Genomic DNA, 72089 nt, shown 5'->3' with positions numbered 1-72089 from the left:
GTTTGGCAGCTGGAGCTCTCCCTTGTATTTTCTGCGATCTGGGTGACAGCGGATCATGAAAACTGAAAAAGCGTTGCAGCCGTTGGCCGCGCGGCCGAATGGATAAGGCGTCTGACTTCGATGATGTCAGAAGGTTGCAAATTCAAGTCTTGCCGCGGTTGCTTTGTACCGAAATCCAGTCCACTTTGCTGAAGTTTTTCCTCGTCAGCTCAAAGTTCCGCCTTTCCTTCCAAACATTGCAGGGCTTTTCTCAGAATGTATTTCCTTGTTATTTTGTGCATTCAATTATCTTTACTCGTCGTACTTTGTTTGGCTCCGAACTAATCCACAATATATGTTTCACCCGGATAAAGTATTGATGCTGCCAACTAGAACAAAATGCTTTGTCTCAATCGATTTAATAAAATCCTGTGGAGGGAATTCCTTTCTCCTCAGGAATGAGCTGAATTACCTGTTTATTTGTTCACGGGGGTGAAAGCTTATGTCACCGCTTATCATCGTTGTTGCTTTTTGATTGTTATTTCACATGCAGCTGTTATTTTTTTAATAGTTTTAAATCCTGCTCTCGTGGCAGCGGCCTGTGGAGCAGGTGGCTGTGGCCCCAGCAGAATATTCAATCCCCAACTCATTGGTAAAGGTTTCACATGCACATTTCTCCCTAAAATTTTCGAGATTGCCAAACATGATTGTATTTTTTCATCTGTTCTTTGGTTTGTCAAGTGAAACACGTGTCTGTTGAGTTTTATATTCTTCACCGGAAGGCAAATATTTTCTTGCTTTATTTCAATTACTTCTGGGGTCCACTTCCTCCGCCTCCATTTGAAAAATAAACCACCCAAACTTCTGGCTGCCATCAGAACCCGCTATGTTTAGTAATGTGACAACTTGTATCTTTATTGACTTGTCAGAGACACCACAGTAAATACGACACTCCTGCACGAACTGCACCCAACTATACCCAATGTGGTGGTCAGACACAAGTGAGTCATGTGGGGAAGTCCTTGTGCCGTACATCCCACTCCTGACACCATGTAGATCAGCTAATTTCACAAAGACTGGCGACCAAGGACTTGTAAGAAACAACAATGCGCGGCAGGAGCACAGTGGTTAGCCCTGTTGCTTCACAGCGCCAGGGTCCCGGATTTGATTCGCCGCTGGGTCACTGTCTGTGCGGAGTCTGCACGTTCTCTCCGTGTTTGCGTGGGTTTCCTCCGGGTGCTCAGGTTCCCTCCCACAAGCCCAGAAAGATGTGCTTTTAGGTGAATTGGACATTCAGAATCGTCCTTTAGTGAACCCGAACAGGCGCCGGAGTGTGGCGACTAGTGGTTATTCGCACTAACATTATAACAGTATTAATGTAAGCATGCTTGTGACACTAAAGAAGAGGAAGGAGCCTGAGGAAGGAGCAGCGCTCCGAAAGCTAGTGACATCGAAACAAACCTGTTGTACTTTAACCTGGTGTTGTAAGACTTCGTACTAAAGAAGACGGCAGCCCAGTAGCAGTGGGCTAGCTCTATTGCCTCACGGCGTTTGAGATGCCAGGTTCGGTGCCGGCTCTGGGATCCCGTCTGCGTGGAATTTGCACAGTCTCCCCGTCTTTGCGTGGGTTTAGTCCCCACAACCTAAAGTGCTGCAGGGTAGGTGGATTGGACACGCTGAATTGCCCCTTAATATATATATTTTTTAAAATTGGGTACTCTAAATTTAAAAAAAGGAAAAGTGGCTGAAAGCGAGTTGTGCGAAAAGGCAACGATGTATTCATTACCCGTTTGAATTGCAGCGAAAAAACATCAACATAATAATCATCTTTATCAGTGTCGTAATCCCGATTACGTGATGATGCTGTGAAAATCCCCTAGTCGTCACACTCCGGCGCCTGTTCGGGATAACTGAGAGGAATTCAGAATGTCCAATTCGCCTAACAAGTACATCTTTTGGGAGGAAACCGAAGCAGCCAGAGGAACCCCACGCAGACACGGGGAGAACGTGCAGACCCGGCACAGTCAGGGGCCCAAGCCAGGAATCGAGCCCAGGTCCCTGGCACTGTGCAGGGACAATGCAAATCAATGTGGTACAGTGCCGCCCAACATGGCTTTTAGCGGTTAACATTATTGTAAAACACCAATTAGTCACTATTAAAGCCCCAGACATCTGCTTTCTGACTGAGCGAACCTGCTCATCCCGATCTATCGGAAAATGTAAGACTCCCATTCCAGCCATATTGTTGCAAAACAATCTAATCTCTGATTTAATCCATTATCCCGGTTCATTGCTTGTGTATTCGTTCTATAAATACAGAGGGGGCAGCGCGGTAGCACAGTGGTTAGCACAATTGCTTCACAGCTCCAGGGTCCCAGTTTCGATTCCGGCTTGGGTCACTGTCTGTGCGGCGTCTGCACATTCTCCCCGTGGGTGCGTGGGTTTCCTCGGAGTGCTCCGGTTTCCTCCCACAGTCCAAAGATGTGCAGGTTAGGTGGATTGACCATGCTAAATTGCCCTTAGTGTCCAAAATTGCCCATAGAGTTGGGTGGGGTTGCTGGGTTATGGGGATAGGGTGGAGGTGTGGACCTTGGGTAGGTTGCTCTTTCCAAGAGCCGGTGCAGACTCGATGGGCCGAATGGCCTCCTTCTGCTCTGTAAATTCTATGAATCTGTGTGACCGAGCTCGGTAAGAGATGGTCGTAGAGTTACATCTGTCTGAACAATTGACACAGATTCAGCTCCTGGCCATCACAGTGGTGAATTATTTAATTAGATATCGCAGGTCAGGTCAGAAAATGAGGGGACAGTCCTCAAATAAAATTCACAAAATATTCTCATCATCTAACTTCATCTATCCCGTTTCAATTTGTTTTCCGTGGAAGGTTTAGGCAACAATAGTAAATAGTAAATAGAAACATTGGTAAAAAGGTGGGTTAATCGGGTCAAAAAAACGACACAATCAAAGTTCAATTTACAAACTGTGTTATGGATACTCCTGGGGCCAGATGAATTAGCAACTAAATTATTTACATAATAAACAATAATAAAAAAATATATGATTGGTGGCTCGATGGAGCAAGTGATACAGTGTAGGACTTGTATTTCGTGTTCTGCTGAGACGTTCTGACGTTATTGGTTCGAAATCAGCCAGAGTCGCCTTTTTAAAATAAATTTAGAGTACTCAATTCATTTTTTCCAATTAAGGGGCAAATTAGCGTCGACAATCCACCTAGCTTACACATTTATTTTGGGTTGTGGGGGCGAAACACACGCAGTCACGGGGAGAATGTGCAAACTTCACACGGACAGTCACATAGAGCCACGATCGAACCTGGGACCGCGGCGCATGATACCACAGTGCTAACCACTGCGCCAGCGTGCTGCCCAGCGGAGTCGGCTTTTGGGTGGGACCAAGGCACAGTGGTTGGCACTGCTGCATCACAGAGCCAGGGATCCGGGTTCAATTCCAGCATTGGGTGACTGTGTGCGGAGTTTGCACGTTCTCCCCATGTCTGAACAAAGAACAAAAAACAAAGAAATGTACAGCACAGGAACAGGCCCTTCGGCCCTCCAAGCCCGTGCCGGCCATGCTACCCGACTAAACTACAATCTTCTACACTTCCTGGGTCCGTATCCTTCTATTCCCATCCTATTCATATATTTGTCAAGATGCCCCTTAAATGTCACTATCGTCCCTGCTTCCACCACCTCCTCCGGTAGCGAGTTTCAGGCACCCACTACCCTCTGCGTAAAAAACTTGCCTCGTACATCTACTCTAAACCTTGCCCCTCTCACCTTAAACCTATGTGCCCTAGTAATTGGCCCCTCTACCCTGGGGAAAAGCCTCTGACTATCCACTCTGTCTGTGCCACTCATAATTTTGTATACCTCTATCAGGTCTCCCCTCAACCTCCTTCGTTCCAGTGAGAACAAACCGAGTTTATTCAACCGCTCCTCGTAGCTAATGCCCTCCATACCAGGCAACATTCTGGTAAATCTCTTCTGCACCCTCTCTAAAGCCTCCACATCCTTCTGGTAGTGTGGCGACCAGAATTGAACACTATACTCCAAGTGTGGCCTAACTAAGGTTCTATACAGCTGCAACATGACTTGCCAATTCTTATACTCAATACCCGGCCAATGAAGGCAAGCATGCCGTATGCCTTCTTGACTACCTTCTCCACCTGTGTTGCCCCTTTCAATGACCTGTAGACCTGTACTCCTAGATCTCTTTGACTTTCAATACTCTTGAGGGTTCTACCATTCACTGTATATTCCCTACCTGCATTAGACCTTCCAAAATGCATTATCTCACATTTGTCCGGATTAAACTCCACCTGCCATCTCTCCGCCCAAGTCTCCAAACAATCTAAATCCTGCTGTATCCTCTGACAGTCCTCACTGCTATCCGCAATTCCACCAAACTTTGTGTCGTCTGCAAACTTACTAATCAGACCAGTTACATTTTCCTCCAAATCATTTATATATACTACAAGGGCGGCCGACACATAGCGACACCGCGACCTGGAGGCTCTCCTCCAGCCACTCACCATCCTGTATTAGAACTATATCTCTGTTACTTCACTACAGCTGGATTAATTTTATTTCTCTGATGTAATGTACCTGTCTCTGTGTATATCTCTGTCTGTGTGTACATGCGTGTTTCTATATATATGTGTGTATCTGAGAATATGTGTGAATGTTTATGTGCCTGTGTCTGTATACCTGTGTTTGCGGGTGTGTACAACTCTGTGTACTGTGTGTGTACACGTGTATATACCTGTGTGTGTATGTTTGTGTATCTTTGTGTGTGCAACTCTGTGTATAATGTGTGTGGGCCTGTACACTGTGTGTATACATGTGATTGTATGTCACTATTGTTTCCTCTCTGAGAGTCTTTTAACCATTTCTAAATCTCTCAGAGGTACAATTGTTGAGTCTGATTGCTTTTTGTGATTGCTATTTATGAATGAGTACAGTGTATTTCAGCATCTTACTCTGAACAACCGTTTGAGAATAATCCTGAATCTGTCATGCTCCAGGACTCAGTGGCATGATGGATCTTAGTCTGAACATGTGTTTGAGGATTATCCTGTACCTGTCAGGCTCTGTGACTCAGCGTGAAGATGCGGTTCAGGATGTGACCTTTCAATCTCTGGGACAGTTTATAAGTTTGCCTTCATTCCACGTAATTTTCCAGCACAGAAAGAAACCATTGCTGTGGGAGGCTTGAAGCAAACAATGTGTGATAGTTTTGGACCAGCATTTAATATCAGAACACAATTGTGAAAGATAATGTAACCTTCAACCTGATACTGGATTGCTCTGGAAGTTTAACTCAGGTTGTACAGATTGATTTGATCTGTCACACTCAGTCTGATTCTTTCTGAGTCAGAATTTTGACATGAATGTAAAATGGACCACAGTCTGGAATTGCTGCAGTATCTTCCATCCGGAACAGAGTGAGTGAGGATTTTGCAATAGTTTGCAAGTTACAGCTCAGTTCATAGTCAGCGAAATTATATTGCATCTTTTATTTTCATAAATTAGGTGAGTTTTAAACGAGAATCAGTGTTTGTATCTTTGTCGCTTTCAGCATATCTCAATCTGAGAAGGCACCTGATATTTGTGTTTGCTTCTAATGTATTTGTGAGGACGCACTCTGAGGATTAGTACAGCCACCCCTGATGTGAGTGATGTGGCTGGTATTTCACTCTATTCTCAGAGTACATTATTACGGTTAATTGTGTAATTCTAAACCGGAATCCATGTGTCAGTTTTCTCTGATATCGATTATTTCACTAAGCTGCTCCATTGTGGAACTGATACAGTGATGATGAGAATGGGTGAGAATTTGCACTGGGATTTATGGGGCCTCCTGTCAGTGGTACTGTGTTCGGGTGACATGGACACAGCGTCTGTCTCTCCTGCTGTTTGATTGATGGGTTGAAAATGTGTCTCTGGAACTGTTTCTGCTGCCTGAGACTGTGGAACTGATGACCTGTCTGTGTCTCTTTGCTCTGTCAGTGACAATGTACGGATTGTGTGTGGGAAAGAGCTGGCGACACTCTTCCCTGTAACTTGTGTGGAGGAAACATCACCCCTGATCCCGTGTGACTTCACCTTTTGTACTAATCTACCATGAGGGACCTTGTCAAAGGCCTTACTGAAGTCCATATTGACAACATCCACTGCCCTACCTGCATCAATCATCTTAGTGACCTCCTCGAAAAACTCTATCAAGTTAGTGAGACACGACCTCCCCTTCACAAAACCATGCTGCCTCTCACTAATACGTCCATTTGCTTCCAAATGGGAGTAGATCCTGTCTCGAAGAATTCTCTCCAGTAATTTCCCTACCACTGAAGTAAGGCTCACCGGCCTGTAGTTCCCGGGATTATCCTTGATACCCTTCTTAAACAGATGAACAACATTGGCTATTCTCCAGTCCTCCGGGACATCCCCTGAAGACAGTGAGGATCCAAAGATTTCTGTCAAGGCCTCAGCAATTTCCTCTCCAGCCTCCTTCAGTATTCTGGGGTAGATCCCATCAGGCCCTGGGGACTTATCTACCTTAATATTTTTTAAGACACCCAACACCTCGTCTTTTTGGATCTGAATGTGACCCAGGCTATCTACACACCCTTCTCCAGACTGAACATCTACCAATTTCTTCTCTTTGGTGAATACTGATGCAAAGTATTCATTTAGTACCTCGCCCATTTCCTCTGGCTCCACACATAGATTCCCTTGCCTATCCTTCAGTGGGTCAACCCTTTCCCTGGCTACCCTCTTGCTTTTTATGTACGTGTAAAAAGCCTTGGGATTTTCCTTAACCCTATTTGCCAATGACTTTTCGTGACCCCTTCTAGCCCTCCTGACTCCTTGCTTAAGTTCCTTCCTACTTTCCTTATATTCCACGCAGGCTTTGTCTGTTCCCAGCCTTTTAGCCCTGACAAATGCCTCCTTTTTCTTTTGACAAGGCCTACAATATCTCTCGTTATCCAAGGTTCCAGAAAATTGCCGTATTTATCCTTCTGCCTCACAGGAACATGCCGGTCCTGAATTCCTTTCAACTGCCACTTGAAAGCCTCCCACATGTCAGATGTTTATTTGCCCTCAAACATCCGCCCCCAATTTATGTTCTTCAGTTCCCGCCTAATATTGTTATAATTAGCCTTCCCCCAATTTAGCGCATTCATCCTCGGACCACTCTTATCCTTGTCCACCAGTACTTTAAAACTTACTGAATTGTGGGCAGTGTTCCCGAAATGCTCCCCTACTGAAACATCTAGCACCTGGCCGGGCTCATTCCACAATACCAGGTCCAGTACCGCCCCTTCCCTAGTTGGCCTGTCTACATATTGTTTTAAGAAGCCCTCCTGGGTGTTCCTTACAAACTCCGCCCCGTCTAAGCCCCTGGCACTAAGTGAGTCCCAGTCAACATTGGGGAAGTTGAAGTCTCCCATCACCACACCCTGTTGTTTTTACTCTTTTCCAAAATCTGTCTACCTATCTGCTCCTCTATCTCCCGCTGGCTGTTTGGAGGCCTATACTAAACCCCCAACATTGTGACTGCACCCTTCTTATTCCTGATCTCTACCCATATAGCCTCACTGCCCTCTGAGGTGTCCTCCCGCAGTACAGCTGTGATATTCTCCCGAACAAGTAGCGCAACTCCGCCTCCCCTTTTACATCCCCCTCTGTCCCGCCTGAAACATCTAAATCCTGGAACATTTAGCTGCCAATCCTGCCCTTCCCTCAACCAGGTCTCTGTAATGGCAACAGCATCATAGTTCCAACTACTAATCCAAGCTCTAAGTTCATCTGCCTTACCCGTAATACTTCTTGCACTAAAACATATGCACTTCAGGCCACCAGACCCGCTGTGTTCAGCAAATTCTCCCTGTCTGCTCTGCCTCAGAGCCCCACTGTCCCTATTCCCTAGCTTTTCCTCAATGCTCTCAACATCTGACCTATTGCTCCCGTGCCCACCCCCCTGCCATACGAGTTTAAACCCTCCCGTGTGACACTAGCAAACCTCGCGGCCAGGATATTTATGCCTCTCCAGTTTAGATGCAACGCGTCCTTCTTATATAGGTCACACCTGCCCCGGAAGAGCTCCCAGTGGTCCAGATAACGGAAACCCTCCCTCCTACACCAGCTGTTTAGCCACGTGTTTAGCTGCTCTATCTTCCTATTTCTAGAGTCACTGGCATGTAATCCCGAGATTACAACCCTAGAGGTCCTGTCTTTTAACTTTCTGCCTAGCTCCCTGAACTCCTGCTGCAGGACCTCATGCCCCTTCCTGCCTATGTCGTTAGTACCAATATGTACAACGACCTCTGCCTGTTTGCCCTCCCCCTTCAGGATGCCCTCTACCCTTTCGGAGACATCCTGGACCCAGGCACCAGGGAGGCAACATACCATCCTGGAGTCTCTTTCACGTCCACAGAAGCGCCTATCTGTGCCCCTGACTATAGAGTCCCCTATTACTATTACGCTTCTGCGCTTTGACCCTCCCTTCTGAACATCAGAGCCAGCCGTGGTGCCACTGCTCTGGCTGCTGCTGTTTTACGCAGATAGGCTATCCCCCCGACAGTATCCAAAGGGGTACACCTGTTCGAGAGGGGGACAACCATAAGGGATTCCTGCACTGATTGCCTGCCCTTTCTGGTGGTCACTCATTTCTCTGCCTGCACCTTGGGTGTGACCACATTTACATAACTGCGATCTATGACGCCGAGCTGTTTATGTTTATGTGGAGCTAATGCTTCCTCTTTTGCGGCATTCTAAAACGTGAGTTCTTAAGCTTAGAGTAAGAGATAGCAAATTTAAAAAACATTTGAGGAAAAACTACTTGTCGGATCGCAGTAATAGTTGTAACGGATGTGTTTGCGCGACATTGTGAGTTTCAAACTGAGGAAGACTGGCCAACAGTTTTTCATTCAGAATTAATGCGCAATTATGTAATTGAGGTGCATAAGATGTACACAGTACTCCAAATGTGGCCTTACCAAAGTTTTGTACAGCTGCATCATCACCTCACGGCTCTTAAATTCAATCCCTCTGCTAATGAACGCTAGCACACCATAGGCATTCTTCACACCTCTATCCACTTGAGTGGCAACTTTCAAAGATGTATGATCATAGACCCCAAGATCTCTCTGCTCCTCCACATTGCCAAGAACTCTACCGCTAACCCTGTATTCCGCATTCATATTTGGCCTTCCAAAATGGACAACCTCACACTTTTCAGGGTTAAACTCCATCTGCCACTTCTCAGCCCAGCTCTGCATCCTATCTATGTCTCTTTGCAGCCGACAACAGCCCTCCTTACTATCCACAACTCCACCAATCTTCGTATCGACTGCAAATTTACTGACCCACCCTTCAACTCCCTCATCCAAGTCATTAATGAAAATCACAAACAGCAGAGCACCCAGAACTGATCCCTCCGGTACGCCATTGGTAACTCGGATCCAGGCTGATTATTTGCCATCCACCACCACTCTCCGACTTCTATCGGTTAGCCAGTACGTTATACAACTGGCCAAATTTCCCACTATCCCATGCCTCCTTACTTTCTGCAGAAGCCTACCATGGGGAACCTTATCAATTCCTTACTAAAATCCATGTACACTACATACACTCTTTACCTTCATCCACATGCTTGGTCACCTCCTCAACGAATTCAATATGACTCGTAAGGCAAGACCTACCCCTCACAAATCCGTGCTGACTATCCCGAATCAAGAAGTGTCTTTCCAGATGCTCAGAAATCCTATCCTTCAGTACCCTTTCCATGACTTTGCCTACCACCGAAGTAAGACTAACTGGCCTGTAATTCCCAGGGTTATCCCTAGTCCCTTTTTTGAACAGGGGCACGACATTCGCCACTCTCCAATCCCCTGGTACCACCCCTGTTGACAGTGAGGACGAAAAGATCATTGCCAACGGCTCTGCAATTTCATCTCTTGCTTCCCATAGAATCCTTGGATATATCCCGTCAGGCCCGGGGGACTTGTCTATCCTCAAGTTTTTCAAAATGCCCAACACATCTTCCTTCCTAACAAGTATTTCCTCGAGCTTACCAGTCTGTTTCACAATGTCCTCTCCAACAATATGGCCCCTCTCATTTGTAAATACAGAAGAAAAGTACTCGTTCAAGACCTCTCCTATCTCTTCAGATTCAATACACAATCTCCCGCTACTTTCCTTGATCGGACCTACCCTCGCTCTAGTCATTCTCATATTTCTCACATATGTACAAAAGGCCTTGGGGTTTTCCTCGATCCTACCCTCCAAAGATTGTTCATGCCCTCTCTTTGCTCTCCTAATCCCTTTCTTCAGTTCCCTCCTTGCTACCTTGTATCCCTCCAACGCCCAGTCTCAACCTTGTTTCCTCAGCCTTACATAAGTCTCCTTTTTCCTCTTAACAAGATATTCAACCTCTCTTGTCAACCATGGTTCCCTCACTCGACCATCTCTTCCCTGCCTGACAGGACACGTAGTACCTGTTCCTTGAACAAGTTCCACATTTCACTTGTGTCCTTCCCTGACAGCCTATGTTCCCAACTTATGCATTTGAATTCTTGTCTGACAACATCGTATTGACCCTTCCCCCAATTGTAAAACTTGCCCTGTTGCACGCACCTATCCCTCCCCATTACTAAAGTGAAAGTCACAGAATTGTGGTCACTATCTCCAAAATTCTCCCCCACTAACAAATCTATCACTTGCCCTGGTTCATTACCAAGTACTAAATCCAATATTGCCCCTCCTCTGGTCGGACAATCTACATATTGTGTTAGAAAAGCTTCCTGACACACTGCACAAACACCACCCCATTCAAACTATTTTGATCCAAAGAGTTTCCACATAATGTTTGGGAAGTTGAAGTCACCCACGACTACTACCCTGTGACTTCTGCACCTTTCCAAAATCTGTTTCCCAATCTGTTCCTCCACATCTCTGCTACTATTGGGGGGCCTATAGAAAACTCCTAACAAGGTGACTGCTCCTTTCCTATTTCTGAATTCAACCCATGCTACCTCAGTAGGCTGATACTCCTCGAACTGCCTTTCTGCAGCTGTTATACTATCTCTAATTAACAATGCCACCCCCAACCCCACCTCTTTTACAACCCTCCCTAATCTTATTGAAACATCTACAACCAGGGACCTCCAACAACCATTTACGCCCCTCTTCTATCCAAGTTTCCGTTATGGCCACCACATCGTAGTCCCTAGTACCGATCCATGCCATAAGTTCACCCACCTTATTCCTGATGCTTCTTGCGTTGAAGTATACACACTTCAACCCATCTCCGTGCCTTCAAGTACTCTCCTTTGTCAGTGTTCCCTTCCCCACTGCCTCATTACACGCTTTGGCGTCCTGAATATCGGCTACCTTAGTTGCTGGACTACAAATCCGGTTGTCATTACCCTGCTAAATTAGTTTAAACCCTCCCGAAGAGTACTAGAAAATCTCCCTCCCAGGATATTAGTGCCCCTTTGGTTCAGATGAAACCCGTCCTGCTTGTAGAGGTCCCACCTTCCCCAGAATGCGCTCCAATTATCCAAATACCTGAAGCCCTCCCTCCTACACCATTCCTGCAGCCACGTGTTCAGCTGCACCCTCTCCCTGTTCCTAGCCTCGCTATCACGTGGCACCGGCAACAAACCAGAGATGACAACTCTGTCTGTCCTGGCTTTTAACTTCCACCCTAACTCCCTAAACTCATTTATTGCCTCCACACCCCTTTTCCTACCTATGTCGTTGGTACCAATGTGCACCACGACTTCTGGCTGCTCCCCCTCCCCCTTAAGGATCCTGAAGACACGATCCGAGACATCCCTGGCCCTGGTACCCGGGAGGCAACATACTGTCTGCGAGTCTCGCTCGCGACCACAGAATCTCCTATCTATTCCCCTAACCATTGAATCTCCTACAACTATTGCTTTTCTATTCTCCCCCCTTCCCTTCTGAGCCCCAGAGCCAGACTCAGTGCCAGAGACCTGGCCGCTAGGGCCTTCCCCCGGTTGGTCATCCCCGCCAACAGCGTCCAAAACGGTATACTTGTTTTGAAGGGGAACGGCCACGAGGAATCCCTGCACTGTCTGCTTTTTTTTTCTTTCCCCTGACTCTAACCCAGCTATTCTTGTCCTGTACATTGGGTGTGGTTACCTCCATGTAACTCTTCTCTATCACTCCCTCTCCCTCTCGGATGATCCGAAGTTCATCCAGCTTCAGCTCCAGTTCCCTAACACGGTCTTTGAGGAGCTGGAGTTGGGTGCACTTCCCGCAGGTATAGTCAGCAGGGTCACCGGTGGTATCGCTCACCACCCACATCCTACAGGAGGAGCATGCAACTGGCCTAGCCTCCATCCCCTCTTACCTTACAGAATATAGCTGCCCTGTGGACCAACTGGACCTCCGCCCTCCGACTCCCAGTCAGCTGCACTCTCTGTAAACTCCTGGCTCTCTTCCAACTATTTGTGGAAATGTAGGAAAGAAAATGAAAGGAGCACCTTACTCCCTCCTCACCTAACTCCCTCAGTCACCAAACTCTCACTCTAGCACTCAAATGCACCAAATTCAGCACTCACTCAGTCACCAAACTCTCACTATAGCACTCAAATGCACCAAATTCAGCACTCAGTGCAAACAAAGTCTGCACTGTAGGGGATCACTTTTATACTGTGAATCTAGCCTCTAAAGGCTTGTGATTCTGTGGAATTCGCTACCCCAGAGTGCGGTGGATGCAGGTACAGTGAATAAATTTAAGGAGGAGGTCGAGAGATTTTTGTTGGTATTGAGTGGAAGGGTTATGGAGAACGGGTGGAGTTGCGGCCAGTATGGGATTAGCCAAGATCTCATGGAAGGTGTTAGGCTCAGGAGGCTAAATTGCCTTCTCCCGCTCCTAGGTGATGTGTTATAGTGAGGACGTATTCTAACTGAGATCAATCGCCCTCTTCATCTGTAACACTGTAGGTAACAGATGAGGAACACATCAACCGTGATAGAATGGCGGGGCAGACTCGATGGGTCTAATGGCTTAATTCTGCTCCTATATTATATGAACTTACGTTTTGCGCGACTTCGTGAGATTCAAACTGAGGGGAAGGAACATTTTCCAACTCAGAATTTATGCGCAATTAGGGCAGGGAGTGAAAAGTACCTTTCTCAGCTTTTTATTATTTGGCTTCACCATGGACAGTGTTCGACTGTTCACCGCCCGCCAAGCCCTGAAACAAAAGCTAAAAATCACAGCCTTTTTTCCATATCCTCATGAAGTGGACGAAACAGAGATACAACAGACACGTTACAGACAAGAATAGGATTTGATTCCACGTGTGCAGAGTACAATGGATTATTGTGCATCACCTTAACCACGTGGTACAACCCCTTTACTTCATGTAACTTTAATATCTGATCTTGTCACAGATAAGTAGCCGAAGCACCCCACCAATGTACAATCAGGAGGACGTTCATCCACGAGAGGTGGCAGAAGGTAATAATGGGAGAAGTGAATACGGTAACCTCGACTGCACAGTGGGTAGCCGAAGAAGAATTGGTGGCAATGTGGGGTTAAGCCCCAAACACGTCTGCCTCCGTTCGTACTTCCGTTCGTCCCTCCTCTAACCCAACTCGATGCAAGTGGCCTGACAACTTGGAATAGTTTGTCACATCAGTGATTGCAGATCCATCGTGTAAAATGAATCCCACTTCCGAGAAACAATGGGCGAAAAATCGACGAAGATTGGTTTCGAACCCACGTGTGCAGAGCACAATGGATTAGCAGTCCATCGCCTTAACCACTCGGCCACCTCGTCGCACAAATTTTTGCGGCAATACGTCTTAATTCGTTTTGCACCCATGAACTGATGGAAATTATTTGCCTCTTTCTATTCAACCAGGTGTTCAACAGGGGGAATTGCAGTGGTGGTGGTATAGTGGTGAGCATCACTTCTTTTGAAACCGTTGACTCCGTTTCAATTCCCGGCCATCGCAGTAGTAGTTGAATTGGATGTTTTTCGCGACATCCTGAGTTTCAAACTGAGGAAGACTGGTCAACTGTTTCTCATTCAGAATTTATGCGGATTATCTAAGTGAGGTGTTTAAGATGCGAAAAGGTGTAGATATTGTAGACGTGGAGTTGATGTTACCTGTTGTGGGTCAGTCTAAAACGAGAGGTCATCATCTTAGAATATGAAGCTGCAAATTTACAAAAGATTTCAAGAAAAACTACTTCTCCCAAAGGGTTTTAATTCTGTGGAATTCACTTCCTCAGAGTGTGGTGGATGCAGGGACAGTGAGAAAGTTAAGTAGGACTTAGAGAGACTTTTATTGGTAATGAGTTGAAGGGTTCTGGAGAACGGGCAGGACGGTGGTGTTGAGGCCATTATGTTTGATCAGGCAAGATCACATGGACGGTTTTACGCCCAAGAGGCTGAATTGCACATCCCAGCTCCAATGTTATGTGTTCTCGGGAGCGAGGTGTTCTGGCTGATATCTCAATCGATCTCTTGTTCCGGAACATTTCAGGTAGCAGATGATGAACATTTCAGTCATGATCGAATGGCTGGCAGACTCGATGGGTCGAATGGCGTAACACTGCTCACATATCTGAAGAATCTATCGTTTGCGCGGCTTCATGACTTTCTAACTGAGGGAAAGAAATAGTTTCCAACTCAGAATTTGTGCGCAATTATGGGGGGAAGTGAATTAAGTAACTTTCTCGTCATTTTCTAAAGTGGTTTCAATATGCAAAGTGTTCGATTATTCACAACCCCAAGTCCCAAACACTAAAAATCACAGCATTTTTCCGTCACCCTCATGAAGTGGATCAAACAGAGACACAACAGACACGTTACAGACGAGGATTGGATTCGAACTCAAGTGCGCAGAGCACAAAGGTTTCTTGTGCATCCCCTTAACCACGTGGTACAACTCCTTACTTCATGGAACTTTAATGTCTGACCTTCTCACAGACAAGTGACCGAAGCAACCCTCCAGTGCACAAACAGGAGGATGTTCATCCAGGAGAGGTGGCAGAAGGTAATTATGGGCGAAGTCAACCCGGTATCCTCGACTGTACTGTGGATAGCCGAAGAAGAACTGGTGTCAAATAACGGTTTAGCCCCAAACCCGTCTGCCTTCGTTCCTCCGTCCTCTAACCCAACTCGCTGCAATCTGGCCTGACAACTTGGAATAGATTGTCACATCAGTGATTGCAGATCCATCTAGGAAAAATAAGGCCCACGTCCGAGAAAAGTGGATTTAAAACCAACGAGAATGGAATTCGAACACACGTATATAGAGTACAATGGATTAGCAGTCCATCGCCTTAACCACTCGGCCACCTCGTCCCACAACTGTACATGTCAACAGGTTTTAATTCGTTTTGCATCCATGAACTGATGGAATGTATCTGCTTCCTTCTATTCACCTGGTGTTCAAAATTGGAAATGCAGCGATGGTGGGAGAGTGGTGAGCAAAGTTTTCTTCCAAGCAGTTGTCCCAGTTCGATTCCTGGTCATCGATCGAATAGTTGAATCGGATGTTATTGTGCGACATCGTGAGTTTTAAACTGAGGAAGACTGGTCCACAGTTTCTCACTCAGAATGTATGCGTAATTATCTAATTGAGATGTTCAAGGTACCAAAAGGTATGTAAAACGTTGACGTGGGGCTGTTACTTCCTCTTGTGGGGCATTCTAAAACGAGAGGTCATGCTCTTAGAATAACAGATTGCAATTTTTAAAAAAAATTGAGGAAAAACTACTTATCCCAAAGGGTTTATGATTCCGTGGAATTCGGTACCCCAGATTGCGTTGGATGGAGGGAGAGTGAGTAAGTTTAAGGAGGAGGTAGAGAGATTTTATTGGTAAGGAGTTCAAGGGATACGGAGAACGGGAAGACAGTGGAGTTGAGGCCAGGATGGGATCAGCCAACATCACATGGGAGGAGTTAGGCTCAGGAGGCTAAATTGCCTACTCCCGCTCCGAGGTCATGCGTTCTAGGGAGAAGGTGTTCCTGCTGATAACGCAATCGACCTTTTCGTCTGTAACATTGTAGGTCGCAGATGGGGAAGATATCAGCCATGATAGAATGGCTGGGCAGACTCGATGGGTCTAATGGCTGAAGTCTGCTTCTTTATTTTATGAACTTATCTTTTGCGCGACTTTGTGAGTTTCAAACTGAGAGGACGGAACTGTTTCTAACTCAGAATTTATACGCAATTAGGTCAGGGAGTGAAATAAGTAGCTTTCTAACCTTTTTATAATGTGGTTTCAACATGGACAGTGTTCGTCGAATTCACCACCCGCCAAGCCCGTGAACCAAAGCAAAAAATCACAGCATTTGTACTTCATGCTCATGAAGTGGACCAAACAGAGACACAACAGACACATTACAGACGAGGATGGGATTTGAATCCACGTGTGCAGAGTACAATGGATTATTGTGCGTCTCCTTAACCACATGATACAACTCATTTACTTCAATGGAATTTTAATATGCGATCTTATTACAGGCAAGTAGCCAAAGAACCCCTCCAGTCTACAAACAGGAGGAAGTTCATTCTGGAGAGGTGGGTGAGGAGAATTATGGGAGACGTCATCCCGGTAACCTCAACTGTACTGTGGGTAGCCGAAGAACTGGTGTCACGGTGCGGTTCCATTGACAACGTATCCAGAGGCACATATAGTGACGAAGACTGACAGGTTCAGAATGTCTCTTACACTCTCACACATTACCCGAGAGGTACAGGAATCCCCCATTTACAACCGGGACCAGAGAAGGGCAGAGAGAATGCACGTCACTCCCACATACAACATGTTGACGGATTCAACACAACCAAAATATAAGAAAAGATCATCACCACATATTATCTTCTTCGAAATCCCGCCGTCCCAACTTTAATATAATAAAACAATTTTTATCAGTTGTGTCTCACTCTAATCTGTGAACTTCGCTCTACCACAGTGTGTTGACATATACTGGCCACGACACAGAACCGCAACAGAGTGGGGGAGATTCACATGAACTGTCGGTGATAGAATGTGATCGGGTGGACGGAGAGGTGTTAGGAGTATGTAAAATTTAAACAATCTATATTCATGCATTTCCCAATGGAATTGGTGGAATTTGGAAGTGTTTATCTTGAGGATCAATTGAGCAGAGACTTTAAAGCATTTTATCTGTGGTTCCCTCTGTGTGAGCTATGCAACATTGTACTGTGTCATGCTGTCTCCTTCATTCCTGGGACGAGACTGCAAGAAGGATTCTGAAAGGTATTTGCTGCAAAGCAAACAGGAACGTGCGTGATGTTTACTTTTGCTGTGAGGTAGAATGTAAATAGCAGAGAATAGCCTCGATTCCTCGACCTCGGGCTAATGGCCCAGCACGCTTCGGCTGCGGCACGCTGCTCCTTAAACCAGGAGCTACAACAGTACTGCCTGGCTGTAGCCACACAACTATTCACTTCCGCATTTGTTCTTTCAACAAGAACACACGTTTGAGCACACTGATTCTGGTCTGCATAGTTCAGTTAATTTACTTTCGTGCTGAACGGTTGTTCTATGAAGGGCATGTGATTTATTCTGTGACTTTGTTCTGATGAGAAAGTGGGGAATGACTGGAATCACCTTCATAGAAGGAAGTTCGGGACGGCAGTTTCACCTCTTTGGGAACATTGATCACGCTCTTACTGATTTCTTCAAGCTTTGCTTCAAGTCCGACCCCAGAGAAGACAACTACGAGCAAAGTGGCGCAGCGGACGTGTGCTGGACCCCTAACCCAGAGGTCTATGGATCTAAACCATCCTCTGCTATTTATATTCTCACTCACACGAAACGGAAACGAGTTGCTATATGTCAGCAGCACATCTGCCTTTTTCTTTATTAGTATCAAAGTTTTGCTTTCAGTCTGATCCGCTCTTTGGCACCGGTTCTTCAGCTACCCACAGTACAGTCGAGGAGACTAAGTTGAGTTCTCCCAGAACATTCTTCTGGCTCCTCTAGTGGATGAACGTTCACCTGATTGGACACTGGAGGGGTTCTTCGGCTACTTGTCCGTGAAAGCAGTACCGGAAGCAGCTGTGGAGAGAGATTGCAGTCGCCAGAATGCAACTCTCCATTTGTACACTTCACGTCGCTCAGATCTTAGACTCTCAATAGCTTCGTGTGAGGAAGAGGTAGAGCGGGAATTCGGTTCTTGTTGATTGGAGCAAACTGTTCAATGCAGCAATGAGAAGCTCCTTCACCCCCAGCGGGTTGGATAAGGATGGCACTCAGATAAGGGCTCTGGCTAGGGATTAAAAGTAGGGAAAGCATCTATTGTTTGAAATGAAATGACGATGAAGATAGAATTTATGTCGATTTGCGAGTGGATCTTAGTTTGGACGACAGCCGAGTGGTCTAAGTTGCTGCGTTTAGATCGAAGTCTCTACTAGAGGCGTGGGTTTGACTCCCACAACTGATATTGCCTTTTTTCTCCATGAGGTTAAATTTCTCCAGCAAGATTTTCAACATCAGGAAGATCCAATACCTCCCTTTCAGTGGAAAAGCGTTGGTCTCAAGACATGAGATTCTTGTTTAAATCCGCACAGCAAGACCACACAGGCAAAAGCGCAGTTAATGCCTCGATAATCTGCTTCAGTGACTCTGGTTGAGGAATTAATATTGAGCACAGGACTCCGGGTAAAATTCGTCTTATCTTCTTGTAAATAGCCTGGCTGGTTGGAGTGATTACATCCGTCTGAGAGGGGAAGTTGGAAACTCGGTTTCTATTGTGATTTACTGCTGGATAAAACTTTATTTCCTTATTGGCCCCCTGTGAGGTATTACTGGATATCGTTATTTCTCTATATTGCCCCTCTGTTGGGTACTATTGGATAACGTTTCCAGTCCAACTTTGACAAATGGTCACCTGGACTCGAAACGTTTGCTCTTTCTTCTCCCTACAGATGCTGTCAGATCTGCTGAGGCTTTAAGGCATTTTCTCTGTGGTTCCCTATGTGTGAGCTTTACAATGTTGTACTGCGTCATGCTGTCTCCTTCATTCTTGGGACTAATGTCGGGATGAGACTGCAAGAATGTTTCTGATAGGTATTTGCTGCAAAGCAAACAGGAACGTGTGTTATGTTTTCTTTTTGTGTCAGGGAGAATGTAAATAGCAGAGAACTACCTCTATTCCTCGACCTCGGGCTATTGGCCCAGCACGCTTCCGCTGCGGCACTCTGCTCCTTAAACCAGGAGCTACGATTTTACTGCCCTGCGGTAGCCACACAGGTATTCACTTCCTCATTTTTTTTCTTTCAACTAGAACACACGTTTGAGCACAGTAATTCTGGTCAGCATATTTCAGATAATTTACTTGCGTTCTGAATGTTGTTCTGTGAAGGTGATGTGATTTCTTGTGTGACGTTTTTCTGATGATAAAGTGGGGAGTGACTGGAATCACCTTCATAGAATGAAGTTCGGGGCGGCAGTTTCACCTCTCTGGGAACATTGATCACGCTGTTATTGATTTCTTCAAACATTGCCTCAAGTCCGACCCCGGACAGAGTCAACCACGAGCAGCGTGGAGCAGCGGCCCATAACCCAGTGGTCGATGGATCGAAACCACTCTCTGCTATATATATTCTCAATCACACCAAACGACAACAAGTCGCTATTAGTCAGCAGCACATCTACCCTTTTCTTTATTAGTATCAACGTTTTGCTTACAGTCTGATCCGCTCTTTGACACCTGTTCTTCAGCTACCCACAGTATAGTCGAGGTGACAAAGTTGACTTCTCCCAGAACACTCTTCTGGCGCCTCTCCTGGATGAACGTTCTCCTGTTTGGACACAGGAGGGATTCTTCGGCTACTTCTCTGTGAAAGCAGCACCGGAAGCAGCTGTGGAGAGAGAATGTAGTCGTCAGGATGCAACTCTCCAATTGGATACTTCACGTCGCTCAGATCTTAGACTCTCAATATCTTCGAGTAAGGAACATGTAGAGCGGGAATTCGTTCCTGGTTGATTGGAGCAAACTGATCAATGCAGCAATGAGGAGCTCCTTAACCCTCAGCGGCCTGGACAAGGATGACACTCAGATACAGGACTCTGGCTGGTGTTCAAAAGTAGGATAAGCATATCTTGTTTGAAATGGAATGACGATGAAGATAGAATTTGAGACGATGTGTGCACGGATCTTAGTTTCGGCGACAACGCATCAGGGTGACCGAGCGGTCAAAGGTTCAGGTCGCAGTCTCTTCTGGAAGCGTGGGTGCGAATCCCACTCCTGATATTGACCTTTCCCCCACGAGGTTAATTTTCTCCAGCGAGATTTTCAACCTCACGAATGTCCAATACCTTCCTTTCAATGGAAAAGCGTTGGTCTCAGAACATGAGATTCCCGCTTAAATACGCACAGCAAGACCACACAGGCAAAAGCGCAGTTAATGACTCGATAATCTGCTTCAGTGACTTTGGTTGAGGAATTAATATTAATCCCAGGACTCCGGGTAAAATTCGTCTTCTCTTGGAAATAGTCAGGCAGGTTCGATTGTTCACATCCGCCCGAGAGGGGAAGATGGAAACTTAGTTTCTATTGTGATTTGTTGCTCGATAAAGCTTTATTTCCTTATATGCCCCATGTGAGTTATTAATGGATATCGTTATATATCTATATTGCCCCTTTGTGGGGTACTACTGGATATCGTATCCGGTCCAGCTTTGACAAAGTGTCATCTGGACTCGAAACGTTAACCCTTTTCTCTCCCTGCAGATCTGGTCAGTCTTGCTGAGACTTTAAAGCATTTTCTCTGTGGTTCCCTCTGTGTGAGCTTTACAATGTTGGAAGGTGTCATGCTGTCTGCTTTATCCTGGGTTTAATGTCGGGATGAGACTGCAAGAAAGTTTCTGATCGGTATTTACTGCAAAGCAAACAGGAACGTGCGTTATTTTTACTTTACGTGTCAGGGAGGATGTAAATAGCAGAGAATAGCCTCGATTCCTCGACCTCGGGCTAATGACCCAACACGCATCCGCTGCGGCACTCTGCTCCTTAAACCAGGAGCTACAACATTACTGCCCTGCGGTAGCCACACAACTATTCACTTCCTCATTTTTTCTTTCAACAAGAACACACGTTTGAGCACACTGATTCTGGTCAGCATAGTTCAGATAATTTACTTTCGTGCTGAATGGTTATTCTGTGAAGGGGAGGTGATTTCTTCTGTGACGTTGTTCTGATGGGAAAGTGGGGAGTGACTGGAATCACCTTCATAAAATGAAGTTCGGGGCGGCAGTTTCACCTCTCGGGGAACATTGATCACTCTGTTACTAATTTCTTCAAGCTTTACCTGTATTTATAGAACGAATACACAAACAATGAAGCGGGAGAATGTATTAAATCAGAGATTGGATATTCTTGTAACCAATACGGCTGTAATGGGAATCCTTCATTTTCCGATAAATCGGGATGAACAGATCGCTCAGTCAGAAATCAGATATCTGGGGATTTAAATGTGATTACTACAGTGATAATATTAACCATGTTAATGTTATTTTGCTCCAATTGAAACGTATCACGAATACCTCGTTAACTTGTTGCACAACTTGCTTTCAGCCAGGAGATGGCAGAAGTGCGCAATAGTTTGGGTCTCCTGATTGTGTCCACAGATCTCGATGGGAATGGAGCTGCTGCTTCCCGGGGAGCTGCCAAGCAAGAGGCACAGATACTGACCAACTGCACCCGCTCCAAATAGATTCCCCAAATTACTGAACAAAACAAAAACAAGCACAAATCATATTTTAAGAAACTATGACAGTGACTCTGAAAACAATACACCATGACCTCTGAAAGAATCGATTTGCTGTAACTAATTAAAGATGAACCGTTTCAATATCAGCCGTAATTCCTTACCAGTTCTCAGACAGGCACCGACTAGTTAGAAGTTTGCTTCACTTTTCAAGGTCTGGCTCAATAAAATCAATCACAGGCCCATGATCTGCTTTCCTCCTGTTCAAAGAACAAAGAACAAAGAAATGTACAGCACAGGAACAGGCCCTTCGGCCCTCCAAGCCCGTGCCGACCATACTGCCCGACTAAACTACAATCTCCTACACTTCCTGGGTCCGTATCCTTCTATTCCCATCCTATTCATATATTTGTCAAGATGCCCCTTAAATGTCCCTATCGTCCCTGCCTCCACTACCTCCTCCGGTAGTGAGTTCCAGGCACCCACTACCCTCTGCGTAAAAAACTTGCCTCGTACATCTACTCTAAACTTTGCCCCTCTCACCTTAAACCTATGCCCCCTAGTAATTGACCCCTCTACCCTGGGGAAAAGCCTCTGACTATCCACTCTGTCTATGCCCCTCATAATTTTGTATACCTCTATCAGGTCGCCCCTCAACCTCCTTCGTTCCAGTGAGAACAAACCGAGTTTATTCAATCGCTCCTCATAGCTTATGCCCTCCATACCAGGCAACATTCTGGTAAATCTCTTCTGCACCCTCTCTAAAGCCTCCACATCCTTCTGGTAGTGTGGCGACCAGAATTGAACACTATTCTCAGACACATCCACTTTGTACAAGGGCGCACTAACTGGTTTTCAGAGTAAGAGTCAGACTGCAGTCACTTCGTTCTCTCTCGATCCCTTTATCCCAGAACCACCTCACAACCAGGAATGGAACTTCTCACAGAGCCAAGAATGGAATAGTTTGTCGATTCTTCCACTGATTCAGGACCGCCCATCGCCAGGATGTATTCGTCCAAAAGAGTTGGGATGAAATAGGGCTGAGTTTCACTGTATCCAATCAGTCCCCGGAGAAGCACAAAAACAGTGAGTGAGGGAGAGAGAAAGAAACAAAGAAACAGATAGAGAGATAAAATATGTTCCATTTCTACCACGATCTTTTTACCCCAAAAAACATTCAGCTGAATGAAACCGAACCACGTTTCCATTCGCTGCCGTTGCTGCTTCTCCTTCCAAACGTTGCAGGAAACGTTTATTGATTGTTGTTTTGAGTGCGAGCTTCTTTATATTTCGTTCAGTTTCCAAAACAAATGCTGAACATCTGACTGACTCAAACCGTTCATTTACAAACATTCCAACTCATTCTCGAGTCAGTGGCTTGCAAACACTTCGAAACACAGTCGCTGCGAGCAGAGTTCGAACCAGCGTGGGGAAGCCCCACGGGATTTCAAGTCTAACGCCTTAACCACTCGGCCATCGCAGCTGTAATTTGGTTTCATTAGTAATTTGGTCGATAGAATACATTCTAAAACCAGCCTGGAATCACTCCAGGAAGTTATTGCATTCAAACGATCAACGGGGCCCCGGTGTTTATATGAGGAGGGGTTGAATCTTCGTGGAAAATGACCATAGGATTTGGAGAGAGGCCTTGAGAGACTCGAAAACCTCAGCTCCCGAAACGCACAATTCCACCGATTAAATAGATTGTGGAACAACATCAGTTACATTGGAAATATATTGGAAATTCAAATGGAACAGGACCACACTTTACAGTCTGGAAGAAAAATTAAATGATGAAATCTAGAAATTACAGCACAGAAGGAGACCTGTGCAGGCCGAACGGTCACCTGATGACGCAACTAAAATGGTCACGTGTCGGGATTTCGGCAGTTCCCCGGATCGCGGTCAGAGCACAAGCCAGGAGGTGCTGCTCAATTATTAAGTCAGTTATTTTTTATTACATGTCATTGGTCGTCAGTCATTGAGAGACCAGCATTCCTACATGGTATCAGGAGTGGGCAGAACGTCTTCACCGCATCAACATGCTTGTATCACAGAATCGTAGAATATCCAGCTCAGAAGTAGGCCATTCGGCCCAACAAGTCAGCACTGACCTTCCGAATGAGCACCGCAGCAACTCTCTTCAAGAAGAGGTTTAATAGACAGTGCACCAGCAGCCCGGCTAGCTCAGTCGGTAGAGCATGGGACTCTTAATCCCAGGGTCGTGGGTTCGAGCCCCACGTTGGGTGCTTTCTTGTTATTATCTGAAAATATTGATGCTGAATGAACTGTCTTCATAACAGGAACACAAGGTTCTGTCCCTTGACTGGGAATCCAGAGGTCTAAACGAACCTCGTGACAAAATTTAATCAATATGTAATTAAAATTTCGTCTCAGAAACGGCGCAGAAAGGTTCTGCTTCCGACGGATCTTACTTCCACAACTGGGAACACATTACTAGTATGGCAGGGGGGTGGGTACGGGAGCAATAGGTCAGAAGGTGAGAGCATTGAGGGAGAACTAGGGAATAGGGACAGTGTGGCTCTGAGGCAGAGCAGACTGGGAAAAGTTGCTGAACACAGCGGGTCTGGTGGCCTGAAGTGCATATGTTTTAATGCAAGGAGCATTACGGGTAAGGCAGATGAACTTAGAGCTTGGATTACTACTTGGAACTATGATGTTATTGCCATTACAGAGACCTGGTTGAGGGAAGGGCAGGATTGGCAGCTAAACGTTCCAGGATTTAGATGTTTCAGGCGGGATAGAGGGGGATGTAAAAGGGGAGGCGGAGTTGCGCTACTTGTTCGGGAGAATATCACAGCTATACTGCGAGAGGACACCTCAGAGGGCAGTGAGGCTATATGGGTAGAGATCAGGAATAAGAAGGGTGCAGTCACAATGTTGGGGGTATACTACAGGCCTCCCAACAGCCAGCGGGAGATAGAGGAGCAGATAGGTAGACAGATTTTGGAAAAGAGTAAAAACAACAGGGTTGTGGTGATGGGAGACTTCAACTTCCCCAATATTGACTGGGACTCACTTAGTGCCAGGGGCTTAGACGGGGCGGAGTTTGTAAGGAGCATCCAGGAGGGCTTCTTAAAACAATATGTAAACAGTCCAACTAGGGAAGGGGCAGTACTGGACCTGGTATTGGGGAATGAGCCCGGCCAGGTGGTAGATGTTTCAGTAGGGGAGCATTTCGGTAACAGTGACCACAATTCAGTAAGTTTTAAAGTACTGGTGGACAAGGATAAGAGTGGTCCGAGGATGAATGTGCTAAATTGGGGGAAGGCTAATTATGACAATATTAGGCGGGAACTGAAGAACATAGATTGGGGGCGGATGCTTGAGGGCAAATCAACATCTGACATGTGGGAGGCTTTCAAGTGTCAGTTGAAGGGAATACAGGACAGGCATGTTCCTGTGAGGAAGAAAGGTAAATACGGCAATTTTCGGGAACCTTGGATGACGAGTGATATTGTAGGCCTCGTCAAAAAGAAAAAGGAGGCATTTGTCAGGGCTAAAAGGCTGGGAACAGACGAAGCCTGTGTGGCATATAAGGAATGTAGGAAGGAACTTAAGCAAGGAGTCAGGAGGGCTAGAAGGGGTCATGAAAAGTCATTGGCAAATAGGGTTAAGGAAAATCCCAATGCTTTTTACACGTACATAAAAAGCAAGAGGGTAGCCAGGGAAAGGGTTGGCCCACTGAAGGATAGGCAAGGGAATCTATGTGTGGAGCCAGAGGAAATGGGCGAGGTACTAAATGAATACTTTGAATCAGTATTCACCAAAGAGAAGGAATTGGTAGATGTTGAGTCTGGAGAAGGGGGTGTAGATAGCCTGGGTCACATTGTGATCCAAAAAGACGAGGTGTTGGGTGTCTTAAAAAATATTAAGGTAGATAAGTCCCCAGGGCTTGATGGGATCTACCCCAGAATACTGAAGGAGGCTGGAGAGGAAATTGCTGAGGCCTTGACAGAAATCTTTGGATCCTCGCTGTCTTCAGGGGATGTCCCGGAGGACTGGAGAATAGCCAATGTTGTTCCTCTGTTTAAGAAGGGTAGCAAGGATAATCCCGGGAACTACAGGCCGGTGAGCCTTACTTCAGTGGCAGGGAAATTACTGGAGAGAATTCTTCGAGACAAGATCTACTCCCATTTGGAAGCAAATGGACGTATTAGTGAGAGGCAGCACGGTTTTGTGAAGGGGAGGTCGTGTCTCACTAACTTGATAGAGTTTTTCGAGGAGGTCACTAAGATGATTGATGCAGGTAGGGCAGTAGATGTTGTCTATATGGACTTCAGTAAGGCCTTTGACAAGGTCCCTCATGGTAGACTAGTACAAAAGGTGAAGTCACACGGGATCAGGGGTGAACTGGCAAGGTGGATACAGAACTGGCTAGGCCATAGAAGGCAGAGGGTAGCAATGGAGGGATGCTTTTCTAATTGGAGGGCTGTGACCAGTGGTGTTCCACAGGGATCAGTGCTGGGACCTTTGCTCTTTGTAGTATATATAAATGATTTGGAGGAAAATGTAACTGGTCTGATTAGTAAGTTTGCAGACGACACAAAGGTTGGTGGAATTGCGGATAGCGATGAGGACTGTCTGAGGATACAGCAGGATTTAGATTGTCTGGAGACTTGGGCGGAGAGATGGCAGATGGAGTTTAATCCGGACAAATGTGAGGTAATGCATTTTGGAAGGGCTAATGCAGGTAGGGAATATACAGTGAATGGTAGAACCCTCAAGAGTATTGAAAGTCAAAGAGATCTAGGAGTACAGGTCCACAGGTCATTGAAATGGGCAACACAGGTGGAGAAGGTAGTCAAGAAGGCATACGGCATGCTTGCCTTCATTGGCCGGGGCATTGAGTATAAGAATTGGCAAGTCATGTTGCAGCTGTATAGAACCTTAGTTAGGCCACACTTGGAGTATAATGTTCAATTCTGGTCGCCACACTACCAGAAGGATGTGGAGGCTTTAGAGGGGGTGCAGAAGAGATTTACCAGAATGTTGCCTGGTATGGAGGGCATAAGCTATGAGGAGCGATTGAATAAACTCGGTTTGTTCTCTCTGGAACGAAGGAGGTTGAGGGGCGACCTGATAGAGGTATACAAAATTATGAGGGGCATAGACAGAGTGGATAGTCAGAGGCTTTTCACCAGGGTAGAGGGGTCAATTACTAGGGGGCATATGTTTAAGGTGAGAGGGGCAAGATTTAGAGTAGATGTACGAGGCAAGTTTTTTACGCAGAGGGTAGTGGGTGCCTGGAACTCGCTACCGGAGGAGGTAGTGGAAGCAGGGACGATAGGGACATTTAAGGGGCATCTTGACAAATATATGAATAGGATGGGAATAGAAGGATACGGACCCAGGAAGTGTAGAAGATTGTAGTTTAGTCAGGCAGTATGGTCGGCGCGGGCTTGGAGGGCCGAAGGGCCTGTTCCTGTGCTGTACATTTCTTTGTTCTTTGTTCTTTATTACACAACAGATAATGATTTGAAACAACTTCAGTGAAGATCTGTCACCGGCAGTGTCACGGTTCCATGGCAGAGAGCACGGCTACACAGCAGAGAGCTCAGTTACACAGCAAGATATAATTTTACAAACAGGGTCTCTCTGTGTGCAGCAGAAAACACATTTTCCGAAAAAAACAGTTTCTCCATCTCGGCACCTTTTCTGTGTGTCATTGTATGTGTGTCCTGATAGTCTCTTCGTGACTTTTTGTGTATCTTTCTCTGTCTGTTACAGCAGTGCTGCTGTTATGTATTAATCTCACTTTTCCCAAACAGTAATTGTGATTAATAGATACAGAAACATTTCCAAACTGACATTCAGTACCAATGTCTGATAGAGACTGAAACCCACCCTCACATACAGTCCCAGACATTGACTCATAATGAAGGAACCCTGCTCTCACAAACTATTGAGACTGAGGTGCAGAGTGTTCCCTCCACTCGCGAATACTACCTGTGATTTACAGAGACAGAACACATCTCAGTCAGGTGAGTAGCAGAGTTTGATGGGTACAACATGTATTCCACAATCACCTTCTCTGCGCCAGATAATCAGATGCAGACGACATGCGGCGTCTGTGTTGGTTTAACAAGGGTTTTACCCAAGAACAGGAACAGATTTACACAATATCAGGGTATAAGACGTAGGAGCAGAAGTAGGCCATTCAGCCCATCGAATATGCTCCGCATTTCAATGAGATCATGCTTGATCTGATATATGACGTGTTATGGCCTTATACGGTGGCATATTATCACAGTGGTTACCTCACAGAGCCAGCGATCCGGGTTCAATTCCAGCTTTTGGTCACTGACTGTGTGGAGTTTGCACTTTCTCTCCGTGTCTGTGTGGGTTCCCTCCGGGTGCTGCGATTTCCTCGCACAGTCCAAATGTGTGCGCGTTAGGTGGACTGTCCATGCTAAATTGCCCCTTAGTGTTCAGAAAGTTGGGTGGTGTTCCAGGGATGTGATGGGGACACAGAGGCTCTTTCAGAATATCGTTGCCGAGTCCATTGGAAGAATGGCCTCCTTTTACATTTTAATGATCTCATGATAATACTCATGTCCACTTTCCCGGCATTTTATCTCTAGATTTCACGATGAACCTTTAAAACCAGCAATCCCACCAAGCCTCAGGTAGCGGTAACTCCTCAATGGTCGTTAATTTCCCGGCTGTCAGTCATTTGGCCAGTCTTGAGTGAAGTCACATCCTGGAAATGACATACATTGATCCAGTTCTAAAATAAATTAAGTCGCTCTAGTCCCTGATGACCATAGGCCCTTTGAGTCTAAGATCTGACTGGTGGTGATTTAACCTGAGGATCACCATACTTCAGGCGAGGATCAATAATAATAATACTAATAATCTCTTATTGTCACAAGTAGGCTTCAATCAAGTTACTGTGAAAAGCCCGGAGTCGCCACATTCCGGCGCCGGTTCGGGGAGACTGGAACGGGAATTGTGAGATGGCGGGGTTTTCATGTTTCAAGTCGAGTATAACCGTGTGATCTCTATCTAATTAATTTGGTTTTGCTTCTGCTAATCTTGTCTCACAGTGAGGCAAACCTCACTGATTTGATAGACGAGTGATCGTTCTTCAGTCTTGTCATTGTCGGACCCGCTGAATATGCAGGCATATCCTGTGTGGCACGATTTAGCTCCAACTCAAGCTATAAGTTTGTGGATGATACCACTGCGGTAGGTCGTATCGCAAACAATGACGAATCAGATGCAGGAGGTAGATAAATCACATGGTTGCATAGTGCACTGTCATGTGAGTGTACATTTAAGACATGTAAGTTTAAGCAATGCACATTTAAGAAAACAGTGATGTCAGAGAGTGGGTGGAGCTGGGCTTTAGGTCAGCCATTTTGCAGATTTTTACTTTCAGTTTAAAAAGCAGTTTGTGTGTGTCTGTGTGTTTCCAGAGAGCTGCAAGTTTGAAAAGAGATTGGGAGTGTCTTCGTTTGCAGGGTGCTGGATCTCTGACATAAAAGACCATCTCTGGATCATTTGGGTGATTTAAACTGATAATTATAAAGCCTTCAACCTGATGTGATTCTGTTTAAAGGTGTTAAGTCTCTTGGAAGTTTGAAGGAACATTTTAAGGAATTGTTTCTGTTGCGATATTTTCTGAGTTATCTTTGAAGTAAGGGGCGTGAAGAGATCCAATGTTTATTTAAGATGTTAAGTTGAGTTCATGGAATAAACAGTGCTTTGTGTTTAAAAGCCCTCGAGTCCATAATTGTATAATAATAATACACCAAGGGAAAAAGCCGTGTGCCAGGAAAAGCAACAAATCCATTAAAGGGAGAGGTTGGTTGAACTCCATGATACATTTTGGGGTTCTGAAAACGCCTCACCCATAGAAATTGGGGGCTCGTCCGGGATAAAAGTCTATCTATTGGATTGGCTTTTGTGAACTTAAAGACAGTGAAGGATTGTTCCTTTTCCGGTGTGGTATTTTAGTTTACGTGGGGCGAGTGTTGTGAACAATGGTTCTTTCAGAGGCTCAGAAGATTTTGTGGGTGGAGAATGTCACACGAAGTACTTTACGGGCAGAAACGAACAGCAGACTGTTAGATTTGGCAAGAACATTGCAGTTAACCTTACCTGACAAAATGCGAAAAGATGAAGTAATTATGGCAGTGGTTAAGCATTTAAATTTGCATGCGATAGAGTTTGACTCATTGGAAATGGCAAAAATTCAGTTGCAAATTAAACAAATGGAACATGAGAAAGAATGAAAGCGGCTTGAATATGAGAGGGAGAGAGAGGAAAAAGAAAGAGAAAGAGAGAGAGAGAGGAAAAAGAAAAGGAGAGAGCAGAAAGGCGAAAAGAAAGAATAGTCCTAGCAGAAGAAAAAGAAAAAGAAATGGAAATACAGAGGAGGGAAAAAGATAAAGAGAGCGAGTTTGGACTTCAGAAAATGGCCATGAAACATGACAATCAGTTAACATTGGCAGACGTAAAAGGAAACGTACAGCTGGATGATAGTGATGAGGATAGTGTGAAAGCGCGTCACAGTCGAAGGCTTTTTGGGAAACTATTTAAATATGTCCAAGCACTGCCACGGTTTGACGAGAAGGAAGTGGAAGCCTTTTTCATTTCATTTCAGAAGGTAGCTAAACAAATGAAATGGCCACAGGACATGTGGGCGTTACTGATTCAAACAAAGCTGGTAGGTAGAACTCGTGAAGTGTTTGCATCACGACCGGAGGTGGAATCTGGAACGTATGAGCAGGTGAAGAAACCCATCTTAAGTGCATCTGAGCGAGTGCCTGAAGCTTACAGACTAAGGTTTAGAAATTTAAGGAAAGAATTTGGTCAAACATACATGGAGTTTGAAAGGCTGAAACAGAGTAATTTTGATAGGTGGATAAGGGCTTTGAAAATAGACCAAATGTATTAAGTTCTCAGAAAATTATACTTTTGGAGGAGTTTAAAAATTCAATTCCTGATGTAGTGAGAACTCATGTGGAAGAACAGAAGGTTAGAGCTGCGAAATTAGTATCGGAAATGGCAGATGATTATGAATACGTTCATAAATCAAAGATTGTTTTCCGACATCAGTTTCAGCCGATGAGGGATAGAAACTGGGGACATGAGAAATACTCAAGTGGTAAAGGTAAAGGTGATATGATGGGAGACAATAAAGGGAGTGTACCTCTGATTAAAAAATAAATCCAGGAGGGTGGAAAAGAAATGAAAAGTTTCAAATGTTTTCACTGTAATAAACTTGGCCATTAAAGTCACAGTGTTGGTGGTTGAAGACAAGCACTGAGAAGGGTGATGTGGTAAAACACGATAAGACGGTGGGGTTTGTAAGAGTGGTAAAGGAAATCCCAAGGGACGCGAAGGAGGTGCAAACAATTGTACAGCCTGTTCAAGAAGTAATTGTTAAGAAGGTGCCAGATGTATTTAAAGAATTTACTTGTGTGGGTAGAATTTACTTATGTGTATCAAGAGGAGCAGGTGAAGAAGTCACAATGTTTTGAGATACAGTGGCTTGTCAATCTTTAATGGTAAAAATGAGGAATTATGTAGTTTGGGAAGAATGTTGCCAGAAAAGGTGGTGATATGTGGAATTCAGGGTGAGAGGAGTCGCGTTCCATTGTATAAGGTGAGGTTGGAAAGTCCAGTGAAGAATGGTGAAGAGGTAGTATGAGTAATAGATAAACTATCTTGTCCAGGAATACAGTTTATCTTGGGTAATGATATACCTGCATCGCAGGTGGGAGTGATGCCTACTGTGGTTGATAAGCCAGTGGAAAATCAGTCAACTGAAGTGTTGAAGGACGAATATCCTGGGATTTTTCCGGTTTGTGTAGGAACAAGGTCGCAAAGTTACAGGTTAAGACAAGAGGAGAAATCAAAGAGTAAAGGTGAAGTTGAAGTGCAATTATCAGCAACAATTTTTGATCAGATGGTTGAAAAAGAACAAGAACAGGTGGAGGATGAGGCGGATATTTTTAGTTCAGGAATATTTGCGGAGTTATAACAGAAAGATGTGGAAATAAAACGGATATATCAGAAAGCATATACGGAAGAGGAATCTGAGAGTATACCAGTGTGTTATTACCGTAAACATGATGGCCTGATGAGAAAATGGAGACCTGTACATATGCAGGCGGATGAAAAGTGGGCAGAAGATCATCAAGTAGAATTGCCGGTAGGGTATAGAAAGGAGGTGTTGCGAGGTGCACATGAGGTACCAGTGGGAGGTCATTTGGGAATAAGGAAAACACAAGCTAAAATCCAGAATTGTTTTACTCGCCTGGACTACATAAAGATGTAGTTAAATTTTATAAATCATGTCGCACATGTCAAGTGATAGGGAAACCTCAAGCAATGATAAAACCAGCGCTCTTAATACCCATTCCAGCATTTAAGGAACCTTTTACAAGGGTCCTAATCGATTGTGTAGGACCGCTTTCTAAAACAAAATGTGGGAATCAATATCTTTTGACTGTAATGGATGTGTCTACTAGGTTTCCAGAGGCCATTCCAGTACGTAATATTACAGCTAAAAGGATTGTGGAGGAGTTACTTCATTTCTTTACTAGATATGGACTACCACCAGAAATTCAATCCGATCAAGGAACTAATTTTACTTCAAAGTTATTCAAAGAAGTTATGGATAGCTTAGGAATAAAACAATTTAAATCAACTGCGTCCCATCCAGAATCGCAGGGAGCGTCAGAAAGTTTGCATCAGACATTAAAGCCAATGTTGAGGCCGTATTGTCAAGATTAACCAGAGGATTGGGATAAATAAATCCCATTCGTATTGTTTGCAATTAGGGATGCACCTAATGAGTCTATCAAATTTAGTCCTTTAGTCCGCCTAAATTGATTAAGGAAAAATTGGTGGGTGCGAAATCGGAAATTACACTATTGGATTACATGCCAAATTTTAGGAAACGATTAAATAGAGCAGGTGAATTGCCTAGACAACATTTGAAAGTTGTACAAAATGGAATGAAATTGGTAGCGGACAAGAAATCCAAAGTTCGTAGTTTTGCCAGTGGGGATAAAGTTGTTACCAGTGGCAGGGGAGCCTTTAAAAGCTAGGTTTTGTGGACAGTATCAGATAGAAAGGAAATTAAATGAGGTGAATTAAGTGGTAAAAACACCAGATAGAAGGAAGACTCACCGAGTGTGTCATGTGAATATGCTTAAAAGGTACTTTGAAAGGGAAGGAGAGAAAAAGGAGGTTTTAATGATTCTAATTCAAAGTGACGAACCAAATCCAGATGACTGTGAATTTGACATCCTCAAATTAAATTGGATAATGAGGATGTTCTTAAAATTTGGTATGAATTGTTAAGTTACCTTCCAGAGGAAAAACGAACTGACCAGAGAGAGTTATTGAAATCACATGGGCAAGTTTGTAGTGATAAATTGGGTAATATTAAAATGGCTATACATGATGTAGCTGTAGGAAATGCTGTTCCTATCAAACAACATTCATATAGACTTAATCCTTTAAAATTGGCACAGGTTAACAAAGAGATTGAGAGTATGCTTAAAATGGCATAAATGAAGTGGGTAGCAGCCAATGGAGCTCACCCATAGTGATGGTACCTAAACCAGACGGTACCCAACGGTTGTATGTGGACTATAGAAAGGTGAATGCAGTTACAAGAACTGACTCTTACCCTATCCCACGTTTGAATGATTGCATTGAGAAAGTAGGACAATCTGCTTTTATTTCCAACTTCCAGGTATGGAAAGAACATTTAAAGCATCGTATGGAGTTCTTCGATCGACTTCAGGTGGCGGGGTTGGTAATGAAACTAGCCGAAAGTGAATTTGCAGGAGCCCGAATTACTTTCCTTGAGGAGTTTCTGATACCCTCAAGAGGAAGGGAAATAATGCGATTTCTTCGAATGAGTGGATTTAATCGAACTTTAGTGCAAACGTTTTGTGGCGTGATTACTCCACTGATGGAATTGCTGAAGAAACGTAAAAATATTCAATGGACAGCGTACTTTCAACAGGCATTTGACTGCCTGAAAGCTGTGATCACCAATGTTCCTGTATTGGAGAATTGCAAGGGACTATGTGGTCAGATTGAACTAAAGTATCTGATTCTAAAGAGAAATGCAGAGTAGTAGAGGAATTGATGGATCATTATCATAGAATTTACAGAGCAGAAGGAGGCCATTCAGCCCATCGAGTCTGCACCGGTTCTTGGAAAGAGCACCCTACCCAAGGTCACCCAAGGTCAACACCGCCACCCTATCCCCATAACACAGTAACCCCACGGGCAATTTTGGACACTAAGGGCAATTTATCATGGCCAATCCACCTAACCCGCACATCTTTGGACTGTGGGAGGAAACCGGAGCACCCGGAGGAAACCCACGCACACACGGGGAGGATGTGGAGACTCCGCACAGACAGTGACTCAAGCCAGAATCGAACCTGGGACCCTGGAGCTGTGAAGCAATTGTGCTATCCACAAGGCTACCGTGCTGCCCCCGTGCAGAGATCTCGTGCAGAGATTTTGTTCAAAGAGACTGTCAATCGAGAAGGATTTCGGTTGGAGGAAGAAGAACAAAGAAAAAATGGACGAGATTATTATACCTGTTTGCATGTGTTGTTTTTTTTTTAAGCGAAAGTGTATATTTACTGTGTATATTTCTTATTGAATGGTGCAAAAGTGAAAAATGAAACCATCTTGAAATTGAAGTTTTTTTTTCTTGGGTGGAGGTGTCATGTAAGAGTACCTTTAAGACATGGATGTTTGAGCAATGTACCTTTAAGAAAACAGTGATGCCAGAGAGTGGGTGGAGCTGGGCTTTAGGTCAGCCATTTTTCAGGTTTTTACTTTCAGTTTAAAAAGCAGCTTGCGTTTGTCTGTGTGTTTCCAGGGAGCTGCAAGTTTGAAAAGAGCTTGGGAGTGTCTGTGTTAGCAGGGAGCTGGATCTCTGACATAAAAGACCATCTTTGGAGCATTTGGGTAATTTAAACTGTTGATTGTAAAGCCTTTAACCTGATGTGATTCTGTTTCAAGGTGTTAAGTCTCTTGGAAGTTTGAAGGAACAGTTTAAGGAATTATTTACTGTTGCAATATTTTCTGAGTTATCTTTGAAGTAAGCTGTGGTAAGAGATCCAATGTTTATTTAAGATGTTCAGTTGAGTTCATGGAATAAACAATGTTTTGTGTTTAAAAACCCACGTGTCCATAATTGTAATCCCACACCTAGGGAAAAAGCCATGTGCTAGGAAAAGCAACAAATCCATTAAAGGGAGAGATCGGTAGAACTCTCTGATGCATTTTGGGGTTCGGAAAACGCCTCGCCCATAACAGTACCTAAAACAGCCTGTCTCTAAATATCGGAAAGACCAAGGAACTGATCATCGACGCCATGAACCGTTGCACAACACACACACCCGTCTGCATCAATGGGTGCTAAGTGGAGATGGTCGATAGCTTTACATCTCTGGTGGTCGCCATCACCAACAGTCTGTCCTGGTCCACTCACGTTGATGCAACAATCTAGAAAGCCCAACATCGTTTCTACCTCCGAAGGAAGGACAAGAAATTCGTCATGTCTGCTTCGACTCTCACAAACTTCTACAGATGCGCCATAGAGAGCATCCTATCGGGCTGCATCATTGCTTGGTATGGCAACTGCCCGGTCCAACTTCGCAAGAAACTGCAATGTGGTGAACTCAGCCCAACCCATCACACAAGCATGCCACACGCACAGTGATTCTGCCTACAACTCCCGCTGCCGCAGGGCAGCAGACAACATTATCAGAAACCCTCCCACCCAGGTTTTGACTTTTTACAGACTATTTCATCAGGCAGAAGGCACTGAAGTCTGAAGACCCGCACATCCAGACATAGGAACAGCTTCTTCCCCACAGCTACTAGACTCCTCAACAACTCTCCCTCGGACTGATCTGTTCCCTGTAAGAACACTATTCAGGACGCCCTATGCTGCTCTTGCTCATGGATTTACTTTGTTTGTCCACTTGTTCCGCGCTGTAACCAATCACTGTTTGTCGATGTACCATTTGGCAATGCACTGTGTCGATTATTCTTTTTTTGCCCACTCTGTATGTAATGTGTATGTGCCTTGGTAGCAGAAAAATACTTTTCACTGTACTTCAGTACATGTGACAGTCAGTCAAATCAAAGTGGTTCCTCTCTCCCTATCCGATCAATTCATCTCAATCAGAACAAGACTGAATTTTGAATTCTCGCTTTTCCGACACAGCTCGATGCAATCCGGCCTCACAACCTGGAATGGATTTGCACGTCAGTGATTGCAGATCCATCATCGAAAAATGAGTCCCACTTCCGAGAAAACATCGTATGAAAAATCGACTAGGATGGGATTCGAACGCCGTTACAGAGCGCAAAGGACGAGCAGTACATCGCCTTCACCACTCGGCCACCTCAACCAACAAGTGCATGCGTCGAAACGTCTTAATTCGTTTTTCATCCATGAACTGATGGAAAATATCCGCCCAGAGTCCAAAGATGTGCAGGTTAGGTGGATTGGCCATGATAAATTGCTCTTAGTGTCCAAAAGTGCCCTTAGTGGTGGGTGGAGTTAGTGGGTTATGGGGATAGGGTGGGGGTGTTGACGTTGGGTAGGATGCTCTTTCCAAGAGCCGGTGCAGACTCGAAGGGCCGAATGGCCTCCTTCTGCACTGTAAATTATATGATCTTTGACTCCAGCCCCGTGTTCAATGTTGGAAATGCAGTGTTTTTCAATAAAATGAATTCCCATCACATTCAGGGACTTTTATGAATGGACTGATGTGAAACACTTCAATATTATTTCCAAGAGGTTTCCACACAGTGTGAAAGGCCCCCGCTGAAAGACTGGAATCAACCAGCATTTGACAGCAAAAACAAACGCTCCCGGCTTCACAGAGGAATCCGTCGATCATCGGAACACACATTTCACGATGGACATTTTCTGATCATTCAGTTACAGGTTTCTACTCCTGCCTGGCTTTATTCCCCAGGAAATACCTGTCCAACAGGTATGAGGCACTTGGCTGAAAGAGTGGTGTGCGAAAGAGGGGTTCCTTTTCATGGGACACTGGCATCAGCTTTGGAACAGGGGGGACCTATACCGTTGGGATGGTCTCCACCTGAACCGAGCTGGGACCAGTGTTCTGGCGAAAAGAGTAAATAGGGTGGTCAATAGGACTTAAAACTAAAGATTGGGGGGGAAGGGAAAGTCAGGGAACCAAGAGGTGAAGTAATCAGTGGGAAGCATAGCTGCTTAGGAATACAAAAAAGCACGAAAAGACAAAACTCAGGAGAGGTTACGATAGTCCCCATCCCACAAAATATGACACAGTGTATGGAAAGGCTCAGTAAACCAAGGTACACCACACTCAGAAAACAAAAAGGGACGGTCAATAGAGAATTAAAGGTGCTATATTTAAATGCGCGCAGTGTACGGAACAAGGTAGATGAGCTTGTGGCCCAGATTATGACTGGCAGGTATGACGTGGTAGGCATCACATAGACATGGTTGCAGGGGGTTCAGGATTGGCATTTAAACATCCAGGGATTCACAACCTATCGAAAAGACAGAGAGGTGGGCAGAGGGGGCGGGGTTGCCTTGTTAATTAGGAATGAAATTAAATCAATAGCACTAAACGACATAGGGTCAGATGATGTGGAGTCTCTGTGGGTAGAGTTGAGGAACCACAAAGGCATAAAAAACATAATGGGAGTTACGTACAGGCCTCCAAACAGAGGTCAGGACCGGGGGCACAAAATGCACCACGAAATAGAAAGTGCATGTCAGAAAGGCAAGGTCACAGTGATCATGGGGGACTTCAATATGCAGGTGGACTGGATAAATAATGCTGTCAGTGGACCCAAGGAAAGGGAATTCATTGAATGTTTACAGGAGGGCTTTTTGGAACAGCTTGCGATGGAGCCCACGAGGGAACAGGCCATACTGGACTTAGTGTTATGTAATGAGCCAGACTTGATTAAAGATCTTAAAGTAAGGGAGCACTTAGGAGTTAGGATTAGTGATCATAATATGGTAGAATTCAATCTCCAATTTGAAAGAAAGAAGGTAGAATCAGATCTAAAGGTGTTACAGTTAAATAAAGGTAACGACAGGGGCATGAGGGAGGAACTGGGTGAGAGAGAGAGGGGTGAGAGAGAGAGAGGGCGTGAGAGAGAGAGGGGGGGGTGAGAGAGAGAGGGGTGAGAGAGAGAGGCGGTGGGTGAGAGAGAGGGGGTGGGTGAGAGAGGGGGTGGGTGAGAGAGAGAGGGGGTGGGTGACGAAAATCGACTTGGAGCAGAGCCTAGTGGGAATGACAGTAGAACAGCAATGGCAGGAGTTTCTGGGTGTAATTGAGGACACAGTACAGAGGTTCATCCCAAAGAAAAGAAAGATTATCAGAGGGGGGATTCGGCAGCCATGACTGACAAAGGAAGTTAGGGAATGCATCAAAGCAAAAGAGAAAGCCTATAAATGTGGCAAAGAGTAGTGGGAAGTCAGAAGATTGGGAAGGCTACAAAAACAAACAGAGGATAACAAAGAGAGAAATAAGGAAAGAGAGGATCAAATATGAAGGTAGGCTAGCCAGTAACATTAGGAATGATAGTAAAAGTTTCTTTAAATACATTAAAAACAAACGGGAGGCAAAAGTTGACATTGGGCCGCTCCAAAATGACACTGGTAATCTAGTGATGGGAGACAAGGAAATAGCTGAGGAACTAAATAAGTACTTTGCGTCAGTCTTCACTGTAGAAGACATGAGTAAAAGCCCAACAATTCCGGAGAGTCAGGGGGCAGAGTTGAATATGGTAGCCATCACAAAGGAGAAAGTGCTAGAGAAATTAAGAGGTCTAAAAATTGATAAATCTCCGGGCCCAGGTGGGCTACATCCCGGAGTTCTAAAGGAGATTGCTGAAGAAATAGTGGTGGCGTTAGTTATAATCTTTCAAAAGTAACTGGAGTCAGGGTAAGTCCCAGAGGATTGGAAAATCGCTGTTGTAACCCCCTGTTCAAGAAGGGAACAAGGATAAAGAGGGAGAACTATAGGCCAATTAGCCTAACCTCGGTTGTTGGCAAGATTCTAGAATCCATTGTTAAGGATGAGATTTCTAAATTCTTGGAAGTGCAGGGTCGGATTAGGACAAGTCAGCATGGATTTAGTAAGTGGAGGTCGTGCCTGACAAATCTGTTAGAGTTCTTTGAAGAGATAATAAATAGGTTAGACCAAGGAGAGCCCATGGATTATATCTATCTTGACTTCCAAAAGGCCTTTGATAAGGTGCCTCACGGGAGACTGCTGAGTAAAATAAGGGCCCATGGTATTCGAAGCTAGGTACTAACATGGATTGACGATTGGCTGTCAGGCAGAAGGCAGAGAGTTGGGATTAAAGGTTCTTTTTCGGAATTGCAACCGGTGACGAGTGGTCTCCCGCAGGGTTCAGTGTTGGGGCCACAGCTGTTCTCTTTATATATTAACGATCTCGATGACGAGACTGGGGGCATTCTGGCTAAGTTTGCCGGTGATACAAAGATAGGTGGAGGGACAGGTAGTATGGAGGAGGTGGGGAGGCTCCAGAAAGATTTAGACAGTTTAGGAGAGTGGTCCAAGAAATGGCTGATGAAATTCAACGTGGGCAAGCGCGAGGTCTTGAACTTTGGAAAAAAGAATAGAGGCATGGACTATATTCTAAACGGTGACAAAATTCATAATGCTGAAGTGCAAAGGGACTTGTGGGTCCTAGTCCAGGATTCTCTAAAGGTAAACTTGCAGGTTGAGGCCGTAATTAAGAAAGCAAATGCAATGTTGTCATTCATCTCAAGAGGCTTGGAATATAAAAGCAGGGATGTACTTCCGAAGCTTTATAAAGCATTAGTTAGGCCCCATTTAGAATACTGTGAGCAATTTTGGGCACCACGCCTCAGGAAGGACATACTGGCACTGGAGCGGGTCCAGCGGAGATTCACACGGATGATCCCAGGAATGGTAGGCCTAACATACGATGAACGTCTGAGGATCCTGGGATTATATTCATTGGAGCTTAGGAGGTTGAGGGGAGATCTAATAGAAACTTACAAGATAATGAATGGCTTAGATAGGGTGGATGTAGGGAAGTTGTTTCCATTAGCAGGGGAGACTAGGACAGGGGGGCACAGCCGTAGAATAAAAGGGAGTCACGTTAGAACAGAGATTAGGAGAAATTTCTTCTGCCAGAGCGTGGTGGGTCTGTGGAATTCATTGCCACAGAGGGCGGTGGAGGCCGGGACGTTGAGTGTCTTTAAGACAGAAGTTGATAAATTCTTGATTTCTCGAGGAATTAAGGGCTGTGGAGAGAGAGCGGGTAAATGGAGTTGAAATCAGCCATGATTGAATGGCGGAGTGGACTCGATGGGCCGAATGGCCTTACTTCCGCTCCTATTTCTTATGGTCTTATATTTAGCGGATTCGTCCATGACAAGACTGAAGAACGATCACTCGTCTATCCAATCAGTGAGGTCTGCCTCAGCGTGAGACAATATTAACAGAGTGAGAACCAGGTTAATTAGATTCAGATCACACGGTTACAATAGAACTGAATCAGGAAAACCCCGCCTTCACAGCCTTGCCATTCGCCTGAGGTATCGTGATCCTCAGGTTAAATCACCATCAGTCAGATCTCACCGTCAACGGGGAAAGCAGCCTATGGTTATCAGGGACTGAAGCGACTTAATTTACTTTGGAACTGGATCAATTTATGATGTTTCCAGGATGCGACTTCCCTCAGACTGATCAAATGATTGGTAGCCGGAAAATTAGCGCCCATTGAGGAGTTACTGGTACCTGAGGCTTAGTTGGAGTATTGGTTTTAAAGGTTAATCATGAAATCTAGAGATGAAAAGCCGGGAAAGTGGGCATGAGGATCATCATGAAATCATTAAAATGTAAAAGGTGGCCATTCGGCCCATCGACTCTGCACCGACCCTCTGAAAGTGTCCCTATGCCCCAACCACACCCCTGTAACGCACTACCCAACTTTATAAACACAAAGGGGCAATTTAGCATGGGCATTCCACCTCGCCCACACACATTTGGACGTGCGAGGAAATCGCAGCACCCGGAGGAAACCCATAGACAAAGAAAAAAAGTGCAAACTCCATTCAGTCAGTGACCAAAGGCTGGAATTGAACCCGGATCGCGGGCGCTGTGAGGTAGCCACTGTGACAGCGTGCCACCGTATGAGGTCATAACACGTCATATATCAGATCAAGCATTATCTCATTGAAATACAGAGCACATTCGATAGGCTGAATGGTCTACTTCTGCTCCTCCGTCTTATACCCTGATATTGTGTAAATGTGTTCCCGTTCTTGTGTAAAACTCTTGTTAAAACAACACAGACACCGTATGTCGACTGCGTCTCATTATCTGGCGCAGAGAAGGCGATTGTGGAATACATGTCGTACCCATCAAACTCTGCTACTCACCTGACTGAGATTTGTTCTGTATCTGTAAATCACAGGTAGTGTTCGCGAGTGGAGGGAACAGTCTGCACCTCAGTCTCTGGAACAGGTTGTGAGAGCAGGATGCCTTTATTATGAGTCAATGTCTGGTACTTTTTGTGAGAGTGGAATTCAGTCTCTATCAGACATTGGTACTGAATGTCAGTGTGGAAATATTTCTGTATCTGTCAATCACAATTACTGTTTGGGAAAAGTGAGATGAATCCGTAACATCATCACGGCTGTGACAGACAGAGAAAGACACAGAGAAATGCAGGAAGAGACTATCAGGACACACACACAATGACACACGATATGAAGAGACTGTTTTTTTCGGAAAATGTGTTTTCTGCTGTGTCACTGTGCTCTCTGCTGTGCAACCGTGCTCTCTGCTGTGTAACTGTGCTCTCTCTGTCGGAACCGTCACTCTGCTGGTGACAGATCTTCACTGTGGTTGTGTCAAATCGTTCCCTGTTGTGTAAATGTGTTCCCAGTTGTGGAAGTTGATCCGCCTGAAGCAGAACCTTTCTCTGCCATTACTGAGACGAAATTTCAATTCCAGATTTGTTAAATCTTGTCACTAAGATTAGTTCACCAAGGGTTAGTTCAGACCTCTGGATTCTCAGTCCAGCGACATAACCTTGCCTTCTTGATTGATTCAGCATCAATCTTTACCGATAATAGTAAGGAAGCGCCCAACATGGGGCTCGAACCCACGACTCTGGGATTATAGAGTTTCATGCTTTACCGACTGAGCTAGCCGAGCTGCTGCGTTGCCCATTAAACCTCTTCTTGTGGAGAGTGGCTGCGGTGCTCATTCGGAGGGTAAGTAATGACTTGTTGGGCCGAATGGCTTTCTGCGCTGGAGAATCTACGATTCTATGAAGCAAGGAGGTTGATGCGTTCAAATGCTTCTGCTATAATGTCCACTCCTGACACCATGTAGAAATGGTCGTCTTTGAATGACTGGAAACCAAGGAGTTGTAATAAAAAAATAATTGATTTAATAATTGAGCTGCTCCTCCTGGCTTGTGCTCTGACCGCGATCCGGGGAGAATTGCAGGAATCCAGACACGTGATCATTTTAGTTGCGTCATCACGTGACCATTCGGTCTCCACTGGTCTCCCTCTGTGCTCTATTTTCTAGATTCATCATTTTAATTTTCATCCAGACTGGGAAGTTTAGTGCTGCTGCATTTGAAAAGGAACATGCATTTCTAATATTTTTCCAATGTAACTGATGTTGTTACACAAACTATTTAATCAGTGGAATTGTGCGTTTAGGGAACTCAGATTTTCGAATATCTGAAGGCTTCTCTCCAAATCGAATGGTTATTTTCCACAAGATTCAACCCCTCCTCACATAAACCCCGGGGACGCTTTGATCGCTTGAATGCAATGACTTCCTGGGGTGATTCCAGGCCGGCTTTAGAATGTATTCTATCGACCAAATTACTGTTGATTGATGCAGCTGTGATGGCCGAGTGGTCAAGTCGTTGGACCTCAAATCCAATAGCGTTTCTCCCCCGCAGATTCGAGTGTGATTCGAAATGTTTGTTCAACTCCCCGGAAAAGCTGCCGGCTCGACAATGAATCGGAATTTCGGTTGGTTGTCTGTCAACGGTACTAACATTTATCGAATTCAGTTTTTTAGAAAAACGTTCTTTTTGGAAACTAAACGAAACATAAAGATAAATAAGGAGTTCACACTCAAAGCAGCAATCAATAAATAATAAAGTTTCCTGCAACGTTCGGAAGGAGAAGCAGCAACGGCAGCGAATGGAAACGTGGTTCGGTTTCATTCAGGTGAATGTATTTCTGTGAAAAAAGATCGTGGCAGAAATGGAACATTTAAAAAATATATTTTCTTGTTCTCTTTCTGTTGTCTCTCTATATGTTTCTTTCTCTTTCCCTCACTCACTGTTTTTGTGCTTCTCCGGGGGCTGATTGGATACACAGTGAAACTCAGCCCCATCTCATCCCAACTCTTTTGGACGAATACGTCCTGGTGATGGACGGTCGTGAATCAGTAGAAGAATCGACAAACTATTCCATTCTTGCTCTGTAAGAAGTTCCATTCCTGGTTGTGAGGTGGCTCTGGGATAAAGGGATCGAGAGCTAACGAGTCTGACTCTTACTCTTCAAATCATTTCGTGCGCACTTGTAGAAAGTGGATGTGTCTGAGAACAGGAGAAAAGCAGATCATGGGGGTGTGATTGATTTTACTGAACCGGACCTAGAAAAGTGACGGAAACTTCGAAACAGTCAGCTTCTGACTGAGAGCTGGTAAGGAATTACGGCTGACATTGAGGCAGTTCATAGTGAATTCTTACAGCAAATCGAATCTTGAAGCGGTGTTGGCATATTGTTTTCGAAGAGACTGACATAGTTTCTGAAAAGATCAGTTGTGCTTGTTTTTGTTTTGTCCAGTAGTTTGGGGAATCTATTTGGAGCGGGTGCAGTTGGTCAATATCTGTGTCTCTTGCTTGCCCAGCTCGCCGGGCAGCAGCAGCTCCATTCCTCGCCAAATGTGTGGACACAAACGGCAAACCCACATTATTGTATCCCCGTGGAAGTTCGAACCCCGCTCGCAGCGGCTCTGCTCTGGAATATTTACTCAGCTCCATAAACAAACCACTGACCACACAAATGATCGGGGCTCCCTTTGCATCTCAGTGATGGTTTTTACCCAATTTGGCTGTTTCGGGAATGAAAGTAAAAATTTATCGCGTCTGGTAATTAGTATTTTTAAATAAACTGCACTAAACGTATGAAACAATACTTAATAAATGATAATTAACGAATATTAATCAATATTTAAAAAGTGTTCTGCAACGATTGGAAGGAAAAGCCCATCCCATCAGGGCAGGATATGTTGGGAATGGACCGGAGTGAAACATTCCCAGACCATGTCCAACATGTTTCTCCTCAGCATGAAAACTCCCTGCGGAAAGACTGAAACAGACACACATTTGATCACATCATGATTAACATCACTCACACCTTAACCATGAGGCCACTGATGAAGTCATGATGACTTCGAATTTCTCCTAAAATGCCAACTGAACCCACTGACTGGCAGAAATACATTACCGACGTGATTGGCGAGGCGCATCCACAGACCGACTAGGTGAGTGGTGCAAACTGACATCACTGCTTCTGATCAGCGCCAGAACAGAGAGATAAATGTCACATTGTCCATTCATGTTTCTGATTTATAATTGTGTGGGGAAACTGATGTGCTTTGGACGCAATTAAAAGTTGCTTCAAGTGAGATCAAATCAGCGGCTGGCTCGTTGGTCTGGGGAGACCTGTGCCACACAAAGCAACAGAGTCTGCAGATAGAGAATGAATCGAATATTTACATGTCACACCAGAGAACACGTAGGAGAACACTTCAGCAGTCAAGGGCATTGAGCCTCTGATCTCCGGGTAAGCGTTCTGCAAGGCGTCCTTCAGGACACGCGACAATGAAAATCGCCGAACAGAAACTTCTAGCCAAGTTCCGCATTCATGTGTACGGCCTCAACCGGGACCTTGGATTCATGTCGCATTTCATTTATCCCCCACCATCTGGCCTGGGCTTGCGAAATCCTACCAACTGTCCTGGTGTGAGCCAATTCACACCCCTTTAATGGGGGGGTTACTCCTATATGGTTTAGCACAGGGTTAAATCGCTGGCTTTAAAAGCCGACCAAGTCAGATCAGAAGCACGGTTCAATTCTCGTACCAGCCTCCCCTAACAGGCGACGGAATGTGGCTTTTCACGGTAACTTAATTTGAAACCTACTTGTGACAATAAGCGATTTTCATTTTCATTTTCATTTCATCTCTGGACCTGTAAAGACTTAATTACCTGCAAATGCTGGCATTCAAAGCATTGTCTTGCATTTTTGACTTTGCCTATATATATATGTTTCCGGAACATACCTCTTCATTCACCTGAGGAACGAGCAGTGCTCCGAAAGCTAGCGTTTGAAACACACCTGTTGGACTTTAACCTGGTGTTGTAAGACTTGTTACTGGGCACAGCAGGGACTGACAGATAAAGATTCATTCACCACCCAAATGTCTATATGCACCTCCCCCAACACACGCGCATGCCCACTGCCACTGAAAGTTTTGTCATGATTCTGATATGCAGACGTTTTAACGGAAACTAGCAAACAACATAATGATTTTGTCCACTCAATAACAATATCAGAGATTGATCATTACAGATTTAGTTCAACCTTCACAGAGATTTTCAGAGTATGAAAGATATTGAATGAATGACAGACTCTCATACAGTCCCAGAGACTCTCGCAAAGCGATTTAACTGAATCCCAAATACAGATAGTTGCAGAAGATATGTAACAAGCCGAAGAATGATTGGTATATTACAAATATGGAATGAATCTGACTCTGCCATATAGTGTCAGAGACTGAATGATGCAGCAATTGTATTTCAAAATTGATCGCACTTAGCAGGGTGGTAGTGTCAAATAACCGGATGGTGCGAATCCTCAATGTGCAAATGGGACCTTGTCGCCACAATGACTGTGTAACGGTCACTCTGAACGTCAAGACTATGGGAGACAGAGCTCCACAGACTGACTCCTACTTTCCACAGACTACCACTGACTGAATCATGGTGAATACCAAGAGCTGAATTATGTTGTCAACACTCACATAGAAATGGCACACAGAATAAAATGGCGGGATCGTGGAAAATGTGGACCGTTTTCCATGACCGGAAGCCACCACTGGAAAAAGGCAGATCCATCAGACAGGATTCGCCCTCACCTCCAATGTGTCAGCTCAGCCTTCAGCAGATTGAGAAAGAGAATACTTGAAGAGCAGCTTCATGACAGAATCGTTCGGAGTGACCATTGCACAGTGCTTACTCAGCAACGGCAAAGACTGGTCCCGTATGTGTTTTATTCTGTTTTCAGTGGAGGCCAACAAACCAAAAATACTCCAATTTACTCAATGATCCCAGTACGAAAAGCAAGGGACAAAAAATGTTTCTTTTGATTTTATTTCAACAACGAAACAAATTGAAAAGGAATTAAAAAGCGCATTGAGCTGATACAATAGGCTGCGAGAAGCAATGGTTTGAGTGACGGCCGCTGGTCGGTTGGCTCGTTGGTCTAGGGGTATGATTCTCGCTTAGGGACATCCGTTAACGATAAAATGCGAGAGGTCCCGGGTTCAAATCCCGGACGAGCCCTGTTTATGTTTAATCAGTACGATCCATGTGGTGTCATTGACTGAATTAGGGAGCAGGTTTGAGCTCCAGAGAATGTGTCAGTACAGAACACGTGAAGAAACGAACGCGACATTTTAAGACCGTTTCACCATGGTGTAGGACTCTGAATTTATCCTCAGATATCAAGTACAACAAACGAACGCTTGTGCATCCAGGTAGTTGGCTGAATGCAATGTTTGTATGTAACCCCGATAAACCTTTGATTTATTTGCTGAATCTCCGCCTTTAAAATAATCAATGTCCCGCTTCCGCCGCCTTCTGAGGCAGAGTTCCAAAGTCGCACAACTCTCTGGGAGTGAGAAATTTCCACATCTCCATCCGAAAAGGGCGACATCCTTGTTTTTAACTGCCCAGTAGTTCTGGTCTCACCCACAAGCAGCGACATCCTTTCCACGTCCACCTTGCCAAGACCATTCAAAATCTGATGTACTTCAATCAAATCAACTGTCGCTCTTCACATCTCCATTGGAAACAAGTGCAGTCTGTCTAACCTTTCCTCAATAGAAAACCCGCTCATCACTGGACCAATCGAGGAAACTTCCTCTGAACCGTATTTACCTAAATAAGGAAACCAAAACTGCACAGAATTAGCGAAATGTGTAGCTCCTGGAATAAAAGGGACAGTAGCAATATGGATATAAATGTGGTTGAATAATCAGAAACAGAATATAATGGCCAGTAGAGAATTTTCGGACTGGAAGAAGGTTTGTAGTGTTCGACATGGGTTCCTACTGGAATATTTGCTTTCCCTGGTATATAACAATGTGCTAGAACATGGTGTCGAGGGAACAGTTTCAAAGTTTGATGGTGGTACAAACTTGGACATTTTCTGAACTGATACGTGGACAGTCTAGAACTTCAAACGACGAAAGATGATTTTCAGTCTGGAGACGTGTGAGATGAATGGTTTAGACTAAAAACCAGACAGGGGCTGGTTTAGCACCCTGGGGTAAATCGCTGGCTTTTAAAGCAGACAAAAGCAGGCCAGCAGCACGGTTCAATTCCCGTACCAGCCTCCACGAACAGGCGCCGGAATGTGGCGACTATGGGCTTTTCACAGTAACTTCATTTGAAGCCTACTTGTGACAATAAGCGATTTTCATTCATTATGCATTTTTTAAGGGAATATAGAATCATAGAATTTACAGTGCAGAGGTGGCCATTCGTACCATGGAATCTGCACCGGCTCTTCAAATAGCACCCCACTGAAGCCCACGCGTCCACCCTTTCCCCGTATCCCAGCAACCCCATCTAACCTCAGGGTAATTTAGCATGGCCAATCCACCTATACTGCACATCTTTGGAGTGTGGTAGGAAACCGGAGACCCGGAGGAAACCCACGCAGACACAGGAAGAACACAGGCAGCGATCCAAGTGGGAATCGAACCTGAGACCCGGCGCTGTGAAGCCATAGTGCTAACCACTATTCTACCGTGCTGTCCCTGAATCATGGTGAATACCAAGAGCTGAATTATGTTGTCAACACTCACATAGAAATGGCACACAGAATAAAATGGCGAGGTCGTGGAAAATGTGGACCGTTTTCCATGACCGGAAGCCACCACTGGAAAAAGGCAGATCCATCAGATAGGATTCGCCCTCACCTCCAACGTGTCAGCTCAGCCTGCGGCAGATTGAGAAACAGAATACTTGAAAAGCAGCTTCATGACAGAATCGTTCGGAGTGACCATTGCACAGTGCTTACTCAGCACTCAGCAACGGCAAAGACTGGTCCCGTATGTGTTTTATTCTGTTCGCAGTGGAGGCCAACAAACCAAAAATAACCCAATTTACCCATGATCCCAGTACGAAAACCAAGGGACAAAAATTGTTTATTTTGATTTCATTTCAACAACGAAACTGCGAGGGCAGCATGGCGGCACAGTGGTCAGCACGACTGCCTCACGGCGCCGAGGTCCCAGATATGATCCCGGCTGTGGGTCACTGTCCGTGTGAAGTTTGCACATTCTCCCGTGTTTGCGTGGGTTTCGCCCCCAGAATCCAAAGATGTGCATGCTAGGTGGATTGGCCACGCTAAATTGCCCCTTAATTGGGAAAAATTAATTGGGTACTCTAAATTCTTTTAAAACAAGGTGAAGACTGCGGATCCCGCTCCTGCTGTTTAATACAGATCACTATAACTGGCACAGTGAGCAGAAAGAAATTCGTGTTGTTTGTGCGCATTTCACTCCAATTTAAAACGCTCCTGAATGAAAGTGTCCGTGTCACACGGCTCCCGTTCAGCCAGGAGATTGCACCAGTCCACAATAAATGTATTTATGCAATATGTTTCTGATGTTCTGTGTGTCATCACATTGGACTCTTACTCTGGTCTGAGACATTACCTTGTCCTTGTGCCCTGGATGCTGCCCTTTTCATCCTGTTTCATTAATAACTTTTTACTGGTAACAATTATGTAACTTACTTAGTGATTAATTTATTCAGCCACTAGGAGTGTTTTAAACTCATTTTGTAAACGGAACTTTGCGTGGCTCGTATTTTTGTCCCGTTTAACCCACATACTTACTATTGTTTCAGACTGAGAACGTAGTTATTAATGTTGAAGATTGTCGTTTATTTAAACTAAGTTTCCACTCAAAACATATTGATGCTGGTTATTACATAAGGAACCCATGGGTGATGAAAACAATTGGTGAATTTTATTTGAGGAGTGTCCACTCCTTTTCTGCCCTGACCTGCGGTATCTAATTAAATAATTCACCACTGTGATGGGCAGGAACTGAATCTGGGTCAAATGCTGGGACAGTCACCACTATACCACCACCTGTCCCTGGGCAATGTTGCCCCCTCTGTATTTATAGAACGAATACACAAACAATGAAGCGGGTGAATGTATTAAATCAGGGATTCGATATTCTTGTAACCAATATGGCTGCAATGGGAATCTTTCATATTCCGATAGATCGGCTAGAGCTGGGTAGCTCAGTCAGAAATCAGATATCTGGGTATTTCAAGATGATTACTACAATGATAATATTTAACCATGTTAATGTTCTTTTGCTCCAATTGAAATGTGTTACGAATACAGAGTTACCGTGTTGTACAACTCGCGTTCAACCAGGGGATGGCAGCAGTGCGCAATAGTTTGGATATCATGTTTGTGTCCACAGATCTCGATAGGAATGGAGCTGCTGCTTCCCGGGGAGCTGCCAAGCAAGAGGCAAAGATATTAACCAACTGCACCCGCTCCAAATAGATTCCCCAAAATATTGAACAAAACAAAAACAAGCACAAATCATATTTTAAGAAAGTGGTATATTGTTTTCAGTGTCTCTGAAAACAATATACCAACACCTCATAAAGAATCGGTTTGCCTAAACTAATTCAATATCAACCGTTTCAATATCAGCCTTAATTCCTTACCAGTTCTCAGACAGGCACCGACTGGTTAAAAGTCTCCTTAACTTTTCAAGGTCCGGCTCAATAAAATCAATCACAGGCCCATGATCTGGTTTCCTCCTGTTCTCAGACACACCCACTTTCTACAAGGGCGCACTAACTGGTTTTCAGAGTAAGGGTCAGACTGCAGGCACCTCGTTCTCTCTCGATCCCTTTACCTCAGAGCCACCTCACAACCAGGAATGGAACTTCTCACAGAGCCAAGAATGGAATAGTTGTCGATTCTTCCACTGATTCAGGACCGTCCATCACCAGGACGTGTTGGTCCAAAAGAGTTGGAATGAGATGGGGCTGAGTTTCGCTGTGTATCCAATCAGTCCCCGGAGAAGCACAAAAACAATGAGTGAGGGAGAGAGAAAGAATCAAAGAAACAGATAGAGAGACAAAGGAGAAACAAGAAAATATTTTTAAAATATGTTCCATTTCTGCCACGATCTTTTTACCCCGAAATCCGTTCACCTGAATGAAACCAAACCACGTTTCCATTCGCTGCCGTTGCTGCTTCTCCTTCCGAACGTTGCAGGAAATGTTATTATTTACTGATTGCTGTTTTGGGTGTGAGTTCCTTATTCATCAGAATATTTCGTTCAGTCCCCCCCAAAAATGTTAAGTATCTGACTGAACTTGATTAACGTTCAAACCGCTTATTTACAAACAATCGGAAAAAGCAATAATTTTCGAGTCAGCGGCTTGTGCGGGGAGTTGAAGAAACAATTCGAATCACAGTCGCTGCGAGCAGGATTCGAACCTGCGCGGGGAAACCCCATTGGATTTCAAGTCCAACGCCTTAACCACTCGGCCATCGCAGCTGCGTTTAATTCGTCATTCATAAGTAATTTGGTCGATGGAATACATTCTAAAACCAGCCTGGAATCACTCCAGGAAGTTATTCCATTCAAGCGACCAATAGTCGGCCGGTGCAGACACGGTGGGCCGAATGGCCTCCTTCTGCACTGTAAATTCAATGATAATCTATGATTAATAGACAAAGGTTCGGCACAACATCGTGGGCCGAAGGGCCTGTTCTGTGCTGAATTTTCTATGTTCTAATCGTGTTTATGTGAGGAGGGGTTGAATCTTCGTGGAAAATGGCCATTGCATTTGGAGAGAAGCCTTGAGAGACTCGAAAATCTCAACTCCCTAAACGCACAATTCCACTGATTAAATAGTTTGTGTAACAATATTTACTCAGCTCCATAAACAAACCACTGACCACACAAATGATCGGGGCTCTCATTGATGGTTTTCACCCAATTTGGCTGTTTCGGGAATGAAAGTAAAAATTTATCGCGTCTGGTAATTTGTATTTTTATATAAACTACACTAAACATATGAAACAATACTTAATAAATGATAATTAACGAATATTAATCAATATTTAAAAGTGTTCTGCAACGATTGGAAGTAAAAACTCATCCCATCAGGGCAGGATATGTTGGGAATGGACCGGAGTGAAACATTCCCAGACCATGTCCAACATGTTTCTCCTCAGTATGAAAACTCCCTGCGGAAAGACTGAAACAGACACTCATTTGATCACATCATGATTGACATCACACACACCTTAACCATGAGGCCACTGATGAAGTCATGATGATTTCGAATTTCTCCTAAAATGCCAACTGAACCCACTGACTGGCAGAGTTACATTACCCACGTGATTGGCGAGGCGCATCCACAGACCGACTTGGCGAGTGGTGCAAACTGACATCACTGCTTCTGATCAGCTCCAGGACAGAGAGATAAATGTCACATTGTCCATTCATATTTCTGATTTATAATTGTGTGGGGAAACTGATGGGCTTTGGACGCAATTAAAAGTTGCTTCAAGTGAGATCAAATCAGCGGCTGGCTCGTTGGTCTGGGGAGACTTGTGCCACACAAAGCAACAGAGTCTGCAGATAGAGAATGTATCGAATATTTACATGATACACCAGAGAACATATAGGAGAACACTTCAGCAGTCAAGGGCATTGAGCCTCTGATCTCCGGGTAAGCGTTCTGCAAGGCGTCCTTCAGGACGCGCGACAATGAAAATCGCCGAACAGAAACTTCTAGCCTAGTTCCGCATACATGTGTACGGCCTCAACCGGGACCTTGGATTCATGTCGCATTTCATTTATCCCCCACCATCTGGCCTGGGCTTGCGAAATCCTACCAACTGTCCTGGTGTGAGCCAATTCACACCCCTTTAACGTGGGGTTAACCCTATCTGGTTTAGCACAGGGCTAAATCGCTGGCTTTAAAAGCCGACCAAGTCAGATCAGAAGCACGGTTCAATTCTCGTACCAGCCTCCCCTAACAGGCGACGGAATGTGGCTTTTCACGGTAACTTAATTTGAAACCGACTTGTGACAATAAGCGATTTTCATTTCATCTCTGGACCTGTAAAGACTTAATTACCTGCAAATGCTGGTATTCAAAGCATTGTCTTGCATTTTTGACTTTGCCTATATATATGTTTCCGGAACATACCTCTTCATTCACCTGAGGAACGAGCAGTGCTCCGAAAGCTAGCGTTTGAAACACACCTGTTGGACGTTAACCTGGTGTTGTAAGACTTGTTACTGGGCACAGCAGGGACTGACCGATAAAGATTCATTCACCACCCAAACGTCTATATGCACCTCCCCCAACACACGCGCATGCCCACTGCCACTGAAAGTCTTGTTATGATTCTGATATGCAGACGTTTTAACGGAAACTAGCAAACAACATAATGATTTTATCCACTCAATAACGATATTAGAGATTGATCATTACAGATTTAGTTCAACCTTCACACAGATTTTCAGAGTATGAAAGATACTGAATGACAGACTCTCATACAGTCCCAGAGACTCTCGCAAAGCGACTTAACTGAATCCCAAAGACAGATTGTTGCAGAAGATATGTAACAATCCGAAGAATGATTGGTATATTACAAATATGGAATGAATCTGACTCTGCCATTTAGTGTCAGGGACTGAAATGTGCAGCAATTGTATTTAAAAATTGATCGCACTTAGCAGGGTGGTAGTGTCAAATAACCGGATGGTGCGAATCCTCAATGTGCAAATGGGACCTTGTCGCCACAATGACTGTGTAACGGTCACTCTGAACGTCAAGACTATGGGAGACAGAGCTCCACAGACTGACTCCTACTTTCCACAGACCACCACTGACTGAATCATGGTGAATACCAAGAGCTGAATTGTGTTGTCAACACTCACATAGAAATGGCACACAGAATAAAATGGCGAGATCGTGTAAAATGTGGACCGTTTTCCATGACCGGAAGCCACCACTGGAAAAAGGCAGATCCATCAGATAGGATTCGCCCTCACCTCCAATGTGTCAGCTCAGCCTTCGGCAGATTGAGAAGGAGAATACTTGCAGAGCAGCTTCATGGCAGAATCGTTCGGAGTGACTATTGCACAGTGCTTACTCAGCAACGGCAAAGACTGGTCCCGTATGTGTTTTATTCTCTTCGCAGTGGAGGCCAACAAACCAAAAATAACCCAAGTTACCCATGGTCCCAGTACGAAAAGCAAGGGACAAAAATTGTTTATTTTGATTTCATTTCAACAACGAAACTGCGAGGGCAGCATGGCGGCACAGTGGTCAGCTCGACTGCCTCACGGCGCCGAGGTACCAGATTCGATCCCGGCTCTGGGTCACTGTCCGTGTGAAATTTGCACATTCTCCCGTGGTTGCGTGGGTTTCGCCCCCAGAATCCAAAGATGTGCAAGCTAGGTGGATTGGCCAGGCTAAATTGCCCCTCATAGGGGTTGGGAGGGGTTATTGGGTTGCGGGGATAGGGTGGAAGTGAGGGATTAATGTGGGTCGGTGCAGGCTCGATGGGCCGAATGGCCTCCTTCTGCACTGTATGTTCTATGTAATTCTATGTAATTGGGAAAAATTAATTGGGTACTCTAAATTATTTTAAAACAAGGCGAAGGCTGCGGATCCCGCTCCTGCTGTTTAATACAGATCACTATAACTGGCACAGTGAGCAGAAATAAATTCGTGTTGTTTGTGTGCATTTCACTCCAATTTAAAACGCTCCTGAATGAAAGTGTCTGTGTCACACGGCTCCCGATCAGCCAGGAGATGGCACCAGTCCACAATAAATGTATTTATGCAATATGTTTCTGATGTTCTGTGTGTCATTACATTGGACTCTAACACTGGTCTGAGACATTACCTTGTCCTTGTGCCCTGATGCTGCCCTTTTCATCCTGTTTCAGTAATAACTTTTTACTGGTAACAATTATGTAACTTACTTAGTGATTAAGTTATTCAGCCACTAGGATTGTTTTAAGCTCATTTTGTAAACGGAAATTTGCGTGGCTCGTATTTTTGTCCCGTTTAACCCACCTATTTACTATTGTTGCAGACTGAGAACGTAGTTATTAATGTTGAAGATTGTCGTTTATTTAAACTAAGTTTCCACTCAAAACATATTGATGCTGGTTATTACATAAAGAAACCCATGGGTGATGAAAACAATTGGTGAATTTTATTTGAGGAGTGTCCACTCCTTTTCTGCCCTGACCTGCGGTATCTAATTAAATAATTCACCACTGTGATGGGCAGGAACTGAAACTGGGTCAAATGCTGGGACAGTCACCACTATACCACCACCTGTCCCTGGGCAATGTTGCCCCCTCTGTATTTATAGAACGAATACACAAACAATGAAGCGGGTGAATGTATTAAATCAGGGGTTCGATATTCTTGTAACCAATATGGCTGCAATGGGAATCTTTCATATTCCGATAGACCGGGTAGAGCTGGATAGCTCAGTCAGAAATCAGATATCTGGGGATTTCAAGATGATTACTACAATGATAATATTTAACCATGTTAAGATATAGTTCGAGTACAATAGATGGGTCGTTTTTTGTACAGTGTGTGCAGGAGGGTTTCCTGAAACAATATGTTGACAGGCCAACAAGAGGCGAGGCCACGTTCGATTTGGTTTTGGGTAATGAACCAGGCCAGGTGTTGGATTTGGAGGTAGGAGAGCACTTTGGGGACAGTGACCACAATTCGGTGACGTTTACGTTAATGATGGAAAGGGATAAGTATACACCGCAGGGCAAGAGTTATTGCTGGGGGAAGGGCAATTATGATGCCATTAGACGTGACTTGGGGGGGGGATAAGGTGGAGAGGTAGGCTGCAAGTGTTGGGCACACTGGATAAGTGGGGCTTGTTCAAGGATCAGCTACTGCGTGTTCTTGATAAGTATGTACCGGTCAGACAGGGAGGAAGGCGTCGAGCGAGGGAACCGTGGTTTACCAAGGAAGTGGAATCTCTTGTTAAGAGGAAGAAGGAGGCCTATGTGAAGATGAAGTGTGAAGTTTCGGTTGGGGCGATGGATAGTTACAAGGTAGCGAGGAAGGATCTAAAGAGAGAGCTAAGACGAGCAAGGAGGGGACATGAGAATTATTTGGCAGGAAGGATCAAGGAAAACCCAAAAGCTTTCTATAGGTATGTTAGGAATAAGCGAATGACTAGGGAAAGAGTAGGACCAGTCAAGGACAGGGATGGGAAATTGTGTGTGGAGTCTGAAGAGATAGGCGAGATACTAAATGAATATTTTTCGTCAGTATTCACTCAGGAAAAAGATAATGTTGTGGAGGACAATGCTGAGCCCCAGGCTAATAGAATAGATGGCATTGAGGTACGTAGGGAAGAGGTGTTGGCAATTCTGGACAGGCTGAAAATAGATAAGTCCCCGGGACCTGATGGGATTTATCCTAGGATTCTCTGGGAGGCCAGGGAAGAGATTGCTGGAGCTTTGGCTTTGATTTTTATGTCATCATTGGCTACAGGAATAGTGCCAGAGGACTGGAGGACAGCAAATGTGGTCCCTTTGTTCAAAAAGGGGAGCAGAGACAACCCCGGCAACTATAGACCGGTGAGCCTCACGTCTGTAGTGGGTAAAGTCTTGGAGGGGATTATAAGAAACAAGATTTATAATCATCTAGATAGGAATAATATGATCAGGGATAGTCAGCATGGCTTTGTGAAGGGTAGGTCATGCCTCACAAACCTTATTGAGTTCTTTGAGAAGGTGACTGAACAGGTAGACGAGGGTAGAGCAGTTGATGTGGTGTATATGGATCTCAGCAAAGCGTTTGATAAGGTTCCCCACGGTAGGCTATTGCAAAAAATACGGAGGCTAGGGATTGAGGGTGATTTAGAGATGTGGATCAGAAATTGGCTAGCTGAAAGAAGACAGAGGGTGGTGGTTGATGGGAAATGTTCAGAATGGAGTACAGCCACAAGTGGAGTACCACAAGGATCTGTTCTGGGGCCGTTGCTGTTTGTCATTTTTATCAATGACCTAGAGGAAGGCGCAGAAGGGTGGGTGAGTAAATTTGCAGACGATACTAAAGTCGGTGGTGTTGTCGATAGTGTGGAAGGATGTAGCAGGTTACAGAGGGATATAGATAAGCTGCAGAGCTGGGCTGAGAGGTGGCAAATGGAGTTTAATGTAGAGAAGTGTGAGGTGATTCACTTTGGAAGGAATAACAGGAATGCGGAATATTTGGCTAATGGTAAAGTTCTTGAAAGTGTGGATGAGCAGAGGGATCTAGGTGTCCATGTACATAGATCCCTGAAAGTTGCCACCCAGGTTGATAGGGTTGTGAAGAAGGCTTATGGAGTGTTGGCCTTTATTGGTAGAGGGATTGAGTTCCGGAGTCGGGAGGTCATGTTGCAGCTGTACAGAACTCTGGTACGGGCGCATTTGGAGTATTGCGTACAGTTCTGGTCACCGCATTATAGGAAGGACGTGGAGGCTTTGGAGCGGGTGCAGAGGAGATTTACCAGGATGTTGCCTGGTATGGAGGGAAAATCTTATGAGGAAAGGCTGATGGACTTGAGGTTGTTTTCGTTAGAGAGAAGAAGGTTAAGAGGAGACTTAATAGAGGCATACAAAATGATCAGGGGGTTGGATAGGGTGGACAGTGAGAGCCTTCTCCCGCGGGTGGATATGGCTGGCACGAGGGGACATAACTTTAAACTGAGGGGTAATAGATATAGGACAGAGGTCAGAGGTAGGTTCTTTACGCAAAGAGTAGTGAGGCCGTGGAATGCCCTACCTGCTACAGTAGTGAACTCGCCAACATTGAGGGCATTTAAAAGTTTATTGGATAAACATATGGATGATAATGGCATAGTGTAGGTTAGATGGCTTTTGTTTCGGTGCAACATCGTGGGCCGAAGGGCCTGTACTGCGCTGTATTGTTCCATGTTCTATGTTCTATGTTCTAATGTTCTTTTGCTCCATTTGAAATGTGTTACGAATACAGAGTTACCGTGTTGTACAACTCGCGTTCAACCAGGAGATGGCAGCAGTGCGCAATAGTTTGCATATCCTGTTTGTGTTCACAGATCTCGACCGGAATGGAGCTGCTGCTTCCCGGGGAGCTGCCAAGCAAGAGGCACAGATATTAATCAACTGCACCCGCTCCAAATAGATTCCCCAAATTATTGAACAAAACAAAAACAAGTACAAATCATATTTTAAGAAAGTATGACAGTGTCTCTGAAAACAATATACCAACACCTCATAAAGAATCGATTTGCCTAAACTAATTCAAGGTCAACCGTTTCAATATCAGCCTTAATTCCTTGCCAGTTCTCAGACAGGCGCTGACTGGTTCGAAGTTTCCTTCACCTTTCAAGGTCCTGCTCAATAAAATCAATCAAAGACCCATGATCTGCTTTTCTCCTGTTCTCATACACATCCACTTTCTACAAGGGCGTACGAACTGGTTTTCAGAGTAAGAGTCAGACTGCAGTCACCTCGTTCTCTCTCGATCCCTTTATCTCAGAGCCACCTCACAACCAGGAATGGAACTTCTCACAGAGCCAAGAATGGAATAGGTTGTAGATTCTTCCACTGATTCAAGACCGTCCATCACCAGGACGTGTTGGTCCAAAAGAGTTGGAATGAGATGGGGCTGAGTTTCGCTGTGTATCCAATCAGTCCCCGGAGAAGCACAAAATCAATGAGTGAGGGAGAGAGAAAGAAACAAAGAAACAGATAGAGAGATAAAATATGTTCCATTTCTGCCACGATCTTTTTACCCAGAAATACATTCAGCTGAATGAAACCAAACCACGTTTCCATTCGCTGCCGTTGCTGCTTCTCCTTCCGAACGTTGCAGGAAATGTTATTATTTACTGATTGTTGTTTTGGGTGTGAGTTCCTTATTCATCTGAATATTTCGTTCAGTCCCCCCCAAAAAATGTTAAGTATCTGACTGAACTTGATTCACGTTCAAACCGCTTATTTACAAACAATCGGAAAAAGCATTAATTTTCGAGTCAGCGGCTTGTGCGGGGAGTTGAAGAAACAATTCGAATCACAGTCGATGAGAGCAGGATTCGAACCTGCGCGGGGAAACCCCATTGGATTTCAAGTCCAACGCCTTAACCACTCGGCCATCGCAGCTACATTCAATGTGTCATTCATTAGTAATTTGGTCGATGGAATTCATTCTAAAACCAGCCTGGAATCACTCCAGGAAGTTATTGCATTCAAGCGACCAATAGTCGGCCGGTGCAGACACGGTGGGCCGAATGGCCTCCTTCTGCACTGTAAATTCAATGATAATCTATGATTAATCTAGGACAAAGGTTCGGCACAACATTGTGGGCCGAAGGGCCTGTTCTGTGCCGTATTTTTCTCTGTTGTAATAGTGTTTATGTGAGGAGGGGTTGAATCTTCGTGGAAAATGGCCATTGGTTTTGGAGAGAAGCCTTGAGAGACTCGAAAATCTCAACTCCCTAAACGCACAATTCCACTGATTGAATTGTTTGTGTAACAACATCAGTTACATTGGAAATATATTAGAAATTCAAATGGAACAAGACCACACTTCCAGTCTGGAAGAAAATTAAAATGATGGAATCTAGAAATTACGGCACAGAAGGAGACCTGTGCAGGCCGAAAGGTCACGTGATGACCGGATGACGGAACTAACATGATCAGGTGTCTGGATTCGAGCAGTTCTCCCCGGATCGCGGTCAGAGCACAAGCCAGGAGGGGCTGCTCAATTATTAATTTAATTATTTTTTATTACAAGACCTTAGTCGCCAGTCGTTGAGAGAGCAGCATTTCTACATGGTGTCAGGAGTGGGCGGTATGGCAGAAGGACTCCACCGCATCAACCTCCTTGTATCATCGAATCGTAAAATCTCCAGCGCAGAAGGAGGCCATTCGACCCAACGAGTCAACACTGACCCTCCGAATAAGCACCGACGCCTCTTAATCTCAGGGTCGTGGGTTCGAGCCCCACGTTGAGCGCTTCCATATTAGTATCTTAAAATATTCATACTGAATTAACTGTCTTCATAACAAAAACACAAGGTTATGTCGCTTGACTGGGAATCCAGGGGTGTGAACTAACCCTTGGTGACAAGATTGAATAAATCTGGATTTGAGATTTCGTCTCCGTAATGGCGCAGAAAGGATCGATTTCCACAACCGGGAACACATTTACACAACAGGGAATGATTTGACACAACCACAGTGCAGATCTGTCACCGGCAGAGTCACTGTTCCACGACAGACAGAACAGTCACACAGCAGAGAGCACGGTTACACAGCAGGATATACATTTACAAACAGGGCCTCTCTGTGTGCAGCAGAAAACACATTTTCCTAAATACCCAATTTCTCCATCTCAGTATCTTGCTGGTTTGCACTGCACCTTTTCTGTGTGTCACTGTGTGTATCCTGATAGTCTCTTTCTGTGTGTCTTTCTCTATCTGTTACAGCAGTGCTGATGTTACGTATTAACCTCACGTTTCCCAAACAAGAATTGTCATTGATAAATACAGAAAGATTTCCACACTGACATTCAGTACCAATGTCTGATAGAGACTGAATCCCACCCTCACATACAGTACCAGACATTGACTGAGAGGGAAACCGAGAATGGGAGGCAGTGTCATACTGGACTCGGAACTGTAACTTTCTCTCTCCACAGGTGTTGCCAGACCAGTCGAGTTATTCAACATTTTATATTTCTCTTTCAGGATTTTATGAAGAATCTCCATAGCGGCATTGCCCTTGTTCTCGACGCTTCTATTTATAAAGATTGGTCCCGGATGTCTATTGTTCTGTTCGCAGCGGAGGTCAACAAACCAGAAAGAACCAAATTGACCTAATGACCCCGATAAGAAAAGCAAGGGACAAAAAAGAGTTTCTTTCGTTTTACTTTAACAACCAAACCAAATTGAACAGGAATTAGGAATCCCATTGAGTTGATAAAATAAATTTTGCTTGGGAGGTAATGGTAAAATGGTGTCAGCGGCACGCTGACCACCGGCTGGCTCGTTGGTCTAGTGGTCTGATTCTCGCTTAGGATTTCTGCTGCCATAAAATGAGAGAGATCCCGGGTTCAGATTGCGGACTGTGCAAATAGCTTTTTAAAATCTGTACGATCGATATGGTGCCATTGATTGAACGCGGGAGTAGTTTGGAGGAAAGGGAGGGAGGGAGCTAGGGTCATGTTTAGAGCTTAACCACTTCTTCACGCCAGTTCTTCGGCTGCCAACAGTACAGTCGAGGTGACCCAGTTGACCTCTTCCAGAATCCTCCTCTGCCGCTTCCACTGGATGAATTTCCTCATGTTTGTCCACTGGAGGGGTTCTTCGGCTATTTGTCTGTGAAAGCAGCACCGGAAGCAGCTGTGGAGACAGATTCCAATCTCCAGGATGCAACTCTCCAATTGGATACTTCACTTTGATCAGATCTTACACTCTTGTGTAGAGAATCATTGAATAGTTACAGATCAGGCGAAATCCATTCCGCCCACCGTATCCACGTTGGTCACCGAGAGCTGGCGGTAGTCCCGTGATAAAAACAGAAAATGCTGGAAAATTCCAGCAGGCCTGGCAGCATCTGTAGAGAGGGAAACAGAGTATGAGAAGCAGGGTCATACTTGACTCGGAACTGTAACTCTCTTTCTCTCTCCACAGATGTTGCCAGACCAGCCGAGTAATCCAACATTTTCCAATTCTCTTTCAGGATTTTATGAAGAATCTGCATTATGAAGAATGTGCTCGACGCTTCTATTTATAAAGATTGGTCCCGGATGTCTATTGTTCTGTTCGCAGTGGAGGCCAACAAACCAGAAAGAACCAAATTGACCCAATGATCCCGATATGCAAGGGACAAAAAATAGTTTATTTGGATTTTACTTTAACAACCAAACCAAATTCAACAGGAATTAAGAAGCCCATGAGTTAATAAACTAAGCTTCGGTTGGGAAGTAATGGTAAGATTGTTTCAACTGGACGTTGATCACCAGGTGTTTGTCTAAGGGCATGATTCTCGCTTTGGCGATTCTCACGTAGGAAATTCTGCTGCGATAATATGCCGGAGGTCCAGAGTTCCAATCCCGGACGAGCCCTGCAAAGCACTTTTTAACACCTGTGCGATCGATATGGTGCCATTGACTGAACGCTGGAGCAGTTTGGAGGAAAAGTAGGGAGGGACGTGTCTGGCGCTTAACCGCTCCTTGACACCTGTTCTTCGGCTGCCCACAGTACAGTCGAGGTGACTCAGTTGACCTCTTCCAGAATGCTACTCTGCCACCTCCACTGAATGAAGTTCCTCCTGTTTGTCCACTGGAGGCGTTCTTCATTGAGTTCTGAATTTGGTGCATTTGCGTGCTATAGTGAGAGTTTCGTGACTGAGGGTGTATAAGGGTTAATTTTGATCTAAAGTCTAGTCTTTCTTTAATTTAGTTAATTAACTTAAAAGTTCCTGTTTGGTTGAGAAGGTGAATTTTCAACAAGCTTTAAACAAAGGTTCGACTTGTAGGTACTTGCAGCTGGAGCTTATTAATTAGCTAATTGGATTAGGCCAGTCTCCAGAGGCTAGATTCACAGTATAAAAGTGATCCAGCTACAGTGCACACTTTGTTTGCTCTGAGTGATGAATTTGGTGCATTTGACTGCTACAGTGAGTGTTTGGTGACTGAGAGAGTTAGGTGAGGAGGGAGTAAGGTGCTCCTTGAATTTCATTTCAGCAAAGAGCGAGAACGGAACCAGGAGTTTATAGAGTCTGCAGCTGGCTGGGAGCAGAGTCAGAGGCCGGAAGTCCAGTTGATCCACAGGGCAGCTATATTCTGTAAGGTCAGAAGGGTTGGAGGCTAGGGCAGTTACATGCTCATCCTGTAGGATGTGGGTGGTGAGGGATACCACCGGTGTCCACGTTGACTGTACTTGAGGGAAGTGCACCCAACTCCAGCTACTCAGAGACCGTGTCAGGGAACTGGAGCTGGAGCTGGATGAACTTCGGATCATCCGCGAGGCAGAGGGGACTATAGAGAATAGTTACAGGGAGGTAAGCACACCCAAGGTACAGGAAAAGAGTAGCTGGATTACAGTCAGAAGAAAGAAAACAAACAGGCAGACAGTGCAGGGATCCCTCGTGGCCGTTCCTCTTCAAAACAAGTATACCGTTTTGGATGCTGTTGCGGGGGGGGGGGGCGGAGTGGGGTGGGGGTGGGGGGGGGGGGGGTGGGGGGGGGGGGGGGATGACCTACTGGGGGAAGGCCTTATCGGCCAGCTCTCTGGCACTGAGTCTGGGTCTGGGGCTCAGAAGGGAAGGGGGAGAAGAGAAAAGCAATTGTAATAGGAGATTCAATGGTTAAGGGAATAGATAGGAGATTCTGTGGTCGCGAGCGAGACTCCCAGAAGGTATGTTGCCTTCCGGGTGCCTGTGCCAGGGATGTCTCGTATCGTGTCTTCAGGATCCTTCAGGGGGAGAGTGAACAGCCAGAAGTCGTGGTGCACATTGCTATCAACGACGTAGGTAGGAAAAAGGGTGTGGAGGTAATAAACGGAGTAAGGCTGGAAGTTAAAAGCCAGAACAGACAGAGTTGTCATCTCTGGTTGGTTGCCGGTCCCACGTGATCGCGAAGCTAGGAATAGGGAGAGAGTGCAGTTAAACACTTGGCTGCAGGAATGGTGTAGGAGGGAGGGCTTCAGGTATTTGGATAATTCGAGTGCATTCTGGGGGAGGTGGGACCTGTACAAGCAGGATGGGTTGCATCTGAACCAAAGGGGCACCAATATCCTGGGAGGGAGGTTTTCTAGTAATCTTCGGGAGGGTATAAACTAATTTGGCAGGGGAATGGGAACCGGATTTGTAGTCCAGCAACTAACGTAGCCGATATTCAGGACGCCAAAGCGTGTAGTGTGGCAGTGGGGAAGGGAACACTGACAAAGGAGAGTACTTGCAGGCACGGAGATGGGTTGAAGTGTGTATACCTCAACGCAAGAAGCATCAGGAATAAGGTGGGTGAACTTAAGGCATGGATCGGTACTTGGGACTACGATGTGGTGGCCATCACAGAAACTTGGATAGAAGAGGGGCAGAAATGGTTGTTGGAGGTCCCTGGTTATAGATGTTTCCATACGATTAAGGAGGGTGGTAAAAGAGGTGGGGGGTGGCATTGCTAATTAGAGATAGTATAACAGCTGCAGAAAGGCAGTTCGAGGAGGATCTGCCTACTGAGGTAGTATGGGTTGAAGTCAGAAATAGGAAAGGAGGGGTCACCTTGTTGGGAGTTTTCTGTAGGCCCCAAATAGTAGCAGAGATGTGGAGGAACAGATTGGGAAACAGATTTTGGAAAGGTGCAGAAATCACAGGGTAGTAGTCATGGGTGACTTCAACTTCCCAAACATTGAGGGAAACTCTTTACAAAGAACAAAGAACAAAGAAAATTACAGCACAGGAACAAGCATTCGGCCCTCCCAGCCTGCGCCGATCCAGATCCTTCATCAAAACCTGTCGCCTATTTTCCAAGGATCTACTTCCCTCTGTTCCCCGCCCGTTCATATATCTGTCCAGATGCATCGTAAATGACGCTATCGTGCCCGCCTCTACCAGCTCCGCTGGCAAAGAGTTCCAGGCACCCACCACCCTCTGCGTAAAATACTTTCCACGCACACCTCCCTTAAACTTTCCACCTCTCACCTTGAAATCGTGTCCCCTTGTAATTGACACCCCCACTCTTGGAAAAAGCTTGTTGCTATCCACCCTGTATATACCTCTCATAATTTTGTAGACCTCAATCCAGTCCCCCTTCAACCTCCGTCTTTCCAACGAAAACAATCCTAATCTACTCAACCTTTCGTCATAGCTAGCACCCTCCATACCAGGCAACATCCTGGTGAACCTCCTCTGCACCCTCTCTAAATCATCCACATCCTTCTGGTAATGTGGCGACCAGAACTGCACGCAGTATTCCAACTGTGGCCTAACCAATGTTCTAGACAACTGTAACATGACCTGCCGACTCTTGTACTCAATACCCCGTCCGATGAAGGCAAGCATGCTGTATGCTTTTTTGACCACTCTATCGACCTGCGTTGCCACCTTCAGGGTACAGTGGACCTGAACTCCCAGATCTGTCTGTACATCAATTTTCCCCAGGACTCTTCCATTAACCGTATAGTCCGCTCTTGAATTAGATCTTCCAAAATGCATCACCTCGCATTTGCCTGGATTGAACTCCATCTGCCATTTCTCTGCCCAAATCTCCAATCTATTTATATTTTCCTGTATTCTCTGACAGTCCACCACGCTATCTGCAACTCCACCAATCTTAATATCATCTGCAAACTTGCGAATCAAACCACCTATTACTTCGTCCAGATCATTTATGTATATCACAAACAACAGTGTTCCGAGCACGGATCCCTGTGGAACACCACTAGTCACCTTTCTCCGTTTTGAGACACTCCCTTCCACCACTACTCTCTGTCTCCTGTTGCCCAGCCAGTTCTTTATCCATCTAGCTAGTACACCCTGAACCCCATACGACTTTTTCCATCAACCTGCCATGGGAAACTTTATCAAACGCCTTACTGAACTCCATGTATATGACATCTACAGCCCTTCCCTCATCAATTAACGTTGTCACTTCCTCAAAGAATTCTATTAGGTTTGTAAGTTATGACCTTCCCTGCACAAAACCATGCTGCCTATCATAGATCAGACTATTTTCTTCCAAATGTGAATAGATCCTATCACGCAGTATCTTCTCCAACAGTTTGCCTACCACTGACGTCAAGCTCACAAGTCTATAATTCCCTCGATTATCTCTGCTACCCTGCTTAACCAAAAGGATAACATTAGCAATTCTCCAGTCCTCCGGGACCTCACCAGTGCTCAAGGATGCTGCAAAGATATCTGTTAAGTCCCCAGCTATTTCTTCCCTCGCTTCCCTCAGTAACCTGGGATATATCCCATCCGGACCTGGGGACTTGTCCACCTTAATGCCTTTTAGAATACCCAAACTTCCCCCTTCCTTATGCCGACTTGACCTAGAGTATTTAAACATCCATCCTTAGCCTCAACATCCGTCATGTCCCTCTCCTTGGTGAATACCGATGCAAAGTACTCATTAGGAATCTCACCCATTTCCTCTGACTCCACGCATAAATTCCTTATTTTGTTTTTGAGTGGGCCAATCCTTTCTCTAGTTACCCTGTTGCTCCTTTCTACGAATAAAAGGCTTTGGGATTTTCCTTAACCCTGTTAGCCAAAGATACGTCATGACCACTTTTAGAACTCTTTATTGCGCGTTTGAGATGTGTCCTACTTTCCCGATATTCCTCCAAAGCTTCATCAGATTTAAGTCGCTTAGATGAAAAAGGTATGCTTCCTTTTTCATCTTAGCAAGTCTCACAATTCCACCCGTCATCCATGGTTCCCTAATCTTGCCATTTCTATCCCTCAATTTCACAGGGACATGTCTGTCCTGCACTCGAATCAACCTTTCCTTAAAAGACTCCCACATTTCAAATGTGGATTTACACTTAAAGAGCTGCTCCCAATCCACATTCCCTAGCTCCTTCCGAATTTTGTTATACTTGGCCTTTCCCCAATTTAGCACTCTTTCTTTAGGACCACTCTCGTCTTTGTCCATGAGTAAACAAATAGTTTGGACGGCGTGGTGTTTGTGCAGTGTGTCCAGGAAGCTTTTCTAACACAGTATGTAGATCGTCCGACCAGTGGGGAGGCCATATTGGATTTGGTACTTGGTAATGAACCAGGGCAAGTGATAGATTTGTCAGTGGGGGAGCATTTTGGAGATAGTGACCACAATTCTGTGACTTTCACTTCAGTAATATAGAGGAACAGGTGCGTGCAACAGGGCAAGGTTTACAATTGGGGGAAGGGTAAATACGATGTTGTCAGGCAAGCGTTGAAGTGCGTAAGTTGGGAACATAGGCTGTCAGGAAAGGACAGTGAAATGTGGAACTTATTCAAGGAACAGGTACTACGTGTCCTTGATATGTATGTCACTGTCAGGCAGGCAAGAGATGGTCGAGTGAGGATACCATGGTTGACAAGAGAGGTTGAATGTCTTGTTAAGAGGAAGAACGAGACTTATGTAAGGCTGAGGAAACAGGTTTCAGACAGGGCGCTGGAGGGATACAAGATAACCAGGAGGGAACTGAAGAAAGGGATTAGGAGAGCTAAGAGAGGGCATGGAAAATCTTTGGCGGGTAAGATCAAGGAATGCCCCAAGGCCTTTTACACAGATATGAGAAATATGAGAATGACTAGAGCGAGGGTAGGTCCGATCAAGGACAAGAGCGGGAGATTGTGTATTGAGTCTGAAGAGATAGCAGAGATCTTGAACGAGTACTTTTCTTCAGTATTTACAAATGAGAGGGGCCATATTGTTGGAGAGGACAGTGTGAAACAGTAAGCTCGAGGAAATACTTGTTAGGAAGGAAGATGTGTTGGGCATTTTGAAAACGTTGAGGATAGACAAGTCCCCCGGGCCTGACAGAATATATCCAAGAATTCTATGGGAAGCAAGAGATGAAATTGCAGAGCCGTCTGCAATGATCTTTTCGTCCTCACTGTCAACAGGGGTAGTACCAGGGGATTGGGGAGTGGCGAATGCCGTGCCCCTGTTCAAAAAAGGGAATAGGGATAACCCTGGAAATTACAGGCCAGTTAGTCTTACTTCGGTGGTCGGCAAACGAATGGAAAGGGTACTGACGGATAGGATTTCTGAGTATCTGGAAAGACACTGCTTGATTAGGGATAGTCAGCACGGATTTGTGAGCGGTAGCTCTTGCCTTACAAGTCTCATTGAATTATTTGAGGAGGTGACCAAGCATGTGGATGAAGGTGAAGCAGTGGACGTAGTGTACATGGCTTTGACAAAGGCATTTGATGAGGTTCCCCATGGTAGGCTTCTGCAGAAAGTAAGGAGACATGGGATAGTGGGAAATTTGGCCAGTTGGATAACGCACTGGATAACCGATATAAGTCAGAGAGTGGTGGTGGATGGCAAATATTCAGCCTGGACCCCAGTTACCAGTGGCGTACCGGAGGGATCAGTTCTGGGTCCTCTGCTGTTTGTGATTTTCATTAATGACTTGGATGAGGAAATTGAAGGGTGGGTCAGTACATTTGCAGACGATACGAAGATTGGCGGAGTTGTGGATAGTGAGGAGGGCTATTGTCGGCTGCAAAGAGACATAGATAGGATGCAGAGCTGGGCTGGGAAGTGGCAGATGGAGTTTAACCCTGCAAAGAGTGAGGATGTCCATTTTGGAAGGACAAATATGAATGTGGGATATAGGGTTAACGTTCTGGTTCTTGGCTATGTGGAGGAGCAGAGAGATCTTGGGGACTATTGTCATAGATCTTTGAAAGTTGCCACTCAAGTGGTAGAGCTGTGGAGAAAGCCAATGGTGTGCTAGCGTTCATTAACAGAGGGATTGAATTTAAGAGCCGTGTGGTGATGATGCAGCTGTACAAAACTTTGGTAAGGCCACATTTGGAGTACTGTGTACAGTTCTGGCCGCCTGATTTTAGGAAGGATGTGGGTGCTTTGGAAAAGGTGCAAAGGAGATTTAACAGGATGTTGCCTGGAATGGAGAGTAGGTCTTTCGAGGAAAAGTTGAGGGGGCTCGGCCTTTTCTCATCAGAACGGAGAAGGATGAGGGGCGACGTGATTGAGGTTTATAAGATGATCAGGGGAATAGATAGAGTAGACAGTCAGAGACTTTTCCCCCGAATGGAACAAACCATTACAAGTGGACATACATTTAAGGTGAACGGTGGAAGATAAAGGGGGGATGTCAGAGGTAGGTTCTTTACCCAGAGAGTAATGGGGGCATGGAAAGCATTACCTGTGGAAGTAGTTGAGTCGGAAACACGAGGGACCTTCAAGTGGCTATTGGATAGGTACATGGATTACGGTATAATTATATAGTGTAGATTAATTTGATTCTAAGGGCAGCACGGTAGTATTGTGGGCAGCACAATTGCTTCACAGCTCCAGGGTCTCAGGTTCGATTCCGGCTTGGGTCACTGTCTGTGAGGAGTCTGCACATCCTCCCCGTGTGTGCGTGGGTTTTCTCTGGGTGCTCCGGTTTCCTCCCACAGTCCAAAGATGTGCAGGTTAAGACTATAAGACATAGGAGCGGAAGTAAGGCCATTCGGCCCATCGAGTCCACTCCACCATTGTATCACGTCTGATTTCAACTCCATTTACCCGCTCTCTCTCCATAGCCCTTAATTCCTCGAGAAATCAAGAATTTATCAACTTCTGTCTTAAAGACACTCAACGTCCCGGCCTCCACCGCCCTCTGTGGCAATGAATTCCACAGACCCACCACTCTCTGGCTGAAGTTAGGTGGATTGGCCATGATAAATTGCCCTTAGTGTCCAAAATTGCCTTTAGCGGTTAATGGGTTATGGGGATAGGGTGGAGGTGTTGACCTTGGGCAGGGTGCTCTTTCCGGGAGCCGGTGGGCCGGCTGGCCTCCTTCTGCACTGTTCTGCAAAATTCTATGATAATCCATGATCAATCTAGGATACAGGTTGGGCTACTTGGCTGTGAAAGCAGCACCGGACGCAGCAGGAGAGAGAGATTCCAGTCGCCGGGATGCAACTCTCCAATTGAGCACTTCACGTTGCTCTGATCTTACACACTCGTTTCGAGATTCGTAGAATGCTTACAGGTCAGGGTGAGTCCATTCCGCCCACCGTGTCCACGTCGGTCGCCTCGAACTGGCGTGTAGTCCCGTGTTAAAAACAGAAAATGCTGGAAAATCTCAACAGGCCACCACTTCCCCATTGACCCGGAAGTATTGGATCTTCCTGGGGTTGAACGTTTATTTGAAGAAACGTAACCTGGTGGAAGAAGAGTGAATGCCAGAAGTGAGATTCGAACCCACGCCTCCAGAGAAGGCTGCGACCGTATGGCAGCGCCTTCGACCGCTCGGTCATTCTAACGCTTTGTGGCAAAACACATGCTCCGTGCACAAAACGATTTAAATTCTATCTTCATCGTAATTTATTTTCAAACTTGATGTGCTTTTCCTATTTTTGTGCCCCAACCAGAGTCCTGTATCTGAGTGCCATTGTTCTCCAAGCCGCTGGGGTTTAACGAGCTTCTCATTGCTGCATTGATCAGTTTGCTCCAATCAACATTGACCGAACTGCCGCCTATCTGTTCCTCACGCGAAGGTATTGAGAGTCTAAAAGATCTGAGCGGGGTGAAGTATCCAATTCGACAGTTGCATCCTGGCGACTGGAATCTCTCTCCACAGATGCTTCTGGTGCTGCTTTCACAGACAAGTAGCCAAAGAACCCCTTCAGCGTCCAAGCAGGAGGACATTCATCCAGTAAAGGCGGCAGATGAGGATTCTGGGAGAGGTCAACTGAGTCACCTCGACAATCCAGCCAGACAGACTATTTACAACACGAGAAGAGGAATTGTACCTGGCGTCCCGGGATCAATATTAATTCCTCAACCAGACTCACAGAGCAGATTATCCAGCCATTAGCTGGGTTTTTGCCTGTGGTGTTTTGCTGTGCCAACTTAAGCAGGAATCTGACGTCCTGAGGCCACCACTTCACCATGGAATGGGAGATAATGGATATTCCTGGGGTTGAACATTTTGCTGGAGAAATGTAACCTCGTGAGGAAAAGCTAATGTCAGAAGTGTGATTCGAACCCACGCCTCCAGAGGAGCCGAAAATTTTAAGGCAACGCGTTCGACCGCTCGGCCATCCCGACGCGCTACGGCAAACCATATGCTCCGTGCACAACTCGATTTAAATTCTATCTTAATCGTCTGCTATTTGCGATTTTTATCAATGACTTGGAGGAGGGAGCTGAAGGGTGGGTCAGTAAATTTGCTGATGACACCAAGATTGGTGGAGTAGTGGATGAGGAGGAGGGTTGTTGGACGCTGCAAAGAGACATTGATAGGATGCAGAGCTGGGCCAGAAAATGGCAGGTGGAGTTTAACCTTGATAAGTGCTAGGTGATTCATTTTGGTAGAAAAAAATTGAATGCGGATTACAGGGTCAACGGCAGGGTTCTGAGGAATCTGGAGGAACAGAGAGATCTTGGGGTTCATGTCCACAGATCTCTGAAGGTTGCCACTCAAGTGGATAGGGCCGTGAAGAAGGCTTATAGTGTGTTAGCATTTATGATCAGGGGCCTTGAGTTTAAGAGCCGCGGGATTATGCTGCAACTATACATGACCATGGTGAGACCGCATTTGGAGTATTGTGTGCAGTTCTGGTCACCTCATTATAGGAAGGATGTGGAAGCATTGGAAAGGGGGTAAAGGAGATTTACCAGGATGCTGCCTGGTTTGCAGGATAGGTCTTATGAGGAAAGGTTGAGGGAGTTAGGGCTTTTCTCTTTGGAGCGCAGGAGGATGAACATAAGAACATAAGAACATACAAACTAGGAGCAGGAGTAGGCCATCTGGCTCCTCGAGCCTGCTCCACCATTCAATGAGATCATGGCTGATCTTTTGTGGACTCAGCTCCACTTTCCGGCCCAAACACCATAACCCTTAATCCCTTTATTCTTCAAAAAATTATCAATCTTTATCTTAAAATCATGTAATGAATGAGCCTCTACTGCTTCACTGGGCAAGGAATTCCATAGATTCACAACCCTTTGGGTGAAGAAGTTCCTCCTAAACTCAGTCCTAATTCTACTCACCCTTATTTTGAGGCTATGCACCCTAGTTCTGCTTTCACCCGCCAGTGGAAACAACCTGCCCGCATCTGTCCTATCTATTCCCTTCATAATCTTATATGTTTCTATAAGATCCCCCCCTCATCCTTCTAAATACCAACAAGTACAGTCCCAGTCTACTCAACCTCTCCTCGTAATCCAACCCCTTCAGCTCTGGGATTAACCTAGTGAATCTCCTCTGCACACCCTCCAGTGCCAGTACGTCCGTTCTCAAGTAAGGAGACCAAAACTGAACACAATACTCCAGGTGTGGCCTCACTAACACATTATACAATTGCAGCAGAACCTCCCTAGTCTTAAACTCCATCCCTCTAGCAATGAAGGACAAAATTCCATTTGCCTTCTTAATCACCTGTTGCACCTGAAAAGCAACTTTTTGCGACTCATGCACTAGCACACCCAGGTCTCTCTGCACAGCAGCATGTTTTAATATTTTATCATTTAAATAATAATGCCTTTTTCTGTTATTCCTACCAAAATGGATAACCTGACATTTGTCAACATTGTATTCCATCTGCCAGACACTAGCCCATTCACTTAGCCTATCCAAATCCCTCTGCAGACTTCCAGTATCCTCTGCACTTTTTGCTTTACCACTTATCTTAGTGTAGTCTGCAAACTTGGACACATTGCCCTTGGTCCCCAACTTCAAATCATGAGAGGTGACTTCATAGAAATTTATAAGATAATGAGGGGGATAGAGTGGACGTTCAGAGACTATTTCCTCGGGTAAATGTAGCTGTTACAAGGGGCATAAATATAAGATTCAGGGTGGGAGATATAGGAGGGTGTCCGAGGTAGGTTCTTTACTCAGAGAGTGGTTAGGGTGTCGAATGGACTGCGTGCTGTGAAAGTGGAGTCGGACAATTTAGGAACTTTCAAGCGGTTATTTGATAGGCACATGGAGCACACCAGGATGACAGGGAGTGGGATAGCCTGATCTTGGTTTCGGAAAATGCTCGGCAAAACATCGAGGGCCGAAGGGCCTGTTCTGTGCTGTACGGTTCTATGTTCTATGTCCTTTCATTTCAAACTAGATTTGCTTTTCCTATTTTTGAAGCCCAGCCAGAGTCGTGTATCTGAGTGCCATCCTTCTCCAGGCCGCCGGGGGTTAAGGAGTTTCTCATTG

General features: G+C 45.1%; 6 non-coding genes across 6 annotated transcripts; 2 read left to right on the top strand and 4 right to left on the bottom strand.

Annotated features, from left to right (window-relative positions):
* Positions 1-13737: 13737 nt before the first annotated feature.
* Positions 13738-13819, bottom strand: trnas-gcu (transfer RNA serine (anticodon GCU)). The gene has a single exon. It is a non-coding gene; the product is annotated as a tRNA-Ser (tRNA).
* A 9319-nt stretch (positions 13820-23138) lies between these two features.
* Positions 23139-23220, bottom strand: trnas-uga (transfer RNA serine (anticodon UGA)). Its single transcript has one exon. It is a non-coding gene; the product is annotated as a tRNA-Ser (tRNA).
* A 693-nt stretch (positions 23221-23913) lies between these two features.
* trnak-cuu (transfer RNA lysine (anticodon CUU)) lies at positions 23914-23986 on the top strand. The gene has a single exon. It is a non-coding gene; the product is annotated as a tRNA-Lys (tRNA).
* A 22364-nt stretch (positions 23987-46350) lies between these two features.
* On the top strand, positions 46351-46441 carry trnap-agg (transfer RNA proline (anticodon AGG)). Its single transcript is given in 2 exon segments — positions 46351-46386; positions 46406-46441. It is a non-coding gene; the product is annotated as a tRNA-Pro (tRNA).
* A 4186-nt stretch (positions 46442-50627) lies between these two features.
* Positions 50628-50709, bottom strand: trnas-uga (transfer RNA serine (anticodon UGA)). Its single transcript has one exon. It is a non-coding gene; the product is annotated as a tRNA-Ser (tRNA).
* Positions 50710-58271: 7562 nt separating this feature from the next.
* trnas-uga (transfer RNA serine (anticodon UGA)) lies at positions 58272-58353 on the bottom strand. The gene has a single exon. It is a non-coding gene; the product is annotated as a tRNA-Ser (tRNA).
* Positions 58354-72089: the final 13736 nt, after the last annotated feature.

Source organism: Scyliorhinus torazame, chromosome 24 (genome assembly GCF_047496885.1).
Source record: "Scyliorhinus torazame isolate Kashiwa2021f chromosome 24, sScyTor2.1, whole genome shotgun sequence".
Taxonomy (NCBI): domain Eukaryota; kingdom Metazoa; phylum Chordata; class Chondrichthyes; order Carcharhiniformes; family Scyliorhinidae; genus Scyliorhinus; species Scyliorhinus torazame.
This window is presented reverse-complemented; position numbering and strand designations above follow the sequence as displayed.